Below are 72,089 nucleotides of genomic sequence, written 5' to 3'. Positions count from 1 at the left end.
TCATGCCATCAGGTTGGAGGCTACCCAGGCGGAATATAAGGTGTTGTTCCTCCAACTCCTGTCCAGCTCTTGGCTCCATCCCTCCCCCTCCTGTCTTCTCCTATCATTTTGGATCTCCCCCTCCCCCTCCCACTTTCAAATCTCTTACTTGCTCTTTCTTCAGTTAGTCCTGACGAAGGGTCTCGGCCTGAAATGCCGACTGTACCTTTTCCTAGAGACATTGTACCTCTATGAGTTTAACTTACTGACCACAGTCTGTGAAGCAATTCCTATCAATGCAATGGACTAATAAATTATTACACTATTGTCATAAACACAAGAAAATCTGCAGATGCTGGAAATCCAAAGCACACACAAAATGCTGGAGGAAGTCAGGAGGCCAAGCAGCATCTAAGGGAAAGAGTAAAAAGTCGACATTACAGGGTCCTGGCCCAAATGTCAACTGCCTACTCTTTTCCATTTTGTGTATGTTGAGTGCACTGTTGTCCTTTGGAGGGAGGAATCTGCCTCCTTATCTGCTGCGGTCTGCATGTGACTGAAGTCTCACATTGATTTTTTTATATCCTTGGGGTATGCAGTGAAGAACGGCACCCATTGCCTGCAGGTATTAACCAAGCTCCAAAGACAAAGAAATTAGAATAATTAAAAGTTGCAGTTTAACATATTTTTAAATGCTGTACCTTACCACCAAGCTGAAGGTCTACTGTGCAGTGGTCCTTACCACCCTCCTTTACGCCAGCGAGACCTGGACTGTCTACAGCAGACACGCCAAACAGCTCAACCATTTTCACCTGAGCTGTCTTCGCAGACTCCTCCACATCAGGTGGCAGGACAAAGTCCCTGACACGGAAATCCTGGAACGAGCTGGGCTCTGCAGTGTCTACACCCTCCTGCTGAAATCCCAAGCCAGGTGGGCTGGACATGTGGTCAGAATGCCAGACAGCCGATTGCCTAAGCAGCTGCTGTACGGAGAAGTGTGTCAGGGCAAGCGCTCAGTCGGGGGGCAGAAGAAACGTTACAAAAACTGCCTGAAAGCGTCCCTCAAAGGCCTGGGTGTCGACATCAACACGTGGGAGATGCTTGCCCTCGACCGTCCAGCTTGGCGCAATACAAGTTTAATCTATGAGGTTTCCAGCCTCCCGGATCCCCCTGAGTTCGTCCAGCTCCAGCTTCAGTTCTTTCACCTTGTCAGTCAGGAGCTGACGTTGGGTGCGCTTCGTGTAGTCATCAGTGAGACTGTCAGGTACTCTGAGGTCCCACATCTCTCAAGAGAAGCATTCCACTCCCTTAACCATCTTGCCCACATTGAACAAAGGACTGAGGATTACAGACAATAAAAATAGCTTACCTCTTCTTACCTGTGCCTTCCCTCTGAAAACATTATGTTTTGTACTCATCGAGGCCACTTACTCAGCGTCCTCTTCCGGAGCTTTTTATATTTTCATCTCCACCTTCTCAAGCCCAGGTTCTACAATCAACACAAATGATATCAAACCACTCAGCACCCTTAGCCTCTGCCCATTTTCACCAAAGCCTATTGAGCCAAAGCCTGAGCTTTCTAACAGTCCAATCTTTACAAAGTTAGATCATTCACAAACATATGAAAACCAACATAATCAAATCTCTTACTAACTCTTCCTTCAGTTAGTCCTGACGAAGGGTCTCGGCCTGAAACATCGACTGTACCTCTTCCTAGAGATGCTGCCTGGCCTGCTGCGTTCACCAGCACCTTTGATGTGTGTTGCTTGAATTTCCAGCATCTGCAGAATTCCTGTTGTTTGCAGTTGAATACCACCATTGTATCTACCATCATCTCTGGCATCACATTCCAGCCACCCACCACACTCTGTGTAAACACTTGCCATGCACATCTCCTTTGAATTTATCCTCTCTCACCTTTAATGCATACTGTCTGTCGACGACGACTGACTGGAATTAGAAATATCAACCCCTGAAGACAGATACTGGCTGCCTACGCTATCTATGCCCCATAGAGTCCTACCAGATTTGTCCTCACCCTCCACCATTCCAGAGAAAGGAACCCAAGTTTGTCCAACCTCTCCTGATAGTTCATGCCTTCTAATCCAGGCAGCATCCTGGTAAACCTCTTCTGCACCTTTACAAAGTATTGACACCCTTTCTATAATGGAGCAACCCGTATTGAATGCAATAGTCAGGATGTGGCCTAACCAGAGTTTTATAAAGCTGCAGCATAACTTCTCAACTGTTGAACCCCATTCTTCAACTAATAAAAGAAAGCATACCATATGCCTTCTTTACCACACTTGTGTTGTGTATTAAATTTTGTGAAAACATTAGATGAAAGTGTAAACATTTCCAAGTGGCAGATTGTGAGCTGGCAGCATGTGAGGTGTCTGTACAAGTTAAACTCTGTAGGCTTGTTAAAGCAATTGCAGGTAGTGGCTGGAGTCTTTTCTGTCCTCAAGGCCCACTAGCATTAGGATGTCTGTCGATAAACACTTCAGTTGTTTGAATGAAGAAACGATGCTGAGTTAGTGGCATGAGAACAGAAGATCAAAGGGTTTCTCTGTGTCTGAGTGTCTCTTGCTACATTTGTAGATTCAACCCCTATTTATTGAGGTACCTCTCCCTCCATTCTTGGAACTTCTCCTAGACCGAGAGATTGTGATCGGTGCCTAGGACGGACTCAGCGTGATTTCACAAGTTGGAATTCGGAGTTCCCCTGACAACAGTGGCAATCAAGACCCCGACAACAACATCAATCAACTGGAGATTAAGAATCATGAGCCCTGAAATTTTTTCTACCACTAGTGTAAGACTCACCGGTCTATAGTTTCAAGGATTATGTCCATTACCCTTCTTGAATAGTGGAACATAATTAGCTATTATGTTCCATGGGAGCGCGTTTGCTGCCCATGCCTCCAAAGACTCTCAGATTAACATTGATTTATATACCTACTCTGTCCTTAAGCACATCAACACGTGTGTAGATAGAGTGACATGACAAAAACAAGTAAAAGTTTTCCCCAATCAGAAACCACGGATGAACAGAGAAGTTCGCCTCCTGCTCAAAGCCAGAGATTCAGCCTTCAGGTCTGGAGACCGGGAGGCTTACAGCTCAGCCAGGGCCAACCTGAGGAGGGGAATCTCTCAGGCTAAACACACATACAAACAGAGAATCGAGGAGCATTTCAACTCCTCGGACCCCCGGTGCATGTGGCATGGGACACAGGTCGTTACAGACTTTAAACCACCCGGTACTGTGCCCTCTTCCAGCTCTGCTTCCCTCCCTGATGAGCTCAATTAATTCTACGCTCGCTTTGACCAGGAGAACAAGGAGGTCACCCTCAAAGCGGATCTCCCACCTGGTGAACTGCCTCTCTCACTTTCCACCTCTGATGTTTGCGCCACCTTGAGCAGGGTGAATGTACGGAAGGCAGTTGGGCCGGATGGAATACCTGGCAGTGTGCTCTGAGTCTGTGCAGGGCAGTTGGCCGGGGTCTTCAGGGACATTTTCAATCTGTTCCTGGCCCAGGCAGTTGTCCCCACAAGCTTCAAGATTGCCACCATCGTGCCAGTGCCAAAGCATTCCACTGCCACTGGCCTGAATGACTTCCGCCCAGTTGCATTCACCCCCATCATTGCAAAGTGCTTTGAGAGACTGGTTCTATCACATCTGACATCCTGTCTGACCACTCTACCCTGGATCCCATCAATTTGCCTATCGCACCAACAGGTCAACAGAGGATGCCATCTCCACAGCACTTCACTCTGCCCTGACCCACCTGGACAGCCCCAACTCTTACGTCAGAATGCTGTTCATTGACTTTAGTTCGGCATTTAATACTGTGATCCCCTCCAAGATGATCACCAAACTTCACAACCTTGGTATCAGCTCATCCCTTTGCAATTGGTCCTTAGAATTTCTGACTAACAGACCCCAATCAGTTAGGTTAGACAACCCCTCCTCCTCCACTCTCACCCTGAACACCAGCGTGCCTCAAGGCTGTGTGCTGAGCCCTCTTCTGTACTCCCTTTTCACCTATGACTGTGTTCCTGGTTCTAACTCCGTAATCAAGTTTGCAGATGACACCACGGTGATTGACCTGATCAGAGGGGATGACAAGACAGCCTACAGGGACGAGGTCCAGCACCTGGTCGCGTGGTGTGCCGACAACAACCTGGCCCTTAACATCCAGAAGACCAAGGAGGTCATTGCAAACTTCAGGCATGCTAGCAGCCACACTCATGTCCCCATCTACATCAACGGAGCTGTAGTGGAGCGTGTATCAAGCTTCAAATTCCCTGGTGTCCACGTTTCCGAGGATCTCACCTGGTCCCCGAACTCCTCCATCCTGGTCAGAAAGGCACAACAGCGCCTTTATTTCCTATGGAGCATCAAGAAAGCTCACCTCTGTCCCAGGATACTGATGGACTTTTACCGCTGTACCATTGAGAGCATACTCACCAACTGCATCTCAGCGTGGTATGGCAATTGTCCCATATCGGACCGCAAAGCACTCCTGCGTGTGGTGTAAACTGCCCAGCGGATTATCGGCACCCAATTGCCCACCATTGAGAACATCTATTGTAAATGCTGCCTGGGCAGGGCAAAAAGCATTATCAAGGATGCATCTCACCCTAACCATGGAATTTTTACTTTCCTCCCATCCGGTAGATGCTACAGGAGCCTCCGCTCCCGCACCAGCAGGCACAGGAAGAGCTTCTTCCCTGAGGCTGTGACCCTGCTGAACCTCACATCACAGCGCTAAGCAGTATTGCACCCATATTGTTCTGTCTCAGTACTTTTGTATTTGTGTGCTGTAGCACTTACTTTTTATTCGCAGTTATTTTGTAAATAACACTATTCTTTGCATTTCTGGTTAGATGCTAACTGCATTTCATTGGCTTTGTATCTGTACTCAGCACAAGGACAATAAGTTGAATCTAATCTAATCTAATATTTGCCAGTCATCTGGTACCCCATCTGCAGCAAGAGAAACATAAAAAATACTTGCCAAGTCCCTAGCAGTCTCTTCTCTTAACTGTGTCAGTAACCTGGGGTGTAACCCTTCAGGCCCTGTGGACTTATCCACCTTAGTGTTTATCTCCAGTGTCCTGTCATATTATTATGTATCATGCCAGTCACCCTACAATCCATGTCTTTCTCATTGGTTAAATACTGATTACTGATTGGTTAAATACTCAGCTGACCTCACCCACAAACTCCACCTCCAAGCACTTGTTCCCTCCTTTATCGTTGAATGGTCCTCCCTTCTCTCTAGTTATCCCCTTGCTCTTGATGCACATATAAATGCCAGAATGATGAGATTCTGTTTAATCTTACCCGCCAAGGCTTTTCATGGTCCCTGCTGGCTTTCCTAACTCATTTCTTGAGTTATTTTCTGGCTTCTTTATAATCCTCAAGGCCTCTGTTTGATTTGAGCTTCCCATACCTTGCATATGTTTCCTTTTTGCTCCTTGACTAAATTCATCACCTCTCTTAATAAGTTTCCCTTACCTTGGCATCCTTGTCCTTCCTTCTGACAGGAACATACCTGTCCTGTACTCTGCACTTGTTTTTTAATCACCTTCCGTACGACAGATGTGGACATGAGCTGCTCCCAATTAACTCTCTAAGGAGTTGTGATGGCCATTTCTTAACTGTTCTCCACAGAAAGGTTAGTCACCTGGCCAGACCATTACCTAGCACCAGGACTAGTATGTCCCCTATTCTTATTGGACTACCTACATATTGATTTCAGGAACCCTCCTGGATGCACCTAGCAATTTGTGTCTTGATGAAATCTCTTTCACTAAGTAGGTCCTAGACTATTTTAGGGAAGTTGAAGTCACCCACTACAATTATGCTTTTGTCTTTGCACCCTTGCTTAATCTGCCTGCATATCTGTTCCTGAGTGACCCCCATATAATGGATTGCACCTTTCTTGTGATGAGCTTTGATGATGTTATCATTCTTAGCTGCTTTGCAGTGGTGTTCTTCTAGGCATATGTAACTGAAAATCAACAAATTGCAGATGCTGAAAATCTAAAATTAAAACAGAAGGCACTAGAAACAGCCAGCAGATACATGAAGTGATTAACATTTCGGCTGATTCGCTGAGTATTTCCTGCATTTTTTATTTTTATTTGAAACTTTTTTTAACCTTTCCTTAATCTAACACACTGAAAACTACAAGCTAAAATAATGATGATTGATGTTTTTTCCAGATGAAGAAGATACAGTACTGGATTATTTTTTGCTAATCCAAGTATTTTTCTAATTCTGAGAAAAATCTCCACAGTTTGCTTTCTCTCCCTTTCCAAGTGAATATCAATTCTGACCAAAGTCAGAAGAAGAAACAGATGTCATTGCTGCTTTCAGCATTATATTTTCCTCTATAATCTCATTACTGTCCGAGTCTGGCCAATGATTTCTGGCTCCAGGGGAATGATGTACTGTGATTCCCGCCATTGCAGAAAGCAATATCCGGACAAGCAGTTTATATGATATGAAGAAAAGGCAGAGAACACAGGATCTGACAAATGCTACAGGACCAGACAACATCAAAACTGTAGTACTGAAGACCTGCATCTAGAACCATTTGCACATCCATCCAAACTTTTCCAGTTCAGTTACAACTACTTGACAACGTGGAAAATTGCCCACATCTTCCCCATTTAAAAGCACAGGATAACTCCAGTCCGGCTAATAAGCTTCCAAGCACCCTGCTTGGAAACGTCTACAGTGATGGAAGCTGTTCTCTGATGGTGCTATCAGACGGCATTTACTTATCATTAACTATGGGCTCATGCCCAGTTTGCGTCTCACTGGCACCATTTGGGTTCAGATCACATCACTGTCTAAATTCAAACGTGGAACAATGAGTACCTACTGAAAGGTGAAGTGAGAGTGACTGTCCTTGACATCAAGATGACATTTGATCAAGGATGGTGTCAAAGCACCCTATGACACTGAGATCAATGGAAATCAAGGGGAGAACATGAAAGGAAATCGGTGTGATCCAAAATCAATCATCCCAGTCCCGGGAACATCACTGCAGCTGCTCCTCAGGCAGTGTCCTTGGCTCAACCATCTTCAGCTGCTTTATTGCTGACCTTCCTTCTGTCATAAAGTCAGAAATGGGGATGTTTGCTGCTACAATTGCAGTTCTTCATAAATGAATCAATTGCACAAAAGATCTGGACAACACTCAGGCATGAAGGTAACATTTACACCACAAAAGTGCTAGGCAACGATGATCTTGAACTAGAGAGATTCCAGCCACCTCCCCTTGGCAGTCAATGGCTTTATTATTATTGAGCATCCACACCGTGACCAGCATCAATATCCTGGACATCTCCAATAAGTTGAAACTCAATGTGACTCGCCACATCAGTGCTGTGGCTACAAGGACATGGCAGAAGCTGAGATTTTGTGGTGTGTCATTTATCTCCTGACATCCTGAGGCTTTCCCATCACCTACAAGGCACATCAGAACTATGATGGAATACTTTTCACTTGTCTAGTTGAGTGCATCACCAACAACTCTCGAGAATAATAACACCAATCAGCACTTTAGGACAAGGTGTCCACTTGATTTGCCCTCTATGAATTACCGACAGCACTCCAAGCGTAAGACCTTTTCTATCAAGTGGGAAAAGGGTAGAAAGTTCATGGGAGCAACACAATTTACAGAATCCCCTCTCAAATCACAAACCAACCTGACGGGAGAATACGCCACCGGTCTTTCATCGTCAAAATCCAACATCCAACATCACTATAGAAGTACAGTACCTTCACCAGAAAGGTCAGAGTGGTAGCTTACCACAAGGGTAATCAGGACTGAGCATCAAATGTTGCCCAGATACTGAAAATGAATTCAGGTGGACCCCAGGTTCCAGCACAGTTCTCTTCTTGCCAAATGCTTGTAACCCATTACAGTCAGTAAAACCATACCATACGTCTCCCAAACACCTCTTTGTATATATGAGCTGTATTAGTTGCACCTAAGTTAGGTGTTCATAAGCTGGAGAAGACTTTTAAGTGCAAATATACAATAATTGCTATCGGTAGTTTTACTATACTGCATCTTATTAAGAGCTCATCTGTTTTATTTGATTATACACATTGTTAGTAATTTATCAGATACAAAGAGAACGCTGTATTAGACATCTGATGAGATAGCCATAAATCTCGATACTTTTAACCGAACTTTATTTTATGACCTTTGTTTTATCACATGAGGCTCCGATATCTCGTGAGCTCCACTTTTTGAACTCAGACTGACGGTCGAAACCTTGTGTAATTAATGTTATTTTTCAGTTGCTCATTCAAGGGCAGGGCCATTTGCTGTTGACAAACCCAGCATTTATGATCATTTTCCTTCTGCACATTAGCCCCTTTCTTGAACTGCTGCAGTGGGTGTGGTGCAGTACTGTTAGACGGGTACTTCCTAGGATCTTGTCGCACCTCACTGTCAGGTGCGGGTAAGTGTGCCAGACGACGGTTACCAGCTGGAAAAACAAAAAGGTAAGGTGCATCAGCAACAACACACATCAAAGTTGCTGGTGAACGCAGCAGGCCAGGCAGCATCTCTAGGAAGAGGTACAGTCGACGTTTCAGGCCGAGACCCTTCGTCAGGAGTAACTGAAGGAAGAGTGAGTAAGAGATTTGAAAGTTGGAGGGGGAGGGGGAGATCCAAAATGATAGGAGAAGACAGGAGGGGGAGGGATGGAGCCAAGAGCTGGACAGGTGATTGGTAAAAGGGGATACAAGAGGATCATGGGACAGGAGGTCCGGGAAGAAAGACAAGGTGGGGAGGACCCAGAGGATGGGCAAGGGGTATATTCAGAGGGACAGAGGGAGAAAAGGGAGAGTGAGAGAAAGAATGTGTGCATAAAAATAAGTAACAGATGGGGTACGAGGGGGAGGTGGGGCCTAGCGGAAGTTAGAGAAGGCGATGTTCATGCCATCAGATTGGAGGCTACCCAGACGGAATATAAGGTGTTGTTCCTCCAACCTGAGTGTGGCTTCATCTTTACAGTAGAGGAGGCCGTGGTGCATCGGCATGTTAGTGCAAAGGGTTTTATTTAGTGCCAGGTGGTAGGTCTCCTTTGGCATCTCTCCAGCTGGCACAGACCTCCCCCAGAACCTCAGTTGATAGGTCTCTGGTGACATGTCGAATTTTGCCAGGAGGGCCTCCTTCAGTTCAGGGCAACAGTTGGACCTTTTCTCATCCATGGCTGAGTCAACTTCCAATGCTCTACCAGTCAGGAGAGGGATGAGTCGACGTGCCATGTCTTGGCCAGCCATTTGAACCACAGGAGAAAATTCTTAATATCCTCTCCCTTAGGCCATAGACCATAAGACACAGGAGCAGAATTAGGCCATTCTACCCATCGAGTCTGCTCCGCCATTCATCATGGCTGATTCCCAGATCCCACTCAGCCCCCATACATGGGCCTTCTCGCCATATCCTTTGATACCCTAACCAATCAGGAAATGATCAACTTCAGCCTTAACAATATGCATGGACTTGGCCTCCACCACAGTCTGTGGCAGAGCATACCACAGATTCACCACTCTCTGGCTAATAAAATTCCTCCTTACCTCTGTTCTAAGAAGTCTCCCCTCAATTTTGAGGTTGTGCCCTCTAGGTATGGATACTGCCACCATGGGAAACATCCTCTCCACACCCACCCTATCTACTCCTTTCAACATTCAATGAGATTCCAACGTATTCTTCTAAATTCCAGTGAGTACAGACCCAAGGCGGCCAAACACTCCTCATATGTTAACCCCTTCATTCCTGGAATCATCTTTCTGAACCTCCTTTGGACTCTCTCTAATGACAATACATCCTTTCTGAGATATGGGGACCAAAACTATTGACAGTGCTCCAAGTGCTGCCTGGGTAGTGTCTTACAAAGGCTTAGCATCATCTCCGTGCTTTTATATTCTATCCCCCTTCAAATAAATGCCAATGTTGCATTTGCCTTCTTTACCACAGACTCAACCTGTAAATTAACCTTCTGGGAGTCTTGCACGAGGACTCCTAAGTCCCTCTGCACCTCTGATGTTTGAACCTTCACCCCATTTAGATAATAGTCTGTACTACTGGTCTTTCTACCAAAATGTATTATCATACATTTCCCAACACTATATTCCATCCGCCACCTTTTTTGCTCATTCTTCCAGTTTGTCTAAGTCCTGCTGCAGTTGCATTGGTTCCTCAGCACTACCCACCCCTCCAGCTATCTTTGTATCATCGTCAGACTTTGCCACAAAACCATTAATTCCATTATCCAAACCATCAACAAACAATGTGAAAAGTAGCGGCCCCAATACTGACCCCTGAGGAACACCACTAGTCACTGGCAGCCAACCAGAAAAGGCCCCTTTTATTCCCGCTCACTGCCTCCTGCCTGTCAGCCATTCGTCTATATCCATGCCAGCATCTTTCCTGTAATGCCATAGGATTTTATCTTGTTAAGCAGTCTCGTGTGTGGCACCTTATCAAATGCCTTTTGAAAATCCAAGTGAATGACATCCACTGCCTCTCCTTTGTCAAACCTGCTTGTTACTTCCTTGAAGAACTCTAACAGATTTGTCAGGCAAGGTTTCCCTTTTATCATTAGTCTCCTACTGGCCTGTAATTCCCTTTCTTTTGCCTTCCTCCCTTCTTAAAGAGTGGAGTGACATTTGCAATTTTCCAGTCCCTCCGGGACCATGTCAGAACCAAGTGATTCTTGAAAGATCATGACCAGTGCATTCGTTTTCTCTTCAGCAACCTCTCTCAGGATTCTAGGATGTAGTCCATCTGGCCCAGGTGACATGGACCTCTGGCATACTGCTGGTGTCTTCCACAGTGAAGGCAGATGCAAAGTACTCATTAAATTTATCTGCCATTTCTTTGTCCCCAATTACTACTTCACCAGTATCACTTTCCAATGGTCCAATATCAACTGTCACCTCCCTTTTACTCTTTATATAACTGAAAAAAAACTATTGGTATCCTGCTTTATATTATTGGCTACTTTGCCCTCATATTTGCCACATGTGTCCACGTGGTCAGATGAATACAAAAGAATAATGCCTCCCCACCAGTGGTGTTGCCTGCGTAGGGTGTAGTGCGCCTGCCACCACTAACCCAAGCATTATTTTAGGATGCCCCAAACTGTTCCTCAGGCCTTTTGGGTCCGTTCCGCTGTCTACAAACCGATGTAACAGTATAAGAGAAAATAAATGAAACTGTTTGGAATGCCTGCGTCCAGAATCCTTATCTTTATGAGTTATAAACCAGTAGAGCATGTTAACTGAAGGGATTGTTTTGATTAGCCAAGCTAGTGATTGTTTTACTGTTGTCGTGTGTAAATGGTGAACTCCCAAGAACGGCAGAACGGGAGGGCAAAGTATGTGAACTACTGAGGAAACTAGACTTGGGACAGAACAAGGAGGAGTGACTAACCGGGCAAAGGGGCAAGGCAAGCAGGAGAATTAGCATTGCCAACCTTGTTCTGTCACAGATTTAAAATGGGAATGGGCAGTATTCTTTGGGGTCACAACACACTATGGCGGCAGCTGGAACCTTCAGGTGGGCCCTCACAAGCTCCTGCAGGCCTTGACTCTGTTAATGGTAGAAGTCATGTCTTTGAGAGATTCTGGTCCAGCTTGTCTTGACAATTTGTTGCAGTCTATTTTGTAAGGGAGTGGGTGAAGGCATCTCAACACAAGATTACCTACAACTGAGATACATAAAGGCTTCTTACAGGGAGTGATGAATCTCTGCAAATTGCGACTCCAGATAGTTGTGGAGGCTAGATCACTGGAAGTACTTATACAGGAATTAGATACATTTTTGAAACACCAGGGAATTGAAGGCACTGGTGAATAGAGACAGAAGAGAAAATGAAGCCTCGGACAGATCACCCATGACAATATTGAATGACAGGGCAGGATTGAGGAGCAGAGTAACCTACTCCTTATCCTATTTTGTTATGTCCTTGTTTTCCAATGGAAGAAGGATCATCAACATCCTGCTTTGTCTTCAATAGTATCTACCTTCTTTTTATCTTCTAGATCAGTGAGGCTCCCAGCCATCTGATCTGCTCTTGTAGGCACAGTGTTTATGTGGCTAGACTTGTGAAAGTTCTCACCACTGGTGACTTTTGAGTTATTCAACCATGCCATTGAAAACCAGGCAGATCTGGTTGGGCTTCCTCTTGCTGAAGGTGGTCTCTGGTTGGAACTTACGCGGCACGTAATACTTGCCACTTAACCAACCCAAGCTTGTTGCATGCAGCTATGGCCAGCTTTATTTTCTGAAGAGCTACAAATGGAAACCAACCTTGTGAAGCCATCTGTGACTACCTTTACTTCTGAGCTTATGGTGGAGAAAATTTATAATGACAAAGCGTGTGAAGATGTTTGGGGGATAGAACAATGCCCAGAGGAACCCCTGAAGAGAATGCCTCCATCACTAGCAACCACTCTCATTTGTTCTGAGTATAACTCCAGCCAGTGAAGTATTATCCCCCAGATTTCCACTGACATCAATGTGATTAGCATTTGTTCACACAATCCTTTCCTGCCCTACTTTCAGGGGCAGTCACGCTCACCTCTCTTCTTGAAATCCCCGGGAGCAGAGCAAAGTCCAAATTGAGCAGCCCTAAGCTGATTGTTGAACGGTATGTCCTGTTTTACATTCTCCTTATTTCAGTGGTGATTCAACAGAAATTTTGGGGGTAGGAAATAATTAAAATGAATTGGTCTTGTGTTAAGTTTTGGCAAGGTATACTTGGGCAGACTTACACTTCATCACATTAGTGGGGGCAGTATAGATGTGTGGTGGAACCTATAGTGACTGGCTGAACACAGCCTGGGGTGGAAACAGCAATGCCCTTGAATGGAAAATTCTACAAAAAGTAGTGGATACAGTCCAGTTCATCACAGGTAAAGCCCTCCCCACCATTGAGCACATCTACATGGAGCATTGTTGCAAGAAAGCAGCATTCATCATCAGGAACCCCTGACCCAGCACCAGGACCTGCTCTCTTCTTGCTGCTGCCATCAGGGAGAAGGTACAGGAGCCTCCAGATTCACACCACCAGGTTTAGGAACAGTTATTACCCCTCAACCATCAGGTTCATGAATCAGAATCAGGTTTATTATCACCGGCAAGTGACGTGAAATTTGTTAATTTGGCAGCAGCAGTTCAATGCAATACATAATCTAGCAGAGAGAACAACAAGTAAATCATTTATGTATATTGAATAGATTTTTTTAAATGTGCAAAAACAGAAATACTGTATATTAAAAAAAAGTGAGGTAGTGTCCAAAGATTCAAAGTCCATTTAGAAATCGGATGGCAGAGGGGAAGAAGTTGTTCCTGAGTGGCTGAGTGTGTGCCTTCAGGCTTCTATATCTCCTACCCAATGATACCAGTGAGAAAAGGGCATGCCCTGGGTTCTGGCGGTCCTCAATAATGGATGCTGCCTTTCTGAGACAGAGGGATAACTTCACTCAACTTCACTTGCCCCATCTCTGACCTGTTCCCACAGCCTATGAACTCACTTTCAAGGACTCCCGATCTCATGTTCTCGATTACTATTGCTGCTATTTCGCTTTTGCTTTCTGTTTGTACTTGCACAGTTTGTTGTCTTTCGTGCACTGGTTGTCTGCCCTGTTGGTGCCCTCTTTCATTGATTCTATTATGGCTATTAGAATTATTGAGTATGCCCACAAGAAAGTTAATCTTAGGATCCATGGTGAAATATATGTACTTTGAACCAGATTGAAGATTTACATATTTTCATTTTACTTCTTGACTAAATTCTTCACCTCCCTCAATATCCAATATTCCCTTACTTTGCCATCCTTGTCTTTCCTTCTGACTGGAACATAACTGTCCTGTACTATTGGTCTTTAAAGACCCTCCACATGTCAGTTGAGGACTTGCTCAAAAACGGCTGTTCCCAATTACCTCTCCCTAGTTGCTGCCTAATGCTCCCATAATTTGTCCCGCTCCAATATAATACTCTTCCACAAGGTCCATACATACCCTTATCTGTAACTACCTTAAAACTTATAGAGTTGTGGTCACTGTTCCCTGACTGCTCACCTACTGAAAAGTAGGTCACTTGGCCATGCCCATTACCCAGTAGCAGGCCCAATACAATCCCTCTTGTTGTTGGACTATCTACATATAGATTGAAGAAACCCTACTGAATACACCTAACAAATTCTGCTCCATCTAAACCTCTTGCACTATGAAAATCCCAATTTATAAGTCCAGTGAAGGAGTGGAGCTTTGAGGCTTTGGCTCGAGTGGTTTGGGCAATTGGATTGTGCAATCAAGTTAATCAAGATTTGAATAGCTCAGACTCAGCAGAAAGTAGCTGAACAGGCAATCGAGGTCAGGTGACCAAGCAGTTTGATTGGGCAATCGAAAATTGAAAAGCTCAAACAAATAAAAAGAGGGGTAGCTCAAGCAGAGTGGCCAGTGAAGGAGTGGAGCTTTGAGGCTTTGGCTTGAGAGGCTTTGGCGAGAAGAGGCGGAGGATGAGCTTGCTCCCAGAGAGGTAAGGCTGGGTAAGTTTCTTTAATTAATTTAATTAACTTAGGAGTTGGTAATGGAGGCAGTAGATAGGGCAGTCCAGTGCTCTGATTGTAGGATGTGGGAAGTCAGGGACAGCACAATTGTCTCTGATGACTACACCTGCAAAAAGTGCATCCAGCTGCAGCTCCTGTCAAACCGAGTTAGGAAACTGGAGCTGGAGCTGGATGAACTTCGGATCATTCGGGAGGCAGAGACAGTAATAGATCAGAGTTTCAGGGAGACAGTCACCCCTAAAAGTCAGGAGACAGGTAACTGAGTGACTGTCAGGAGAGGGAAGGGGAATGGACAGAAAGAGCAGAGCACCCCTGTGGCTGTTCCCATGAACAATAAGTATACTGTTTTGGATACTGTTGGTGGGGATGATCTACCAGGGATAAGTTGTAATGGTCATGTCTCTGGCACCGAGACTGGACCCTCAGCTCAGAAAGGAAGGAGGGAAAAGAGGAGAGCAGTAGTGATAGGGGATTCGATAGTTAGGGGGACAGATAAAAGATTCTGTGGGAGAGATCGAGAATTCTGGATGGTCTGTTGCCTCCCTGGTGCCAGGGTCCGCGATATCTCGGATTGAGTTCTCGGTATTCTCAGGAGAGAGAGTGAGCAGCCAGATATTGTGGTCCACGTGGGGACCAATGACATAGATAGGAGTAGGGATGAGGTCCTGAAGAAGGAATATAGGGAGTTAGGAAAGAAGTAAAAAAGCAGGACCACAAGGGTGATAATCTCGGAATTGCTGCCTGTGCCACGAGACAGAGAGGGTAGGAACAGGAAGTTATGGCAGATGAATGCGTGGCTGAAGAGTTGGTGAAGGGGGCAGGGGTTCAGATTTCTGGATCATTGGGATCTCTTCTGGGGAAGGTCTGACCTGTACAAAAAGGATGAGCTGCACCTGAACTGGAAAGGGACCAATATCCTGGCAGGCAGGTTTGCTAGAGCTGTTGGGGAGGGTTTAGACTAGTTTGGCAGGGGGGTGGGAATCAGAATGTGAGTGCAGAGATTAGGGTAGAAGGACAAGGGCATGATGTTATGTGTTCTGAGTTGGTGAAGAAGGACAGGCAAGGGACAAACCATAAATGTAGCCAGTTAGAGGGGTTGAAATGTGTCCATTTCAACGCTAGGAGTATTAGGAATAAAGGGGATGAACTTAGACCATGGATCAGTACGTGGAACTACGATGTTGTGGCCATTACTGAAACTTGGCTGGAGGAAGGGCAGGATTGGCTGATGCAGGTACCGGGGTTTAGGTGTTTTAAAAGGAATAGGATGGGAGGTACAAAAGGGGGGGGAGTAGCATTACTGGTCAGGGATATTATCACGGCTAGAGAAAGGGAGGACGCTGCAGAGGGAGTGTCCACTGAGTCAGAAATAGGAAGGGATCACTCACTGTGCTGGGAGTAGTCCATAGGCCCCCAAATAGCCCATGGGAGACTGAGGAGCAGATAAGCAGGCAGATTTTAGAATAGTGCAGGAAATACAGGGTCGTAGTTATGGGTGATTTCAACTTCCCTCATATTGCCTGGCACCTCCTGACTGCAAGGGGGATAGATGGGGCTGAATTTGTCTGGTGTGTTCAAGAAGGATTCCTGACACAGTATGTGGACTGGCCGACGAGAGGAGAGGCCATACTGGATATAGTTCTTGGTAATGAACCCGGTCAGGTGGCAGACCTCTTGGTGGGGGAGCATTTTGGTGAGATTGAGCACAACTCCCTTAGCTTCAGCATAGCTATGGAAAAGGATAAAAACAGACAAAATGGGAAAGTGCTTAACTGGGGAGGGGCTAACTATGAAGGGACGAGGCAGGAACTAGCGAGAGTAAATTGGAAACAGATGTTCAAGGGTGAAAGCACAGAAGAAATGTGGAGGAAGTTTAGGGGCCACTTGTGCTGGCTTCAGGACAGGTTTGTCCCACTGAGACAAGGCAAAAATGGTAGGAAAAGGGAACCCTGGCTGACGAAACACGTGAGGCAACTCGTCAAGAGGAAGAAGGAAGCATATGTTAGATGCAGGAAGCAGGAGGGGCTCATGAGAAATACAGGGTAGCCAGGAAGGAGCTTAAGAAAGGACTTAGGAGAGCTCGAAGGGGCCATGAGAAGGCCTTGGCATGTAGGATTTAGGATGATCCCAAGGCGTTCTGTGCGTATGTGAACAGAAGGATGACAAGAATGAAGGTGGGGCCGCTAAAGGATAAAGAAGGCAACATGTGCGTGGAGGCAGAGGAGGTTGGGGAAGTCCTAAATGAATAATTTGCTTCCGTATTCACAAGTGAAAAGGACATTGATCAGGGTGATGTAGAAATTGAACAGGTCTGTGTGCTGGACAATGTGGAGATTAAGGAAGAAGAAATATTGAGTCTTCTTAAAAACATCAAGATTGCTAAGTCCCCAGGGCCGGACGTGATATACCCCAGGTTGCTGTGGGAAGTGAGAGAAGAGATCGCTGGAGCAGTAGTTATGATCTTTGAATCCTCTTTGGCTGCAGGGGAGGTGCTGGAGGATTGGAGAATGGCAAATGTAGTTCCCTTGTTTAAAAAAGGTAATAGGGAGAATCCTAGGAACTATAGACCAGTGAGTCTTGCGTCGGTGGTCTGCAATCTATTGGAAGGGACTCTTAAGGATAGGATCTACGAGCATTTGGAGAAGTACAGTCTACTCAAGGATAGTCAACATGGCTTTGTGAAGGGAAGGTCATGCCTCATGAGCCTAATTGAGTTTTTTGAAGAGATAACAAAAGAAATTGACGAGGATAGGGCGGTAGATGTGGTCTGCATGGATTTTAGCAAGGCATTTGACAAGGTCCCCCACGAGAGACTCATCCAGAAAGTCATGAGGCATGGGATCAGTGGAACCTTGGCTGTTTGGATAAAAAATTGGCTTACAGGAAGAAAGCAGAGGGTAGTAGTGGAAGGAAAGTATTCTGCCTGGAGGTCGGTGACTAGTGGAGTGCCGCAAGGATCTGTCCTAGGACCGCTGCTCTTTGTGATTTTTATAAATGACCTGGATGAAGAGGCGGAAGGATGGGTGAGTAAGTTTGCGGACGACACGAAGATTGGAGGAGTTGTGGATGGAGCTGTAGGTTTTCGAAGAGGATATAGACAGGATGCAAAGTTGGGCAGAAAAGTGGCAGATGGAGTTCAATCCGGGTAAGTGTGAGGTGATGCATTTTGAAGGACAAACCATAAGGCTGAGTATAGGGTTGATAGTCGGTTACTTAAGAGTGTGGATGAACAGAGGGACCTTGTGGTTCAAATCCATAATCCCTCAAGGTCGCTGCACAGGTTGATAGGATAGTTAAGAAGGCCTATGGGATGCTGAGTTTCATTAATAGGGGGATTGAGTTCAAGAGTAGAGAGGTCATGTTGCAACTCTACAAATCTCTGGTGAGACCACACAGGGTATTGTGTTCGGTTCTGGTCACCTCATTATAGGAAGGATATGGAAGCTATGGAGAGGGTGCAGAGGAGATTTACCAGGATGTTGCCTGGATTGGAAAACAAGTCTTCTGAGGCAAGGTTAGCAGAGCTGGGACTTTTCTCTTTGGAATGTAGAAGGATGAGAGGGGACTTGATAGAGGTCTACAAGATTATGAGAGGCACGATAGGGTGGATAGCCAGTACCTGTTTCCCAGGGCATGAATAGCAAACACCAGAGGGCATATGTACAAAGTTAAGAGAGGGAAGTTCAGGGGAGACATCAGGGGTAAGTTTTTTACACAGAGGGTTGTGGGTGCTTGGAATGACTTGCCAGGGATGGTGGTGGAGCCTAAAACATTAGGGATATTTAAGATCCTCTTGGACAGGCACATGGATGAAAGAAAAATAGAGGGTTATGGGGTAGTGTGAGTTTAGTACTTTTTTTTAAGGAATATGTTGGTCGGCACAACGTCAAGGGCCGAAGGGCCTGTACTGTGCTGTAGTATTCTAGTGTCTAGTGTCTAGTGTTTAGTGTTATTTTAGGGATTCTGAACTCACCCATGACAACACCCCTATTGTTTTTACATCTTTCTTTGATTTGCCTCAATATCCTCAACTGTCCTGGAGGGTCTATAATGCAATCAGAACAGAGTGATTGCACCTTTCCTACCTTCGAGTTCTATCCATATAGATTCGATGAACGAGTCTTCCAATATATCCGTCCTCGGCGCAGCAGTGATATTGTCCCTCATTAATAGTGCAACTTCTCCGCCACCTCTTTTACCTTGCTGAATGCCTTGTCGAAAATAGCAAAGCCATTGGACATGCAGAGCCCATTCCTGTTCCTCTCTAAACCAAGTCTCTGTAATGGCCACAACATCATAGTTCTATGTACAGAACTGTACTCCCAGGTCATGAACTTAGCATAAAATATTCCCAGCATTAAAATAGATAGATAGATAGATAGATATACTTCATTGATCCCGAGGGAAACTGGGTTTTGTTACAGCCGCACCAACCAAGAATAGAGCATAAATGTAGCAATACAAAAACCACAAACAATCAAACAACAAAATGCAAACTATGCCAGATGTAAAAAAATCCAGGACCAGTCTATTGGCTCAGGGTGTCTGACCCTCCACAGGAGGGGCTGCAAGTCCGACCCCCCCGTGCCACCCAGTGTTGTACCTCGGTGGAATGTGGCCGAAGTCCAACAGTAAAAAGTTCAATATCCGGTCTACAAACACGTTCCTCGATCGTAATATGACCCGGATTGCACCATCTGTTGTTAACCAGAACAGTAGGCACCCAACTCCTTTACGCTTACCACTCTCAGTGCACTTCCGGTCAGCCGGAACGGTCTGGAAGCCGTCCATGGAGAAGTTTTGATCATATCTATCATATCTATTACTTTGCTTTTGCCTGTTTTTACTGGCCTTGATTCTACTTTCCTCTGCATTCCTCCACTTCGGGATCTTATGCTCTGGTTCCCATCCCTCTGCCAAACTATTATAACCCTCCCAAGTAGCCCTAGTGTGCCTCCCAGCCAGGATATGGGCCCGCCTCCAGTTTATCTGAATACTGTCTCTATTATACAGGTCACCTCTGCCCTCGAAAAGGTAGCAATGATCCAACAACCTGAAACCCTGATCCTGCCCCAGTTCCTCAGCCACTTACTCATCAATACTAGTATCCTATTCCTGCCCAGAACATGCCACCAGGACTAATCTAGAGATTACTACCCTGGAGGTCCTACTCTTCAGCCTCTTTCCTAACTCCATATACTCTCTGTGCGGGACCACTTCCCCTTTCTGATGACATCATTAGAGACAAAGTACACCATTCCCCCCAGCAGTATCCAAAGGGTTACTGAGGGGGAATGACCACAGGAGAACCCTGCACTGACTACTTACTCCCATTACGTCTCCTGGTGCTCACCTATCCATGATCTGAAACCTACGCTCTGGGCGTGGCCAACTCAATACAAGTTTAATCTATGAGGTTTCCAGCCTCCCGGATCCCCCTGAGTTCGTCCAGCTCCAGCTTCAGTTCTTTCACCTTGTCAGTCAGGAGCTGACATTGGGTGCGCTTCGTGTAGTCATCAGTGAGACTGTCAGGTACTCTGAGGTCCCACATCTCGCAAGAGAAGCATTCCACTCCCTTAACCATCTTGCCCACATTGAACAAAGGACTGAGGATTACAGACAATAAAAATAGCTTACCTCTTCTTACCTGTGCCTTCCCTCTGAAAACATTATGTTTTGTACTCATCGAGGCCACTTACTCAGCGTCCTCTTCCCGAGCTTTTTATATTTTCATCTCCACCTTCTCAAGCCCAGGTTCTACAATCAACACAGATGATATCAAACCACTCAGCACCCTTAGCCTCTGCCCATTTTCACCAAAGCCTATTGAGCCAAAGCCTGAGCTTTCTAACAGTCCAATCTTTACAAAGTTAGATCATTCACAAACATATGAAAACCAATATAATCAAATCTCTTACTAACTCTTCCTTCAGTTAGTCCTGACGAAGGGTCTCGGCCTGAAACGTTGACTGTACCTCTTCCTAGAAATGCTGCCTGGCCTGCTGCGTTCACCAGCAACTTTGATGTGTGTTGCTTGAATTTCCAGCATCTGCAGAATTCCTGTTGTTTGCATAATTAATATTGATAATGTTTTCTCATCTTTTTAACTTGTTGTAGATCCCTTGATTTACTGCTCAAAGTGATAACTCTTTGTATTTTACATCCAAATCACAAATCAGTGCCTCTCAGTGTGTACACAGGCATGGCTATTATGCTGGTGATTGTGAAGCCTTGACTCAAGTGAATGCTTTCAGATGGTTGGAGTGTGCCACAGTATTATCTTAAGCAGATGAATGATATCATTGAATGTTTCATGCCACCAGCATCAGGTCTACAATGATTCATTCCTGATATTTAGACTTCTTCCCTGTACGTGCCTCTTCCACTGAGAATGTCGTGGGGTTCTCCAGACAAAGCTTTCTGCTCTCCACCTTATCATTGAGACTATTAAGGTTCTTGTCTCTAAACTGGGGATCCACTCCCTCTCCAGTCAAGGCAGTGTGTAAACCCCTGAACAATTCCTGCAGCTGGGGTAGACTTAAGTCCGCCTTCACTTTAAGAGCTGGATATCAGGCACTGAGCAGCACGGGATCAGTCTCACAGGGTTGATGACATTCATTTAATAGTAAGCAGTTAAAAAATCAAGACATCATGGGTTTGAAACATGCGCCTGTTCTTGCATGAGGACTGCATAGAAAGTGGTGCTCCGACCGTCAAACACATGCCCTCCAGGCAAGTGAAGCTTGCTGATATGATCAAAATGGTGTGTAACTTTCTGACCTTAACTTGCACTTGTTTAATGTTATTGAAATGTGGAAGCAGATTTACTTGGAGGATGCACTGCAGTAACTTGAACTATACTCCACCACAAACAGAAATGTAAGAACACTGAGCAAGGAGCAACAGTTTATTTTCAGTGTTGAGTTTTCAAGTAACTGGAAAGAGATTGCAGTGTTAAGGATGGGGAGGAAGACAAGTACAACCTCCTCTGGATAAGAGATATTTAAATCTGAGTTTGCGTTACTTTAGTCTTTGATCTTTATAACTTTTGCTTAATCTGGCTTCCTGAATGAATTGTGGTGAATTCCAACAAAAAACATCAACAAAACAATGTGTATTTAAATGGCTCTTCTGACAGAGAAAATTCTTTGATGGCTAAACAGGTTCGGAGAAGGACTTCCAGATGGGGAGCTGGGCAGCTGAAGGCAGAGCCACAACTGTGAGACAAAGGAAAGGGCAGATGAGGAGATCAGTGTTACAGGAACAAACATTGACAGCCGGGGGCTGCAGTGTTGTAGATCACAGAGATAGGCTGAAACAATGTAAGCATAGACATGAGAATTTTGAATGTGAGGCTCTGGAGCCTGGATCCAATGCCAGAATAGGGCTGATGAACAAACTGAACTTGCAGGAGAAATCATGACCAGTTTAGATGGATTCTGCTTAATGATTGAAGGTTGGGATTCCGGCCAACAGAATGGTGTTTCCATGTGAATTTCTCTCAGCCTGCTGTTGTAAATTCATCAGTAGTTTGGCTGAAATCTCTCCAGAAGTGATTTGCATGTATGATTTGAACCATATAAACTAAGACTTTTAGTACTCCGCTTGCCACAATATACTCTCCATCTGTAGACTGCTCCTGTTTCTGAAATTTTGAAGTTCAAAGTAAATGTATTATCAATTAACATATATTTCACCATATACAACTCTGAGATTCATTTTCTTGCTGGCATTTGGAGTAAATATTAAATTAAAGGCATCCGTTAGTCTTGCGAGACCATGGATCTGTGCCTGGAAAGTCTTCACTCTCCAGGGTGCACGCCTGGGCAAGGTTGTATGGAAGACCGGTAGTTGCCCATGCTGCAAGTCTCCCCTCTCCACGCCACCGATGTTGTCCAAGGGAACAGCATCAGGACCCATACAGCTTGGCACCAGTGTCATCGCAGACCACTGTGTGATTAAATGCATTGCTCAAGGACACAACACATTGCCTCGTCTGGGGCTCGAACTCACGACCTTCAGATTGCTAGTCGAACGCCTTAACCACTTGGCCATGTGCCCACGCTAAGAAACATAATTGAATCAGTGAAAGACTACACTCAGTAGGACGGACAAACAACCAATGTGCAAAAGACAACAAACTGTACAAATCCAAAAGCAAAAATAATAATAATAAATAAGCAATAAATATTGAGAGCATCAGATGAAGAGTCCTTGAAAGTGAGCCCAGTGGTTGTGGGAACAGTTCAGTAATAGGGTGAATGAGGATAAGTGAAGTTACCCACTCTGGTTCAAGAGCTGAGTTCAATACCTTCCTGTTTTCCCCTTGTCCCTCATAAAAATGTTAACTTCCATCAGTTGCTCCCCTTTCTCCAAGTTCAAGGGGCACAGACTTGAGTTTTTCCTCTTCACCTGTCCCCTATACAAGGGGCACAGATGTGATTTGAACCCCTTCACCTTTCCCCCTGTACAAGGGGCACAGACGTGAACTGATCCCCTTCACCTTTCCCCTGTACAAAGGGCACAGACTTGAGTGTACCTAATGAAGTACTCGACAAATCTTGTTCTTCCAGGCCTTCATTTCCTCTACAATCCTCGGATTACACCTCAAGCGAGGATGTTAAACTCCTGTTCCCTGACCTCCTCAACCCCGAACAAGAGAAAAGACACATGACACCTCATGCTCACACTACTGGGTGAGTTTAAATGTCACCAGAAGGGCAAAGTTAGTAACAGCACATTGATTTTATTTCCCACTGACAGCAAGTGGCAGAAATTTTGATCAAACGATTTGGAGGCCTCAGCGTTTATGTATATGAGGGCACCACGAATTAAAAACATGTGGAATTCATTCTGGGACCAATTTTATCCACTTGCATCAGATTTTTGGCTCTTTTGCCAATAGATTCATACAGTACAGCCCAAAAACTGTTAAAATTAATGTCATGAGATCACCCCAAATTTGCTGAGGCCAATCTTCCTGATTTCAAGGGACTTCATTAAAAAGATAGCTATTAGTGCCATTCTCCATTTTCAGAGTTCCCGCCACTTCATTTGGCTGAGTAAGACACTGCTTCAGGTACACCAAACAGCTGCATCATCAACTGATACTACTTCCTTAACTGCATGTCAGGCTTTATTGGGTGAGGCCCAAGTTGATGGAAACAAGATGGTGACTGACTTTCTGTTCCTGCACTCAGGGTTGAGGCAACTCCCCAAATGCTGCATGGCTGAAAACTTTCAAACATGCTCTCCTGCTGCAGCTGCAAGTTTGGGAAACAGCAGACAGAAAGTACTGTATATGCAAAGGTATCTCAGGAAGTTCAAAGGTAAATGGCCAGTTAATTTCTTTCTGTGCTATTGATCACAAGATGGATATTGGCACTAGGAGAATTTGTGCTGTTCACTCCTGAGCCCGTCTCTCTTTGCTTAGCTATCTGGCTTGACTGTAGAATGCTAGCAATAATGTTAAAGCCAGATGTTTGATTTGGAGTAGCAGAGTGTATTGCTGAGATATCTCCTTCCTGTTTATGAGACGATAAGACATAGGAGCAGAATTAGACCATTTGGCCCATCGAGTCTGCTCCATCATTCAATCATGACTGATCCCTTTTTCTTCCTCCTCAGCCCCACTCTCCAGCCTTTGATGCCGTGGCCAATCAAGAACCTATCAATCTCTGCCTGTATCATACTCAAAGACCTGGCCACCACAGCTGGCTGTGGTAATAAATTCCACAAATTCACCACCCTCTGACTAAAGAAAATTCTCCGTATCTCCGTTCTGAATGGACACCCCTCTATCTGTGCCCTGTTGTCCCTGACACCCCAAACATGGGAAGCATCCTTTCCACATCTACTCTAGGCCTTTCAACATTCAAAAGGTTTCAGAGATCGTCCCCTGTCCTTCTAAATTCCAGTGAGTACAGGTCCAGAGCAATCAAATGTTCCTCATATGATAACCCTTTCATTCCCGGAGTCATCCTTGTGCACTGCCTCTGGAATCCCTCCAATGCCAGCACATCTTTTCTTAGATGAGGAGCCCAAAACTGTTCACAATACATAAGGTGAGGCCTCACCAGTGCCTTATAAAGCCTCAGCATCACATCCCTGTACTTGTATTCTCTTGAAATAAATGCTAACACTGCACTTGCCTTCCTCATCACCAGCTCTACATACAAGTTAACCTTTTGGGTATTCTGCACAAGGACTCCCAAGTCCTTTTGCATCTCAGATATTTAGATTTTCTCCCTGTTTAGAAAATAGTCTGCACAGTTATTTCTACGACCAAAGCTCATGACCGTGCATTTTGCAACATTGTACTTCGTTTGCCACTTTCTTGCCCATTCACTTAATCTGCTTGAGTCCTTCTGCAGCCTACCTGTTTCCTCCACACTACCTGCCCCTCCACCAATCATTGTACCATCTGCAAACATGGCAACAAAGCCATCTATTCCATCATCTAAATCATTAATATACAGCATAAAAAGAAGCAGTCCCATCACCCACCCCTGTGGAACACCACTAGTCAATGTCAGCCAACCAGAAAAGGATCCTTTTATTCCCACAATGGATTGCATATTAAGTTGAAAAATGATCCTTGCTTTGTTCCTGATCAGAACATAAGAATGTAAGAAATAGGAGCAGGAGTAGGCCATTCGGCCCATCAAGCCAGCCCCACCTTTCAATAAGATCATGGCTACTACTATTACGTTGACTGAGGCCTAGGGGGCCGGCGTCAGGCACGATGACGGACTCTCCACTTCTGCCTCTCCCTCATCAGTGTGTTCAGTTGCTTGGGCTCCCCTGTGATAACTAGGCTGGCAGGTAGCTCGAGGTGGCGTAGACAGTGCCCCGCTAGTTGCAGTCTTCTCGCCTCAATTTTAGTGGTGAGCATCGGTATGTTGTCATAGAGCTCAACGTTTGTCATGTGCTGTTGCCAAATCATGTCAAGAGCCATCCGGAGCATTCGTGTGTAGCAACCATCTAGAGACTTTCGCATCATCTTGATTGAGTGTCCACGTCTCGCATCCGTACGTGAGAATGGACTCTATGACTGCTATGAAAATCCTCCTTTTAAGCCCTCTGGTCAGGTTTGACTTCCAGATTTCCTTCATGTCGTTCATAGTCCTCCACGCCAGTGCCTTGCTTATCTTTATGTCCTTCTCTGAACTCATCATTCTTGACCCGAGGTACTTGTAGTGAAAGACTTTCTTAATAGTATCATTCTCTATGGTCTTGAGAGTACCTTTGTCGCAGTTAAACGCCATGTACTCTGTCTTTTTAGTGTTTAGGTGAAGTCCAACTTTATTGCACTCAATTTCCACTTTTGTCAGTAGCTGCTGTGCTTCCTCCACCTGGTCAGAGAGCAGGACTATGTCATCTGCAAAATCGAGATCTGTGAGCGTAACTGGTCTGACCCTTTTGGTTCGCCCTGGTTGTGTGGTAAAACCAAGCTTGTCATGATCTCTGGTAGCTTGACGTAGAGTGTAATCAAGGACGATTATAAAGATGTAGGGTGCCAGAGTGTCTCCTTGCAGCACACCAGCTAGGAGCTCGAACACTGCTGTTTCTCCATCTGGTGATACAACTTTCGCCATGGTTTTGGTATAGCTGGACTCTATTGCTCTCAGTAGACAGTCTGGCACTCTGTAAGCTTTCAGGATCTTCAGCATTTTACCTCGGTGAATGGAGTCAAAAGCTTTGCGAAAATCAATGTAAGTAAGCACGGCTGGTAGGTTGTTCTTCTTGACTTCCTCGATGATCCTACGGAGAGCAAGTATTTGCATTACTGTTGTGTGCTTCTGCCGAAAACCATTCTGATTGAATCTTAGCTTAGGGTCAATGGCGATGCGAATCCTGTTCAAGATCATCCGATTGTATAACTTTGCTAAGATGCAGGTCAAGCTGATACCGCGGTAGTTATCTGCCTTTGTGAGGGATCCAGACTTGGGGACCGGGATAATGTTTGAGAGTGACCACTGTTCTGGTTTGTCGCCTTTCATTAGTGCCGTATTACATATGTCCAGCAAGATGTCGTCCAGGTCACAGTTCTTCAGGACATCTGGTGGTATCCCATCTGGAACAGCGCTCCTGCCCTGTTTGAGTGCATATTTGGCCTTCTTTGGTTCCTCAATGGTGAATGGGCCGTCATTGATGTCGACTTGCGTTACTATCGTGGGTATGTCCTCTTCTTCTTCCGTGATCATTGGAGGGCTTCCCAGCAGGTTCTTAAAGTGGGTAAACCATGTCAGGACACGGTCCTCTACTGTTTTACCACTTGACCTGATGGAGACTTCTTCCATCTACTGATCTCATTGACTAGGCGCCATGCTTCTCCATGCTGCATGTCTTCATTAGCAGCTTCTATCTCTCTAATCCTCTCAGTTAGTTCCTCTTCCTTCAGTCAGTCATAGGTGGCAAAGAGGTTCTTCTTTGCTGTTTTGAACTTGTTTCTTAGCTCTTCTGTTTCGCTCCTTCTAAGTTCGGTATGACAAGCACTGACCACACTTCTTGCTGCAACGACGTTAGGATGTTTCAAGATCCAACTCTTCTTGATTCGCTTCACAGTAGGCAAAGTCTTTGTTGCATCTGTGTGTGCGTCTATGAGCCGTTGATAGTGGTTGGTGGCAGTCTTTTCCTTCCCCCCCCTTCCAGTGGGCCGGAGCGATTTCTCACCTCCACTGTGTACTGGACATGAAGAATAGGTTGTGAGGATAATGCCTTCCAGTCTATCTTCTCCTTGGGACCTGTGGCTTTGGGTTGCCACAGGCTCAAGCTCAGCCTGGCTTTCCCACACGAGCCCATCCGCCACAGCACCTGATACCTCACCACTCAAAACTCTGCAGCCTTACCTCTCCCAGGCACACATATACATCCACCAGCCCAACACTCAAACCTAATCCTAACGTCCAAGGGGGAAGACACCCCCACAAACCCTAGGCACATCCTGATTAACCCTGGCCACACCCCTACAAACCCTAGGCACATCCCGATTAACCCTGGGCACACCCCCACAAACCCGATCACCTTTGTCAGGAGGGGCCAGATCCAAGAAAGGCAAGTGTTGGACCTGGTAAATGAAGGCGTCGTGGGTCAGATCAAAGTGGCAGGGTTGCGTGAAACTGAATCTCAAGTGAGAAGAGCAAAAAAGCACAAGAGGGCTGATTCGCCCACTGCCTGAATACTGTCAACCTACCCCTAACCCCTAACCCTAACCCTAACCCTAATGCGTGGGCCAGATCAAAGTGGCAGGGTTGCATGAAACTGAATCTCAAGTGACGAGATAAAAAAAAACACAAGAGGGCTGATTTGCCCACTGCCCGAATACTCTCGTGGCTCCCATAAGATCATGGCTGATCTGTCCGTAAACTCAGCTCCATCTACCTGCCTTTTCCCCATAACCCTTAATTCCCCTACTATGTATAAATCTATCTAACTGTATCTTAAATATATTTAGTGAAGAAACCTAAACTGCTTCCCTGGGCAAAGAATTCCACAGATCCACCACTCTCTGGGAAAACAGTTTCTCCCCATCTCCGTCCTAAATCTTCTCCCCTGAATCTTGAGCAATGTCCCCTAGTTCTTGTCTCACCTACCAATGGAAACAACTTTCCTACTTCTATCTTATCTATCCCTTTCAAAATTCTGTATGTTTCTATAAGATCCCCTCTCATTCTTCTGAATTCCAGTGAGTATAGTCCCAGGCAACTCAATCTCTCCTCATAAGTTAACCCTTTCATCTCTGGAATCAACCTGGTGAACCTCCTCTGCACTGCTTCCAAAGCCAGTACATCCTTCCTCAAGTATGGAGACCAGAACTGCAACCAGTACTCCAGGTGCAGTCTCACCAGTACCTTGTATAGTTCCAGCAATATCTCCCTGCTCTTGAATTCAATACCTCTAGCAATGAAGGCCAATATTCTGCTTGCCTTCTTAATAACCTGTTGCACCTGCAAGACAACTTTTTGCAATTCATGCACAAGCACTTCCAGTCCCTCTGCACAACAGCATGCTGCAATCTTTCACCATTTAAATAATAATTTGCTCTTCTATATTCCTTCCAAAGTGGATGATCTCGCATTTACTGACATTATATTCCACCTGCCGGACTTTGGTCCACTCACTTAACCTATCTATATCCCTCTGCAGAACATCCACTGATTGGAGAAGTTTAATGCATGTTGAAATGCTTATTCTCTGGTCTTGCTTCAATGGCTTCCTTCACCAGGCCATCCCAAAAGCCATTGGTGTGACACAGTAGTTTTGTGCCATCATAGTCAATTGTGTGATCATTGCGAATGCAATGTTCTACTACTGCCGATTTCTTTGGGTAATCCAAATGGATACGCCTCCTAAGCTCCTTGATCTGGGTTGCTACTGTGTGCTCCGTCTGGCTGATATTCACTGGCCTGCATTCACAGGGAATTTTGTAAACACCAGCTGTCCTGAGTCCCAGATCATCTTTGGCCTGCATAAGCTGTGATTTGAGCTTCCTTATGGGGTTGTGGATGGTATTTATCCGTTATTTCTACAGGACCCTAGAGATCCTTTCAAAAACCGTGGAAATAAGGGAAGACAGGTGATGCGTTCTTCCTCGTTGTTAGGTTTCCTGGTTTTTCCATTGGCCCTTTTAAGGGCCTGATTGATTTCCTTCACCTTGTAGCCATTCTGTAGGAATGCCATGTGTAATTGTCTTATTTCCTCATGGAGAATTTCTAAATCTGAAATTGTTTTCAGATGGTTAATCAAAGTAGAATGAACTACTCTATGTTGGGAAGCGTGATGGTGGCTGTTATTGTTGAGATACAAGTCTGTGTGACTGAAATTCCATGCCCAAGTCTACCGTCTAGAAATACTGTGCTGCGCCAAAGACCTTTAGGAGCGCCTGGTGAAGGAAGCCTTTGAAATAAGATGAGAGAATAAGAATTTCAACAAAACTGAAGGTCTTGCTCTAAGTAAGAACTGGAATACTATTTTAAACAAGGTCAGATAGCAGAAAACTGATTGGTTGAGGACTAACCAATCAGGAGGGATGCACAACAGAGTTGAGTATGTATACCACCAGACTAGACATGCCTAGGTATCATCCCTGATGAAGATGGTGGAGTTTGTCATTGAAATGTTGGTTAAAATTGACATCTGGACTCACCTGGAAGCCCGAGAAGAGCTTATGCATCATATACATTGGGAAAGCATGAGATCTTTTTTCATTGGAGAAGTTCTTTATTTCATCTGAAGCAGGAACTTTTTGTCTGTGTCTGTTAACTTCTCAAGGTTAGCCTGCATCTTTATTTTGCTGCCTACCTTTGTAAAGTGGTTTTAGAAGAAAAATTTGGTGTGTTCTTTGAATAGCAGCATGAAATGCTTTTTATTTCCTGGAGAAAGCAAACACATGCTTATTTTTTTACATCCTTCCCAGTGTGTAACTCGAAAAGTAGACTAGAATATCATTCTAGGTTATGTGTTTAAGTTTTTGGAGTGGAGTTGAAACCACAAACTTTTACTTTGGAAGTTGCAGTGAGGCAAAGCTGACACTTTAATAGGTGAGTCAAATGATGCGGAATGCTAAATTGTTGATGCCTCTTATAATAACAAAATTCAGTGGGAATATAATATTAGAATTAAGGCAATCAGTCAACAGTCTGTCTTTAAACAATAAGTACCTTATCCTCCATCTGGTTTTGACACTTTCATCCTGTTCTCATTTTTGTGTGAGATATTTTGAACAGATGGGAGGAATCATAACAGGTTCTGTGAGATGGATAAACATACATTCCAATGATTATAAACTATTTGCACTTTCATCTAATGGAGAAACTGTTTTAGGAAAACTACATACAGTTTCGCACGTGAGTAACTGATGCTTTCCAGGGTGCCTGTAGTCCCAGTTGTTTATTAGAAATCTTGGTGACGAATTCTTATTGCTCAAGTCTACATTTGAACTTACTATCTCTCTGAAAGATAACAAACAATGTAGTTTAAAAATAGGTTTGGAAGAAAAGTTCTCTTACTAGTAAGAGGTCATTAGGTAAAGTTCTATACATTTAAAAGAAAGACTAGAGAACATTAATTACTTTTGATCTCTGCATCCTAAACAAAGAAGATGCTGCTGTCAGTTAAAGTTGGATTCATTTGATATTTATCTCCTTCCCATTCCTCCAATTTGCAGCTGTTCAGATGAAATAGTACTTTTTACAGGAGATGCGACATTGCTTTGTATGTAATACAGCGTACACTTGATGCTTGAGATTTACTCCGCTTGTCCCTCTGCACTGCGTAGACTGTGGCTTCAGTAGGATGTAGCTTCACATGGATCAATGGTGACTGATAGCTTTCCAAGTCTTTGTGTCAATGTAAAGTCATTTCAATAATGGCTTGAAGGAGTCCACAAATGTTCTTGCTCAAATTATTTTCTCTGCAGAAGGTAGTCTGAGCAGAGGTGCAAAGGGGCTTGAGAGTCCTACTGCAGGATTCCCTAAAGGTTAACCTGCAATTTGGGTCGGTAGAAAGGAAGGCAAAAACAATGTTAGCATTGATTTTGAGAGGACTAGAATATAAAAGGAGGTAATGCTGATGCTTTAAAAGGCATTACTCAGACTGCAATTGAAACATACTGAGCAGTTTAGCATTGTCGCAGGAGACATCAGGGACCCCCACCACCCAGGTCATGCTCGCCTCTCACTGCTGCCATCAGGAAGAAAGTAGCTCGCATTAGGATTAGGACCCTCAGGACCCACACCACCAGGTTCAGGAACATTTATTACCCCTCAGGTCTTTGAACCAGAGGGGGTAACTTCACGCAACTTCACCCACCTCATCACTGAAATGTACCTACAACCTATGATCTCAATTTCAAGGACTCTTCATCTGATGTTCTCGATATTTATTGCTTTATTATTATTATTTATTTTTTCTTTCTTTTTGTATTTGCACAGTTTGTTGTCTTTTTCACATTGGTTGTCCACCGTGTTGGTATGGTCTTTAATTGATGCTATTATGATTACTGGATTTATTGAGTATGCCCACAAGAAAATTAATTTCAGGGTTGTATATGGTGACATATATGTACTTAGACAATAAATTTACTTTGAAATTTGAACTTATTTAAGAAAGAAGGTACTGGCATTGGAGAAGGTCCAGATAAGGTTCATGAAAATGAGCTTGAGAAAGAAAGGGTTAACATATCAGGGGCATTTGATGGCTCTGGGCCTGGCTTGCTAGAATTTGAAAGAATGGGCCGGGGGGGGGGGTGTGATGGGGGAGCTATCTCACTGAAATCTACAAATATTGAAAGGCCTAGACAAAGTGGATGTGGAGAGGATGTCTTCTATAGTAAGGGTGTCTAGGACCAGAGGGTACAACCTCAGAATACAAGGACCTGCCTTTAGAACAGAGGTAAAGAGGAATTCCTTTAGGCAGAGAGCGAAGAATCTGTGGAATTCATACCAAGTCATTAAGTATATTTGAAGCGGCGGTTAGTAGGCTCTTGATTAGCAAGGATGTCAAAAGTTACAGGGAGAAGGCAGAATGGGGTAGAGGAAGATAAAAAAAAATGAGCAGACTCAATGGGCCAAATGGCCTTAATTCTGCTCCTATGTCCTGTGGTCTTATGGTTCTTATGGTCTGTGTTGTTTTGTCATGGCCTGGTAATTCAATTTGCTGTCCCAGCTGTGACCTCATCAGCAGAGTGTAGGTGCTTGGATTACCTGCCTCAGTGTCTGGGATCTTACCTTATCCTCCTGTTTTACCATCATCAATCTCCTCCAACCGCTCATGTGAAAGTATTTTAGCTCAAAGTGTGTCACCTCCAGGTTTTTACATGCACACATCAAAGTTGATAGCAAAAATGGCAACTAGATCTGCTGATAAACAAACAGCTGCATGTATTGAAAGTCTTGAGTGGGATCAGAAAGTGCTTCTAAATACTCAGCAGACCATGCAGCATCTATGGAAAGAGAAGCATTGTTACCATTCCAGTACAATAGCCTTTCAGTACAGTCCTGATCTAAGCAATAACGTCTCTCCCCAAAAAATGCTGTCTGACCTGTTGAGTATTTACTGCATTTTTATTAAGTGAAATCTTCTTCTGTCAGCTAATACCCCTTGTACTTCCCCATGTTCGCATATCACCCGCTAAAGCACACCAGGCAGTTTTGCCCATGGAAACCAAGTGTGACCATGGCACCAAGGTTATTCTTGGCTTGGAGATGCTGAATGTCAAAATGATGGCAAGTTCTTCAATTTGAAGAGATTGCAGATCTAGACAAAATTAGTGAAAGTGATGATGGTTCGTGATCTTGTGAATCCCAAACTTGGTTCTGACAGTCAGTGGAATCTAGACCAAATTTCTTCAAAACTGATCTAGTCTCATCATTAATTTTCAATTAATTCTATGCTGTAGTCTACTGGGGCAGCAGGGTGAGAGCAGCTGATGCCAAGAAGATCGATAAGGAATGCTGGTTCTGTTCTGGAGGAGGAACTGGATTCCTTGGTGGTTGTGTCTGAGAGGAGGATGCTGCAGAAGCTATGGAGCATTATGTACACCCCCTCCATGCACACTGGACAAACACAGGAGCACTTTTAGAATCAGACTGATTCCACTGAGGTGCACCACTGAACGCCACAGGAGATCCTTTCTCCCTGTGGCAATAAGATTCTACAATTCCTCATCAAGTGTATAAGTATATGGTTTCATTGCACATTTTGTACAAATGTTTGTATTTTTTTCATACCTCAATGCTTACATTTTGCATTTTAAAGTATATATTTCTGACTAAGCAACCTTGCTACAATAATTTCCATCCGGATAAATAATGTTTTATCTTATTTTATATGATGTGCAAATGTCATTAAACAAAAGTCACTATAAAGCTGGATACAAAGGATGGTTATCGCTTCATACAAGTAGTTAATTAAAATCAATTTGTTAATGATTTTAATAGGTACATTTAATGTCAGTAACATGCATATAATACACATCCTGAAATTCTTTTTCTTCACAAGCATCCTCAAAAACAGAGGAGTGCCCCAAAGAATGAATGACTGTTAAATGTTAGAACCCCAAACTCCCCAGCTCCCCCTCCCACGCGTAAACAGCAAATGATGGAGTCCCTCCCCCACCAGCACTGCACCCTCCACAGAGTATGAAACACGCAGCAAAGCATCAATAAAGACATATACTTGCAGTACCCCAAAGGCTACTCGTTCACCCAGTAATTCGACATACCACAGGCTCTCTTGCTCCCTAATAAGAGGAAAAGAGGTGTCCCTGTTAATCACAGCAACTTTGTGTTACTAACATTTGGTGCAATATATATCAGAAAGACACTAAGTCGAATGGATGCCTAACTCATCTCTTGTGTGATGTTCTGATTTTAAAATATATGTTTGCTTTACTTCCATGCAAAATAGTTCTGAACTTGCTGTTGGCATAGAGATTCTCAGTGGCAGGAATTCAGTGCAAAGGTACAGTATGGCATGGCTCATCATGTGCATGAAAATAAATTAGAAAAATACAGGTCTCCTAATACCAATGCAATTGTCATGGAATTGAATTAGGAACCAAATTCCACACAGTACTAGCATGCAAGAGGCTCCTGGATAGGCACGTGAATGTGCAGAAAACAGAGGGTTATGGATTATTGCAGAAAGTGAAGAAGTTGATATAGTTAGGTATTTCATTACTAGTTTAATTAGTTTGGTACAACATGGTGAGCTGAAAGGCCTGATGCAAAATTGTAATGTTCTATGTTCTACATTAATAATTTATGTCACATCACTTTGACATTGCAACTAAATTTAAATCAATTACAAAACTAGTAATTTAGGAACTTTCAAGAAAGACACTGTTGACAATTTCTTTATTCTAGATGAAGGGCAGAAGTGTGGAAGGATTTGCAGAATTATTTCGCCCAAAGACACCATGTCAGAATCCACCATAAGCTACCTATTGCGAGAGCTGAACCCAAAGCCATCTGAAATAATAATGAAATGTACAGATTAGAATGTAAGTAAATGATTTTTGCGCTCTGTTTTTGCTGGAATACATATATCTTAAGGCTAATTCTTTTACCTCACTTCCTCCTTCCTTCATACTTGGGGAATCAAACCCAATCAGTGCTTACAGATCTGCAGGAAAAGTAAATCCTAACACTGAAGTAGAGGACTTGCCTCATGAAATGAAAACTCTGAAGCATTTCAAAGAAAAGAAAAATCACAGAGTTGTACCATAGCTGCTCTAATATCATGACTTATCAGGGAACACAATATCTGGAGGTATTATTAATTCCTAGAGTTTCTATTTTTCTTATTTTCTTTTCCGGTTTCATTTAAAGGATCTGTTTTCAATTAGCATTGGGTATTTCATGCTGCTTTCCCCTTACAGAGCGCCCACTATTTTTTCACAAAAACCTTTATAAGTCATCTGAACCAGATGGTTCTTAAGCACATGCAGATTACTTTTTGTCAGTAGGTTTTGTTTGGTAATTGTAGAACCTCTGGGATTGCTGTTAACCCCACACAATGGGCTTTATTAGATCGGGGTGGGGGGCCATGGTTACAAATTTAAAACTGAAAAATGTAACCCTATTTTGATGTGTTGCACCTCTTGGGACACTTTAACATTTTATGACATTTAAATTAAGCTCCCACAATGTGATGACTACAGGTTTGAGCAGCCAGCTGCAGTGATGAAAAGAAAATCGACTTCCCCCCTCCACCTCGACTCTGGTTCTCAGCACCTCTGTGAATCCTGCTGGACATGATTTTGGAGCCATGAATGACTTCTCCCCTTTTGCTCCCAACTCCTATGTACTAATCAGAGACTACAAGTCTCCTTCCCAGGTGATTCAATCACAAACAAGAGAAAATCTGCAGATGCTGGAAACCCAGGCAATAGAAACAAAATGCTGGAGGAACTCAGCAGGCCAGGCAACATCTAAGGAAAAGAATACAGTCAACATTTCGGGCCGAAGGGTCTCAGCCTAAAACATCGACTGTACTCTTTTCCGTAATACTGCCTGGCCTGCTGAGTCCCTACAGCATTTTGTGTGTGTTCCCAAGTGATTGGTATGTTCTGAGGCTTTATAAGGTATTAGTTAGACCACATTTGGTCTGATCAATTTGCAAGCAGCTTTAGGCCCCATATCTAAGAAAGTACGTGCTGACATTGGAGAGGGTCCAGAGGAGGTTCTCAAGAATGTTACTGGGAATGAGAGGGTCAACCTATGAGGAACATTTAATATCACTGGGCCTATACTCACTAGAATTTAGAAAAATGTATATTGAAAGGACCAGATAGATTGGATGTGGAGAGAATGTTTCTAATTGTGGGGTAAGTCTAGGACCAGAGGGCACAGCCTCAGAATAGAAGGATTTAGTACTGAGTTGCAGAGGATTTTCTGTAGCCGAAGGGTGGTGAATCTGTGGAACTGATTGCCACGGGCAGCTGGATATATTTAAGGTGGAGGTTGATAGGTTTTTGATTAGTAAGACTGTCAAAGGTTATGGGAGAAAACAGTAAAATGGTGTTGAGAGGGGAAATGTGTCCGCCATGGTCGAGTAGCAGAGCAGACTCGATGGGCTAAACAGCCTAATCCTGCTCCTGTGTCTTATGATCTTGTGTCTTATAATTCTCAGCATCCTTACTTTCAATGATCACTGCAAATGATCCTGGCAGCCTTCAGACCTCTCCCACAGGATTTTACAGACTGGCAGCAAGCCAAAAGGGAAGCAAGATTAAGAACCCATAGAGGCCCAGTTGTTAAATCTGGACCTCTGCAATTTCCAGCTTTGCTGACCTCTTGCTCACTACCCTGGTCCCACATGCTTCTTCATAAGTAGCAGGGTGTTTGTATCTGACTAGGCCGAATATTTCCTCATTTAATCCATGAATTATTTTCTATCTGTGGGGTAAAACCTCGTCTTGGTCAGTTCTGCAGCTGATGTGGTGATGTTGCACAACTGACCACATCCCCACTAGATGCCCATGTGATGAGCCTTCATTTCAATACCATGCAGATGGGGGTAAGAGAACGAACACAAGAATGCGATATGCAGAAGAATAAATTATTCAAAATGTACTTCCTTTGGTAAGCTAAGTTACACCACTTGCTGGCTTTTTGTAAAAGGCAGATTTACTGCCCAATCTTTCAGTGATGCAGAAACTCAGCAGGCCAGGCAACATCTATGGTGGAGAATAAACAGCTGAAGTTTCAGCCTGAGTCCCTTCATCAAGACTGGAAAGGAAGGGGCAAGAAATCCCACCTTCTTATTCCGGCTTCTTCTCCCTTCCTTTCCAGCCCCGATGAAGGGTGTCAACTTAAAACATCGATTGTTTCTTCCTCACCATTGATGCTGCCTGACCTGTTGAGTTCTTCCAGTAACTTGTGAGTGTTCCAGTATCTGCAGGATCTACTATTTATGTGTGATTTGTTTTTACTGTTTGGACTACTGTGCTGGACTTTTAGAACCTGGCTTTTACAAAGAAGTACAAGAGTAAAATTGTTTCAAGCAAATAAAATCCTGTATGAAAACCAACTCCTCAATTAAAAAGCTTGCCCTGTGCACTATTTTGGGCATTTTTGATTTACCTTGGCACAGTTAAGGGTTGATAGGGTGGGATGTAAGCAAGGTGTCTGATAAAATAATCCAATGACCCTCATATCCCCTGTATAATTCCAGTAAGAACTGGGTTCACGTCCTCTGTATTGCTCAGCTAATTAACCTGCACACACGGCAGAGAGCAAGTACGTGCCGCGGTGTCAGATTGCTTTCAAAATAAAATGATCCTAAGCCATTATTTCTCCCCCTCCTTGCCCTGAGGACTAAACTCTAGACACTGGCCATTCCCAAGGAGAGAATTTTAAAAACAAATTTGAACAGTGTGTTGTTGAGGAAAATATTCGAACTGGCATCTTTGCCAGTATGGAATGCAGAAGATATGAAATGGATTGAGAGGACTGCTCACCTGCCTTCATATATATAGAATCTTTTCCAGCACGAATATTTTTTATTTCAAAACTGAACTTATTCAAAATAAAAAAGGTAGACAAAAGAAGAAACTGTGCAAAAAAAATCTTTTACATTCATTGCCATTACATTCAGTAGTGTAAACTTTTTTCTTCAATAAACAAACATAGCACAAACAACTTTTATTGCCCCCACCCTCCAGAGGTGCTATGTTCTTTTCAAAGCTTGAGGGACTTCTGCATCTAAATCCTGCCTTTTCATGCACATGCAAAAGGATTGATTCTAGATTGCCGTCCCTCCCCACAGAGACTTAGCATTGGTAGCACCAAGTTTTAGTGCGTCCCTCAGCTTCTAGAGACGTAGTCTTGTCCTACATCTGTTCCTTCAACCTGAAACAACTGGCAGTGAAATGCCAACTGTTCCAGCTTCTACAGGCATTCTCTGCCCTCATCCTGACTGCAGTCTACTTCTCATCGCAGGCAGACATCTAGCTAGTACATAGGAACAAAGTCCGGTGATCAACAAGAATGAAGCAGCATATTCTGACACCTGTCAGATCATGGTGGGAGACTTTAATCAAGCAGGATTAGAAAAATCTCATCCTAACTACTATCAATGCATCACCTGCAAAACTAGAAGATTTACCACACTCATCCACTGCTACACCACCATCAGGAATGCCTACCGCTTCATCCCTCACCCACACTTTGGCAAATTTGACCACTTGGCTGTGCCTCTTCTGCTTGTATATACAGACTGAAGAGTGTGATCTGGTACAGAAGACTTTGAAAGGCTAGATGCCAGGAATAGAGGAATGAATTTGGGATTGTTTCAAGACAATGGATTGGACTGTGTTCAACAATTGTTTTAAATAAATATGCCGAAGTTGTTGCTGAATTCATAAGGACAGGTGTGGATGAGTGTGTACCCAACCAACATTCCAAGTCTTCCCAATTTGAGATTGGGTAGCATAAGTGACAGGGCACCAAGATGAAGTCAATGCATTTTATGTGCTCTTGATTGGGTGAACTATGGCACACTCATACATCTCCAGATGACCCTGTGATCTCTGTCTCTGGAGATGATGTCTAGGCATCCTTCAAGAGGGTGAATCCACCAAAGGCATATCTAAACAAGTATTAACATCTGTGCAGACCGACTGGCTGGAGTATCTACGTACAAAGTCAATCTCTCGTTTCTACACTCCAAAGTTCCCACTTGCTTCAAAAAGGCAACTGCTGTACTGATGGCCAGGAAGAGCATGGTGACCTGCCTCAGTGATTGCCATCTGGTAGCACTTACATCAACCATGATGAAGTGCTTTAGGGGTTGGTTATGATGCAGATCAACTTCTGTCTCAGAGGTGACCAACATCCTCTGCAATTTGCCTACAACCACAATAGGTCAATGGCAGATGCAAGTTCCGCTGGTTCTTCACTCTACTCCAGACTGTATGGACAACAGAAACTCATATGTCAGGCTGCTGTTTATCAACCACAGTTCAGTGTTCAACACCATCATCCCACCCAAACTTATCATCATCGATCTTCAAACTCAAGCTTCTGTGCTTCCTTCTGCAACTGGATACTTTACTTTCTCAACAGCAGACTTCAGGTAATGAGAATTGGTAACATCTCCTCCTTGCTGGTCGGCGACACAGGTACATTTCAAGGTTGCATGTTTAGGCCCGTACTCTCCTCTCTATACATAAATGACTGTGTGACTTTGCATATCTCCAAAGTCATCTTCAAATTCACTGAGAACACTTCTACTGTTGGATGAATCACAGGTGGTGTTGAGTTGCCTTCATGAGTGAGATAGCATAGCTGGTCAAGTGATGCCAGAACAACAATCTCTTGCTCATTGCCCACAAAACTAAAGAGCTGACTGCTGACCGAAGGAAGGGGAAGGAGGACGATCATGTATCAGTCTACATTGAAGGATCAGTGATGAAGAAAGCCAGCAGCATTAAACTCCTGGATGTTAGCATATTAGACAACCTGTCCTGGGTCCAGCACATAGAGGCAATCATAAAGAAAGTTCACCAGTGCCTTTACTTCCTAAGGAGATTTAGCAAGTGAGGCTTGTCACCGAATACTCTAACAGACATCTATAGATGTACTGTTGACAGTATCCTGGCTGGTTGCATTATACTCTGGTATGGTAATTTGAATGTCCAGGAATGCAAGAAGCTGCAAAGAGAAGTGGATTCTGCCCAATACATCTCTGGCATGTTCCTCCCCACCATTGGTAGTGTCTACATGAGGCACAGCCTCAAGAAAGCAATATACATCATTGAACGTCCCTACCAGCTGGGCCATCTTTTGCAACTATCATCAGGCAGAAATACAGAAGGCTGAAGTTCCACACCACTAGTTTCAAGAACAGCTTCTGTCCTTCAGCCATTCAGTTGTTGAACCAGCCAGAAAAACCCTAATCACCAGTACAATTTAACAACATCAGTCTTATCACCTCACACTAAAATGGACTTCTTTTTCACTTTAATTGTGTGCTTTTTTGGTAAAAATTGTGTCTAATTTATGTTTAATGAATGCTTTTCTTGTAAATGCTGCTTATATGATGTTCTGCACCTTTGATGCTGCTCCAAGAAAGTTTTTCATTGCACTTGCGCGTATATATGTACATGTACTTATAACAAAAAACTCAAAATACTCCTGGAGCCAGGACTGTACCTGTGTGCAGCATTCCCTTACAGACATCCGGCAAACCCAGAAAATCCCAGAAAACTTGTTGAGACGGTGGATGGATAGCAGGACCGTCAAAGTGGACAAAGCACTTTTTGGTGAGGCTGAGTTAGCTATGCTTCCCGCCCTTTTAATCATTACCTAGTGACTGCTGCCTGAAGGCATAATTACACTGTTTATGAAGAGGTGATCTTGTTCTGCACTGCACTCCTGACAGAGCCTTGCCTGTGAAGGTAGGGAAGGGAAAAACCTGGTAATGTAATGTAATTTTCATTTCAATATTCTGGTTGATGAGTGGAAGCTGACATTGTTACAGGCTGCTTTGCACCTGGTATTAGGGCATTCCCATCCAAATGAGCATCATATATTGTGAATAGAGTATTCCTGACTTGACATCGGAAAGTCTTATTTTTGAGTTGATCTAAGCTCTTGATGCAATCTCAGACTCCCCAGTGCCAAAGCAGTTTCTGGCTACTCTATCACCCCTCTAAGTATATAATTTCCAGAAAAATACAGTAGTCTAATATAGTTACTTTCAGCATAAGCACTTTCACATGATTTATCTGTTTATTCATTTACATAACTTACAGTCATTTTCATGACTTGCACTGTACTGCAACCACAAAACAACAAATTTCAGTGATAATAAATGTGATTCTTATTCTGAATCCAGAACTTTCATCCTCAGTCTGTAACATCTGATATAGCAATAGCTGGTTCTGAAATTTACCTCTGTTAACTTCAAAGTAACTGAATATTGGAAATGAGATATAATGATCAAGCTCTATTATGAATGAATGTTTCATGTTTGCAGAAGAAAATAAATTTTAAGGTGATCATCTGTGTGACCCCTGAGCTCAGCCAATTTCTTGGTCAGGTGATAATGTGTCTTCAAATCCATGAACTCTGAACATATTTTCTATGTGGCCATCTCCCAATGTCTGCTGGAAGTCTGTAATAATGACACTGATTGTTGTCCCATTATATACAGTATATCATGGAAGACTTACTCTTTATATATCACTGCTAAGTTTCATGCTCACATTATCCTTAATAATAAACTAATATCTTTCCCGATGTTAACCTAACTCCTCTAAATTTCCATAGTTTCCATCATAGATATTAGCATAACATTCCCCATTTTCAAATTTAAAGTAGCCTTTGATTGGGGACTTCTTCATCAAGCATTTTTGCTCCATCCGTGTAACAGCCAGGATCCTGGGTGGCCACTCATTTTAATTCCACTTCCCATTCCCATACAGACATGCCTGTCTATGGCCTCTCCTACTGCCAAGTTAAGACTAGATGCCAATTAGAGGGTCAACACCTCATATCGGTTTTGGGGGTCTTGAACCTGATGGTATCAATGTCGATTTCCTTAACTTCTTTGTTGCTCCCTTCCACCTTAGTTTTATTTCATTCATTCCTCATTCCTTCATTTTCCCCTCCCCTCCTCCCTCCCAACCTGCCCATCACCCACACCTTCCTTTCTCTGGTTCCCCACCTTCTCCCCTGTCCTCTCCAATCAGATTCCATCATGTTCAGCCCTTTGCCTCTCCTATCTATCACTTCGCACTTTCCCACATCACTCCCACTTTCTGCCTCCACCGACCTATCTACCTTCTCCCCTCATCTGAATTCACCTATCACCTCCCAACTTGTGCAGCTCCCCCTCCTACCATCCCTTATCCAGGTTAAAGGGTTCCTGAAGTGTTAAAGGGTTGCAGTCCGGATGAAGGGTTTCACTGTAAAGCACTGATTGCTCATTTCCCTCCATTGATGCTGCCTTGCCTGCTGAGTTCCCCTAGCATTTATTGTGTGTTGGTCAATACTTATGCCATTGGGTTTTAGATGTCCCTGGTTGAATATAAGGTGCTGTTCTTCCAGTTTGTTTATGGGCTTCATCCTGGCAGTAGAAGAGGCCAAGGATAGACAGGTCAGTGTGGGAATGGGAAGGGGAGTTGAAATTGTCTGCAACTGGGATCTCAGGATAGCCATTGTGGACAATGTGTAGGTGTATGTGAAATGGTCACTGAGTCAGCACTTAGAATTGCCGATGTAGAGGAGTCTATTTGAACTCTCTGGATTTCTTGTTTAGTAACAAAACCTTTTACGCCAAGACCTGCAATCTTTCAGTTAGCCAGGAAATCAGAATTATCCTATTGACACATACTTTAAGATGTTTCCTGAGTCTTTAGAAGTTTGTGTGACCTGTCACTTACATCAATATATTAACACAGTTAATTGTGTTCTATATTTGCCTCGTTTATCCTGTCAAGCAGATTTGGAGGCTGTCAGCAGCACTGGAACAGCTGCATACACACAGGATTAGTGCAGTTATAATTCACAGGGTGATCCATAGAAACCAACAATGTGAATAATTTTAGCACATCCCAGGACAGGTCAACACGGCAGCTCCAATAACAACCATTACCTTTTGCCCCAGAGAAATGCCAACTACCTCACTTATATCCAAGCACAGCCACCAGTTACTGGCTGCATTTTAATTGTGATAAGGAAAAGATTCAGCTCTGTTGCATGAAAGGGTAACAAATGCTACGTTGCGATAATATACAAATTAATCAAGATCATCGCCCAAAACTTACTTAACCTGATGTGCTCTTCAATTAGGTGGTATCTTTCTTAAATAATTTAACTGACATTGCTATGGGAACGGAATCAATAAATTTTCCATGTTACCTCATATATTTTACTGAAATGCCAGAAGATAAATTCTTATAGATATATACAATAGTTGTGGTATCAGTTCTTGAAAGGGAGATTTTGTTTAAAGTTATGCTTGGCATGCAGTTTCAACTGTTAAAGGCTACTGTGGCATCTTTGCAAAGACAGCAGTAACTGGATACCCTGATCACACATGCTCAAGGCAAATTCTGATGGTTTGGCAGGACTCCAGAGTAAACACTGTAGATTTCTACAAAGAACTCCAGAGATGTGTGATCTGTGCCAGACTGTCATTAGTTCTGGATAGATGAGAGCTTTGGGTGGTCAAGGATGAATTGGGCAGGATTTGAGGTTGGACAGGTATTGTTCAGTTTTGTTAATTGTCCTTCTGGTATAAGGAGAAGATTTTCAGAAACTTTGCCGGGGAGTCATTTGGTTATTAAATCACTGGTGGCAATTGTAAAGCAACACAGAAGTAAATGAGGTAAGTAACACACACAAAATGCTGGATGAACTCACAGGACAGGCAGGATCAATGGAAAGGAATGCAGTTGACATTTTGGGCTGAGATTCTTCATCAGGCCTGATGAAGGTTCTCAGCCTGAAATGTCCACTCTTTATTCCTTGCCTGATATGCTGAGTTCCTCCAGATTTTTATGTGAGTTACTCTGAATTTCCAACATCTGCAGAATCTCTTGTACTAGTAAGTGAGGAGACACTCAGTACTTGCAAATTTATTATGAATTCATGTAAATTTCACAAACACAGGAAATTCCTAGGTTTTTCTTCCTAATCCAGTATCTCTGAAGACTTCCAAGGTGTATCTCTGAGCCATCATCTCTTCCCCACCACATTTTATATCTTGGCAAAATCACCTGGAGATGGGATTGAAATCTATAGGAAAGCTGTTAGCACTCAGCTATTCTTACCCACCGTCACTCTAAACGCATCCATTGGCTCTGCACTGTTACACAACTGTACAATGCCAGTTAAACAAGAAATTTCAATTTTATTATCTTCAACCCCCACACGAGTACCCCCTTTCCAGGGATTTGATCTCCCTTTCCAGCCATTAATTCAGTCTCCACTACTCAATTTGCATTTGTGGCATTCTATTTGAACTGCAGTTTAATATCTAATCCCAAATCTCACACTTCCCTTTTTGAGTGAAGAAGGGCTACATGGTAGTTTTTATTATGTGTGAAATGTTCTTATTAAAAAAAATCACAATGTGAGTATCAGAGCCTAGTTATCATGATTATTGATGATGTAGAAAGAAGGGTTTGTGTTTCAATCTTTCAAGTAATACCATCCGAACTTCTGGATACAGTTACAGAGCTGTAATTCAGTCCCCTGAGTCTATCAATTTGAGCTCAGGGTCATGAAGTGCATGAGTATGCCACAGAATCCGAAGAATCCAGTACTCAAGTAGTTAACTGATTCTGTGCAAGGCTCTGGCTGTCTGCTGTGGATTCAATGTTAGTGGCATTAGGGCTGTTGAAGGACAGTTTCTGTTCAAAAGGAAAACATTAGGGACTTTCCATAACTCTACAGTCAAAGTGCCTGTGTGCATCTGTCTGTGTAGGTAATTGTGTGGGAAGGCAAATGTTTTGCTCAGTATACAAAGTGACCTTGAAAGGCGTATGAGAGAAGAAAATTGGAGACAATAAGTGCCTACGAGTTTCTAGTTAATGTAGTACTCTGCTATTTCCATATCCATCATTACTTAGTATTTGAGAAGCAGCTTGGGGCAAAATTTATAATAAATACTTTTAAGGTCTAAAATATTAATATTACAAAATTAATGCTTTTTCATTCTAGACATCCAGTGACTGGAAGAGCTGCTTTTAGATCAAGTAGGTAAATGACAAATATCATAAAAGCTCACCTATAGAGTTGCAGCAATGTACAGATTGTTAGTGTTATATGAAATTCCAATAACTGCAGATACTGAAAACCTGAAATAAAAGCACAAAATGGTGGAAACACTCAGCAGGTCAGGCAACATTTGTGGAAAGAAAAAAAAGTTAAAGTTTCAGATCAAAGATGTTTTCTCAAAACTGGAAAAGAAAGCTTGCCAATAATACAAGAGGATACCAAAAGTTTTTTTTTAAACAGATATATACAGTAAAGAGTAAATGAGAGGTGATAGTAGATATTGGACAGCTGGGAAATGATGCTGGTGAGGTAGTAATGGGAGACAAAAAATGGTGGACAAATGTAATATGTACTTTGCTGTAGAAGACACTAGCAGTATGCCAGAAATTTGAGAGTGTCAGGGGGTGGAAATGAGTATAGTTGCTCTTACTAGGAAGAATGTGCTCGGGAAGCCGAAAGGTCTGAAGGCAAATAACTCACCTGGTCAGATGAACTGCACCACTGGGTTCTGAACAAGTAAGCTGAAGAGATTGAGTAGACATTAGTAATGATCTTTCAAGAATCACTAGATTCAGAAATGATTCCAGAGGACTGAAAAATTGCAAATAGAACTCTACTCTTTAAGAAGGGAGGGAGGCAACAGACAGGAAATTATAGGTCAGTTAGCAGACTCCAGTGGTAGGTGAGATGTTATAGTCCATTATTAAGTGTGATGTTTTGGGGCACCTGGAGGCACACAGGTTGAAGTCAACATGGTTTCCTTAAGGAGAAGTGTTTGCCTGACAAATATGTTGGAACTTGAGGAAATAACAGACAGGATAGACAAAGGAGAGTCAGTTGATGATTTTCAGAAGGCCTTTGACAAGATACCACGCATGTGGCTGCTAAAGAAAATAAGGGCCCATGATATTACAGGAAAGATGCTAGCATGGATAGAAGATTGGTTGACTGATAGGAAGCAAAGTGTAGGAATAAAGGGAGCAGGTGACTAGTGGTTTTCTGCTGGGATTGGTGCTGGGACCGTTTCTTTTCAGATTACACCTCAATCATTTAGATGATGGAATTGATAGCCTTTTAACCAAATTTGCAGACAATACAAAGCTGGATGGATGAGCAAGTGTTGATGAAGGTTGAGTCAGTGGCAAGGAAGGCAAATGGAATGTTAGCATTTATTTCAAGAGAACTAGAATATAAAAGCAAAGGTGTAATGATTAGACTTTATAAGGCCTTGGTCATACCACACTGAGTATTGTGAGCACTTTTGGGCCCATTATCTAAGAAAGGATGTGTTGGCGCTGGAGAGGGTCCAGAAGAGGTGTATGCGATTGATCCCGGGAATACAAGGGTTAACATACATATGAGGAGCATTTGTTGGCTGTAGGCCTGTACTCGCTTTAGCTTAGAAGAATGGGTGGGGGGAAGGATGATCTCATTCAAACCTATCGAATAGTGAAAGGCCAAGAATAAGTGGATGTGGAGAGGATGTTTCCCACAGTGGAGAGTCTAGGCCTAGAGGGCACAGCCTCAGAACAGAAGAACATCCCTTTAGAACAGAGTTGATGAGATATGCATTTGGTCAGAGAGTGGTGAATCTGTGGAATTCATTGCTACAGATGACTGTGGAGGCCCAGTCACTAGATATATTTAAAGCAGAGATTATTGATTAATGTAGGTGCCACATATTATGGGGTGAAGGCAGGAGATTGGGGTTGAGAGAGGTTCCGATTCAAATATATCAGCCATGATGAAATGGTGCAACAGACTCGATGGGTCGAATGGCCTAATTCTGCTCCCATGTCTTATGGTCAAGTCTTGGGGAGGGATATACAGGATGGATAGAACATTGTGATATGGTGAGTCAAGGGTGGCGATGGATTAATGGGGGATGTCAGAGGGAGAAGCTAGATACCAGGGAGTGTAATCAGTTGCAAAATGCTGAGTTATAGGACATGCCAAGTAGGTCACCCTGTACCAATATCATAGATAGATGACTCAATATAAATTAAACCATGCAGCCCCACTTTCTCTACCTCCCTTGTAACTACAGTGCTGGCATTAAAGTCAAGGGTTCCTGAAGTCCATTTTGGAAGTGAAGATAGCATGTGGGCACCTTATATGGAAGCAAGGTTAAAGACTTATGTACAGCCCAATGGCTCAATCTATGTTCTCATTGCATGGGAAATGATGCCTTCAGGTTCTACACTGTTGGCTGTAGTACAACTTCTACTGTTACTGAAAATGGTCTCTTATTTGTTGGCGGTGATTCTTTCATACATTATGGGTTTGTCCCAGAATAACAGGCAGAGTATAACTGAGTTGCAGCATTGATGAAGTTGTATCCTAGTCCTTCTGAGGTAAGAAAAGAAAGAAACAGCGTGTTGATGCCAAGTATTGTGTCTGCAGCATGACTATTTATGGTGCAGCGCTGCGGGGGGTGGGGGGAGTGAGGGCGACCCTTGTGGAATAAAATTTGAAGCTGTGTCTGCAATAGAAGCATGGAGAGAAATGAGACATGCTAACTAAAAATTTGAAATTAAGGTTGTTTATATTATAGGCAAAGTATGTTGTGAAGACTAACATGATCTGGATAGCATTATTTGCAAAGAAATGTTTAAGTTTCAGTCTCACTAATGCACACAATAATTATTGGGCTTTTCACTCTTGTGTAACAGTAATCTTTACTTAATCAATCAAGAGCAAATATTTATCTGTACTGATGTTCATTTCACTGCTTACTAAGACTGTACACTGTCTTTTCTTAAAGTTCTCCATCTGTTCTTAATACTTCAATTTTTTTAACACCATTTCTCTCCTCCTCCTGAGCTGACAGTTTCAAAGACACCCAAAGTCCTACCTTATCACTTCTGCTGAAAGTTCATGGACTGAAATGCTTACTCTCCTTCTCTCTCCACAGATGTTGCCTGACCTGTTGGCTACTTCTGACATGTTCTGCTTTGCTTTCACATTAGAACATTCTGGCATCTATGTACAAGTACAGGCAGGCAGAGAGTCTTCCTGCATTCACCTGACAGTTGAGATTTCCAGCAGACATCACTAGTTTGTGACCAAATGCGGAAACCTTGGCTGGATTTTCCCCTCCTCCATCTTGGGTCATTGAAATCGTTTGCAACATAACCAATCAGCATGTCTGCTGAGATCAGCTGAATAGAGTGGCCACTGATTCCAGTGCTAGTCTACAGGATTCATAACTACAGTAGACAATATATTTACACCTGAGCCAGCAAAGGCTCCAAAGTTGGAGTCAGGTCACATTTTCTAGGCCTCAGTGAAACTTCAGTACAGTGTGACTGCAATTCGTACAGATTATTTAAAGCATGGTGCCATGCGCTGAATTTGCCATTGGCAACCTATCATTCTGCATTTAACCACGTTACATTGCCAGGCCTTGAAGATGTAAAGCTGAGCCTCGAATGTAAATGTAAGAACAGGTAATCAGTTCTTTTTTTCTGTCCATTGAGTTTCGAGGGAGATTGCAGAAACTGGCAGTGCTGTAACCTTGGTTTTGCTTATGAGTTAAATATCACAAGGCAGAAAAGAAAATGTGGAGAAAAGGTAAAATGAAGTACACAAATTGCCACAAAATGCTGCAAAATATATAAACAGGCCTTTTGCTACATAATATGCAGTGGAGAAACAAATGGTCCTTGGAACAAATATAAAAATATCTAATTTCAGTTTTGACAAATACAAAACACGTTCCTGTCAATTTCTGTCAACAGCGCAGAAACAGATCTCCGTGTCCGTGCTGTTGACAGAACTTATTTCTGTCAATTTCTGTCACCAACACTTGATCCATTGTCTCCTGTGCCTTGGAAATTCAAGAACGCATCCATTTTGTGTGGTTTAAAAATTTTGAAAATATCCTGATAATCACTGGCTGGGAATTTTTTGTAGCACCCCTCCTGATGTGTTGCATTGCTGGAAGAAGTGTGGTGGAAATAACAACTGCCCCAAGGCCATTAATTAACCTTCATCATGTGTTCCACAGAAATAAAATAACACTTCATTGCAACAATGAATTGTCACCACAGCAAGCAACTTCAAACCAGCCTCTTGTGCAGACCCGAGGTGCAAATGTTAATTTATGATTTCATCCAATAACTAATCTGGGTCTGGAAGGTAGTGCTTTCAGTGAGATGATAAAGGGGAAGTTATCAAAGGAAAATATGCCTTTGTTAATACTTCTGTCCAGCTCTCTTGAAAGATGATTAAAAAAAGCTGCTGATAGCTACACACACAAAATGATGGAGGAGCTCAGCAAGTCAGGCAGCATCTATGAATAAACAGTCGATGTTTTGGCCCAAGACTCTTCTTCAGGACTGGAAAGGAAGGGTGAAGCCTGGTTGGTTTGAAAGATAAAGAGCTGAAGAGAAAGGAATTTGATAGGAGAGGAGCATAGACTTAGGAGAAAGGGAAGGATGAGGGGACCCGGGGGGGGGGGGGTGGGAGGTGATAAACAGGTGTGAAGAAGTAAGAGGCCAGTGTGGGGAATAGAAGTTGAGGGAAGGGGAAGGGAATTTTTTTACTGGAAGGGTTGAGGGGTAATAACTATTTCTGAACCTTGTGGTGTGAAGCTCCTGTACCTTTTTCCTGATCACAACAGATAGTAGAGAGCATGTCATGTGTGGTGGGGGTCCCTGATGATGGATGCCGCTGCATTTCCTGCAACAATACCTTGTGTAGATGTGCATGACCTGTGATGGACTCGGCTGTATCCAATACTTTTTGTTGGATTTTCCATTCAAGGGCATTGGTGTTTTCATTCCAGAATGTGATGCAACCAGTCCATATACTCTTCACTACACATATATTGAAGTTTGTCAAAGTTTTAGATGTCATGCCAAATCTCTACAAACTTCTAAGAAAGTAGAAGTGTTGCCTTGCTTTCTTTGTAATTGGATTTGCATGCCAGGTCCAGGTCAGACCCTCCGAAATAATAACGCTGAGGAATTTAAAGTACGGACCTATCAGCGGTGTCAGTAGAACTCTGCGAACTAAATAAAAGTACAGAAGGGATAAGCAGAGCGGCCATTGTTGGGAGTAGGCCAGTGGCAAGAGAAGAAGCGACAGGATTTGGCTCAAAATAGGCTTCAGTACAGAAGAGGCATCAGCTCTGTGTAAAGCGTCTGTTAAGGTTTCCTTTTTTTCCCCTCTCTTGTACCATTTAAAATAGCTGTGGTGTGCTCTTTGTGCCAGATGTTGGAGAACTGGGAGACCCAGAGTCTCCTGGGGAACTACATCTGCGTGAAGTACATCTGCAGCTCCTTGAAGACTGTGTTAGGGAGCTAGAGCAGCAACTGGATGACCTTCGGCTTCTACAGGAGAGCGAGGATATAATTGATCAAAGTTATAGGGGAATAGTCACCCCGAAGCTGCAGGAGGCAAGTAGCTGGGTGGCCATCAGGAGAAATGAAAATAGGCAGTTAGAGTGAAGTACCCCTGTGGCCATTCCCCTCAAAAACAAGTATACAGCTTTGGATGCTATTATGGGGGATGACCTCCTGGGAGAATGCCATGGCGACCAGGTTACAGGCACCGAGCATGGGTCTGTGGTGCAGAAGGGAAAGACAGAAGAAGGGAGCAGCAGTGATAGGGAACTCAATACTGAGGGGAACAGACAGGAGATTCTGCAGACGTGAACGGGACACCCAGATGGTATGTTGCCTCCCAGGTGCCAGGGTCAGGGATGTCTCAGAACATTTTGGAGAGGGAGGGGGAGCAGCCAGTCGTCCTGGTACATATTGGTACCAATGACATAGGAAGGAAAAGCAAAGAGGTCCTGAAAAGAGGATTTGGAGAGCCAGGCAGAAAGCTGAGAAGCAAGACCTCCCAGGTAGTAATTTCTGATTTGCTGCCTGTGCCACGCACCAGTGAGGGTAGAAACAGGATGATTTGGCAGATACATATATGGCTGAGAAGCTGGTACAGGGGTCAGGGCTTCAGGTTCTTGAATCATAGGGGTCTCTTCTGGGGAGGTATGACCTGTTCAAAAGTGACAGGTTGCACCTGAACCTGAGGGGGACCAAAATTCTTGCAGGCAGGTTTGTTAGGGCTGTTGCGGGGGGGGGGGGGTTTAAATGAAATTGGCAGGCGGGTGGGAACCAGAGTGAGGGGACTCATGATAGGACGGATAGTAAAAAAGTAAAGATAGCATGCAGTCAGACTGTCAGGAAGGGCAGGCAGTTGATGGGAGTTAGTTGCAGCCAGTAGGATGGGTATCAAAACATTAGGGATACAGAATCAGAAAGAATAGCAAATATGGTACTCAAGGTGTTGTATCTAAATGTGCTTAGTAAAAGAACTAAGGTGTTGTACTACTACAGGTTGCCAGGTATGATGTTGTGGCCATCAGTGAATCGTGGCTGAAGGATGGTTGTAGTTGGGAGCTGAATGTCCAAGGTTACACGTTATATCAGAGGGATAGGAAGGTAGGCGGGGGGGGGGGGGGTGGGTGAGGCTCTACTGGTAAAGAATGGCATCAAATCTGTAGAAAGATGTGACATAGGATCGGAAGATGTTGAATCATTGTGGGTTGAGTTAAGGAACTGCAAGTGTAAAAGGACGTTGTTGGTAGTTATATACAGGCCTTCCAACAGTGGCTGGGAGGTGGGCCACAGATTACAACAGGAAATAGAAAAGGCATGTCAAAAGGGCAATGTTATGGTAGTCATGGGAGATTTTAACATGCTGATCGATTGGGAAAATCAGGATGGGTAATGGATCTCAAGAGAATGATTTTGTTGAATGCCTAAGAGATGGCTTTTAGACCATAAGACCATAAGACATAGGAGCAGAATTAGGCCATCAGGCCCATCGAGTCTGCTCCGCTATTCAATATGGCCGGTGAGAGAGTCTAGGACAAAAGGGCACAGCCTCAGGATAGAAGGGTACCCTTTCAAAACATGCGGAGAAATTTCTTTAGCCAAAGGGTGGTGAATTTGTGGAATTTGTTGCCACATACAGCTGTGGAGGCCAGGTCCTTGGGTGTATTTAAGGCAGAGATTGATAGGTTCTTGATTGGACATGACATCAAAGGTTACGGGGAGACAGCCGGGAAGTGGGTTGAGAAGGAGCGAAAGAAAGGATCAGCCATGATCGTATGGCAGAGCAGACTCGATGGGCCAGATGGCCTAATTCTGCTCCTACATCTTATGCTCTAAAGTTGTTGACCCTCTCCACCTCTGATCCTTCAATGAGAACTGGCTCGTAGTCCTCTTGTTTCCTCCTCCTGAGGCCAATAATCAGTTCCTTGTTCTTGCTGACATTGAGTGAGAGGTTGTTGTTATGGCACCACTCAGCCAGGTTTTCAATCTTACTCCGATCTGCTGACTCATCACCAACTTTGATTCAGCCTATGACAGAAAGTCATCAACAAACTTGACTACGGCATTGGAGCTGTGCTTAGCCACAGTCATTAGTGTAAAGCGAGTAGAGCAGGAGGCTAAGCACACAGATTTGTGGTACGTCTGTGCTGAGGAGAATGTGACCATAAGACCATAAGACAAAGGAGCAGAAGTTGGCCATTCGGCCCATCGAGTCTGTTTCGCCATTTTATCATGAGCTGATCCATTCTCCCATTTAGTCCCACTCCCCCGCCTTCTCACCATAACCTTTGATGCCCTGGCTACTCAGAAACCTATCAATCTCTGCCATAAATACACCCAATGACTTGGCCTCCACTGCTGCCCGTGGCAACAAATTCCATAGATTCACCACCCTCTGGCTAAAAAAATTTCTTTGCATTTCTGTTCTGAATGGGCGCCCTTCAATCCTTAAGTCATGCCTTCTCGTACTAGACTCCCCCATCATGGGAAGCAACTTTGCCACATCCACCCTGTCCATGCCTTTCAACATTCGAAATGTTTCTATGAGGTCTCCCCTCATTCTTCTAAACTCCAAGGAATACAGTCCAAGAGCGGACAAATGTTGCTCATATGTTAACCCTCTCATTCCCAGAATCATTCCAGTGAATCTAGTCTGTACCCTCTCCAACGTCAGCACATCCTTTCTTAAATAAGGAGACCAAAACTGCCCACAGTACTCCAAGTGAGGTCTCACCAGCACCTTATAGAGCCTCAACATCACATCCCTGCTCCTATACTCTATTCCTCTAGAAATGAATGCCAACATTGCATTCGCCTTCTTTACTACTGACTCAACCTGGAGATTAACCTTAAGGGTATCCTGTACAAGGACTCTCAAGTCCCATTGCATCTCAGAACTTTGAATTCTCTCCCCATTTAAATAATAGTCTGCCCATTTATTTCTTCTGCCAAAGTGCAGAACCATACACTTTCCAACATTGTATTTCATTTGCCACTTCTTTGCCCATTCTTCCAATCTATCCAAGTCTCTCTGCAGACTCTCTGTTTCCTCAGCACTACCAGCCCCTCCACCTATCTTTGTATCATCAGCAAACTTAGCCACAAAGCCATCTATTCCATAATCCAAATCGTTGATGTACAATGTAAAAAGAAGCGGCCCCAACACGAACCCCTGTGGAACACCACTGGTAACCGGCAGCCAACCAGAATAGGATCCCTTTATTCCCACTCTCTGTTTCCTGCCAATCAGCCAATGCTCTATCCATGTATGTAACTTTCCCGTTATTCCATGGGCTCTTATCTTGTTAAGTAGCCTCATGTGTGACACCTTGTCAAAGGCCTTCTGGAAATCCAAATATACAACATCCACTGCATCTCCCTTGTCTAGCCTACTTGTAATTTCCTCAAAAAATTGTAATAGGTTTGTCAGGCAGGATTTTTCTTTAAGGAAACCATGCTGAGTCCTGCCTATCTTGTCATATGCCTCCAGGTACTCTGTAACCTCATCCTTGACAATCGACTCCAACAACTTTCCAACCACCGATGTCAAGCAAACAGGTCTATAATTTCCTATTTGCTTCCTTGCCCCCTTCTTAAATAGCAGAGTGACATTTGCAATCTTCCAGTCCTCTGGAACCAAGCCAGCATCTATCAACCTTTGAAAGATCATTGCTAATGCCTTCGCAATCTCCACAGCTACTTCCTTCAGAACACGAGGGTGCATTCCATCTGGTCCAGGAAATTTTTCTACCTTTAGACTATTCAGCTTCCTGAGTACTTTCTCTGTCGTAATTGTGACTGTGCACACTTCTCTTCCCTGCCACCCTTAAGTGTCCGGTATACTGCTGATGTCTTCCTCAGTGAAGACTGATGCAAAATACTCATTCAGTTCCTCCGCCATCTCCTTATCTCCCATTACAATTTCTCCAGCATCATTTTCTATTGGTCCTATATCTACTCTCACCTGTCTTTTACTCTTTATATACTTGAAAAAGCTTTTAGTATCCTCTTTGATATTATTTGCTAGCTTCCTTCCATAGTTAATCTTTTCCCTCTTAATGACCTTCTTAGTTTCCTTTTGTAAGCTTTTAAAAACTTCCCAATCCTCTGTCTTCCCACTAATTTTTGCTTCCTTGTATGCCCTCTCCTTTGCTTTAACTTTGGCTTTGACTCCTCTTGTCAGCCACGTTTGCATCCTTTTTCCATTTGAAAATTTTTTCTTTTTTGGAATATACCTGTCTTGCACCTTCCTCACTTCTCGCATAGTCTCCAGCCACTGCTGCTGTGCTGTCCTTTCCACCAATGTCCCTTTCCAGTCAACTTTAGCCAGTTCCTCTCTCATGCCACTATAATTTCCTTTACTCCACTGAAATACTGACACATCAGATTTCGGCTTCTCTTTTTTGAAATGAGAAAAAGAGGAGATGTTGTTGCCAATCAGAACTGACTGGGGTCTGCAAGGTGCAAGGTGTAAAAGTGTGGATTCTTCCATCTATTCCCAGTTTTCCAGCTGAGTCTAATTTTCGTTTATCCCATATGCCTTTTCCAGTGATATTTAGATTATGAAGACACGTCATCCTCTTTTATTGTCATTTAGTAATGCATGCATTGAGAAATGATACATTATTTTCTCCGGTGTGATATCACAAAACACAGGACAGACCAAGACTGAAAAAACTGACAAAACCACATAATTATAACATACAGTTACAACAGTGCACAATACCATAACTTGATGAAGAAGTCCATGAGTACAGTAAAGTTCAAAGTTTCTTAAATGTCCCACATCTCACGCAGACGGGAGAAGGAAGAAAAACTCTCCCTGCCATGCCGACCACAATCCGACTCTGAGTCATCCGAAAACTTCAAGCTCTGATCAGCTCTCCGACACCGAGTACTGAGCGCCATCTCTGTCCGAACGATTTGACCTCCTTCTCGGTCGCCAAAAGCAGGCAAGGCCAGGGATTTTGAGGCCTACCCTCCGAAAGAATTCACGACCACACAGCAACGACAGCAGCAAACGGGCATTTCAGAAATTTCTCCAGATGTTCCTCTGTGCTTCCACGTCCATTCTCCATCAAATCAGAATTGTCCATGGCCCCTATTTAACAGATATGATATCATTTTTCACCGGAAGGCTGCGCACACACAGGCACGCCGCCATCTTCTCCTCCCAAGTTTTAAGGTGATTGTGAAAGTAGGATATTCAAAATTCAGAATCCTATAGTTTTGAGGAACCAAAGGGACTCCAGACACTGGAATCTAGAACAAAAGCTGCTGGAAGCAATCAGTGAGAGCAAAATACAAACTTGAGCATAGCATTCTCCAATTTCTGGTAACCTGCTGTCCTGTCTTTCTTCTCTCTCCTACGAATCTACCCAGTTCCTCCCACACGCGTCCAACCTGCACGCCGTCCAGAAAATTCCCCAGCCACCCTGTTTCTTTTACTTCCTCTGCTTACTTCATCTGCCTATCATCCACACTCTCCTTCCACTGACTTCCCTCCCCATGTACCCTCTCCCCCTCCTTTATCCGGTTTGTACTCCACAATCCTTTCCTGTCAGATTCCTTCACCCACAGCCTTTTGTTGCCTCCACCTATCACCACCTAGCTTCCGCAACTTTTTCCACTCCTCCCTCCTCTATCGGCCTATCGCTCCATCTCACTTGGATCAACATACTGCTTGCCAGCTCCTACTCTAGCCCTTTCCTAATCTCATTATACTGGCTAACTCCCCATTATTCTTTCAGTTGAGATGAAAGTACTCAACCCAAAGTATCAACACTCTTCCTGACCGATTGAGTTTCCTTGACAGCTCGTTGTTTGCTCTAGTTTTTGGTGATACAGGTACATGGTCAGATCAAAAATGGCTGACTCATAATTTCATAGGATGGGTGGTGTTGGGTGCTATTATGGAGAAAATGTTCTCATAGAAAATGTTGCTATTAGTGTGAGAATAATGTCCTTCATCAACATGCAACACAAAGCTAATGCCAGCTCTGCTAAATTGGAATTCAAGACAAGAACTTAACTTAATGATGCACTGCTGGACATGTGATCAACAGTTTGAAACAGGCCTCACCAGTGCCTGTTAGAGAGATCACCAAGTTGCTTTTTATTAGCTTTTGGCTCGTGTATTTCTATTAGTGCTTGGTGATTAATTGATCTCTTTAAAGTTGCTGAAGTCCAGAGGGAACGATCTGCCAGGTGCTGAAGGACTTTGTCCCGACTTCAAAGCTTTTTGCATGACTTTGCTGCTCCCAAACATGGTTCTATAAACAGACATCACAAGACAAGGAAGACAAGGTAGTATTGATGAATGCCATTTCAGCCACAAATGGACTATTGTAAGCATAAGATTCTGCTGATGCTGGAAATCCAGAGCAACACACACAAAATGCTGGAGGAATGCAGCAAGCTAGTCGGTATCTATGGAGAGGAATTCACAGGTGAATTTCTGTCCGAGACTGTTCATCAGGACTGGAGAAGAGAAGAAAGCAGAATAGTAAGGTGGGGGGAGGGGAAAGAGTACAAGCTGATAGGTGAGACCAGGTGAGGGGGAAGGTGGGGGAGAGGGGATGAATTAAGAAGCTGGGAAGCGATAGGTGGAAGAGGTAAAGGGCAGAAGGGCCAAGGAGAGGTCAGTGGACCATGGAAGATGGGAGAGGAGGAGGGGCAGCAAAGAGAGGACATTGGCAGGAGAGGAGAAGAGAAGGGGAGGAGGGAGGCCAGAAAGGGGAAGGGGGCGAGAAATTACCAGAAGTTATAGAAATCGATGCTCAGACATCAGGTTGGAGATACACATACATAGGTGTTGAGGAGATGCTTCTCCAACCTGAAAGTGGCTTCATCGTGTCTGTCGAGGAGGTCATGGACCGGCATGTTTATTGCGTCCACTTCTGGCTGCCAAACTTCAGGAACAACTTAAAAATGCAGAAAAGATTTACTGGAATGATTGCAGGTATAAGGAATTTTAATTACCTGGACAGTCTGGATAATCTAAAGTTGTTTTCCTTGAAGCTCAAAGGAGATTGTGGGAGGATTTGAGAGAGATATGTAATATCATGGGGCGTCTAGACAGAGTAGATAAAGAGAAACCGTTCCCATTGATGGAAGGATTTAAAAACAGAGAGCGTAATTGGTAAAAGGACCAAAAATGCCACAAGATAAAACTTTTGTTTTACTGCTGTGCATGATTAGGATCCTGGAATGCACTGCCAGGACTTTGGTAGAAGCACTTTCAGTTGCTTCATATGTAATACAGATAAGTATAGCACTTGAAAGGGAAAAAGGGAGGAAAGCAGGGAGAAAGCCTGTCTACAGGTGACCGCATATCTCGGGTCAATTCTCGTACCTGGATCTCAGTGGGGTATTTTACAGTAGGTACCAGTGATTCAGTGAGGAAATTTGCCACTAGCTCTAGCTTCTTTGTACCCCCCTTCAGAAGGACCTGTTTGCCTTGAAGAGGCAGAGACAATATTGAAGCAGTACAAACCTCTCTTAATTTTCAAAGTTCAAAGTTCAAAGTAAAATTTATTATCAGAGTACATACATGTCACCACATACAACCCTGAAATTCTTTTTCCTGCAGGCATACTTAGAAAATCTATAGAACAGTAACTGTAAACTGTAAACATCAGGAACTGTAAACTATAAACAAACTGTGCAAATGCAGAGACAAGCAAACAGCAATAAATAACAAAACATGAAATAACAAGATAAAAGAGTCCTTAAATGTGTGTAACTACCCCCTTTTGTTCAAGAGCCTGATGGGTGAGGGGTAGTAACTGTTCTTGAACCTGGTGGAGTGAGTCCAGAGGTCCTTGCACCTTCTACCTGACGGCAGCAGTGAGAAAAGAGCTTGGCCTGGGTGGTGAGGATCCTTGATGATGGCTGCTGCTTTTCTATGGTAATGCTTCATATAGTTGTGCTCAATAGTTTGGAGGGTTTTACCCATGATGTACTGGGCTGAATCCACTACTTTTTGTAGGATTTTCCACTTAAAGGCATTGGTGTTCCCATACCAGGCCATAATGCAACCAGTCAGCACACTTTTCACCACATATTTATAGAAGTTTGCTAAGGTTTTCGATGACATGCCAAACTGCCACAGATTCCTGAGGAAGTAAGGTACTGTCATGCTTCCTTTGCAATAATATTTATATGATGGGTCCGGGACAGGTCCTCTGTGAGAGAGACACCCAGGAATTTAAAGTTACTGACCCTCTCCACTTCTGATCCTCTGATGATTACTGGCTCATGTAGCTTTGGTTTCCCTCTCCTGAAGTCCACAATCAGTTCCTTGGTCTTATTGACATTGAGTGAGAGGTTGTTGTTATTACACCACTCAGCCAAGTTTTCATTCTCTTTCCTGTGTGCTGATTTATCACCCCTTTTGATCCAGCCCACAACAGTGGTGTCATCAGCAAACTTGTATATGGTGTTGGAGCTGTGCTTAGCCACACAGTCACAGGTATAAAGCGAGTAGAGCAGAGGGCCAAGTACACATCCCTGTGGTGCTCCTGTGTTGATGGAGGTTGTGGAGAAGATGCTTTTGCTAATCTGAACTGACTGCGGTCTACAAGTGAGGAAATCCTGGATCCAATTGCACAAGGGGGTATTGCGGCCCAGGTCTTGGAGTTTACTGATTAGTTTTGAGGGGATGATGGTGTTAAATTTTGAGCACTCAGCTAAGGCAATTGAATTAATTAGTGGCATGAAGTTGGGAAGGCATGAAGCTGAAGCACAGGGAAGTACCACATTGTATGGACTGTTAAATTTGTTGATTTACGTGTTGAGGAAATGCGTAATTAAAAAAAACTCTGTAGTTCCATTGAATTTTGAAGGGCTATCTGTCTTACTAGACTTTTTACTGGGAAGGCAAGCTGAAGGACAAAGGAAATGAACCTGCTCCGCTGGCTGGTTTTGATGCCCAGAAAACAATCACTGGTCACCTGGAATTCCAAGGAGTTATGACTTTTCCATTCCTCAAGTGCAGTAGAATCAGAGCCAGACTGGGCTAATTCCGTCAAACGTGCATTCACATTCAAACACAATACTGTTAGAAATACTGGAAAATCTTGCTGAATATGAATTACTTAGGAGGCTTAGAGAAAATTCCTTCCTGCAACAGCTTTCAAGAGTACCTATGAGTGACATGAACAGTTGGCTCAGCTATCATTAGGAAAGCCAGTTCTTCTGAAATACTTCTGATAGGGCTCCGAGACATCCTTCTTCTACCTATTCCCATATTCCTATCATGGTCACTCCACTTCTTCAACCATAATATTTTTAATGTGCCTGGATTGCTTGCTGAAATCAGATCAATCTTTTATTCCCGAACTATGACTACCCTAACCATGATATACCTCATGGTAAAATAGCTTGCTGAAATATAGAGTCCCACATACTGTATATGGAAATGTAATTGGGCGGGATGTGATAAAATGAAGGACTTATGAACTTCATCACAGCATCTCAGAAGAACAAATAAATTATGCCTCTTACATGCCTTTCAGAAAATATCCCAATTATTTTACAGCCACTTGAAGGGCAATCATCTTTTTGTAAGGGCAATCATTGTTTTTGTACATTACAGGCATTTTGACCATAGCTATCTTTCCCAAATAGCAATGTGATGGTCTTTTCATATATTTGTGGGTTTTTTTTGGGAGGGGAGATCTGGCTGTCACAGAAAGGCCAGCCTGTATTACTCCTCTCTAGCTGCCCATGAGAAAGTGGCATTCAGTTGTCTTCTTGAACTGATGTTTTTCTAGAGGATGTATACCTGTGTGCTGATGAGAATGGTGTTTCAGGATTTAAACACAGTAATGACAAAGGAACAGGAACAAATTAGAATGGTGCAGAATTTGAAGCTGGTGGTGTTGCCATGTAGCTGCTGCCCATGTGTTTGTGATTTGGGAGGTGCTGTTAGAGTGGTCAGGGCAAGTAAGAACAGTGCATTTTATGGATGGTATTCTCTATGGCCATAATGGGCAGCTGTTGGAGATAATGACTAATTAGTGTAGTTGATGGGATGCTAGTTAAATTTGCCTCCTTTGGCCTTAATGTTGCTGAGCTTCTTGAGAATTGTTCTCATTTCACACCAACAACTAGATGCTGGTTGAGGGATTAATATTGGTGAGTACACAAGGAATAAACTTTCTCTCCCTTTCCAAAATTATACTGTAGAATCAATTAGTAATGAAGACCAGTGCTCAGTTTAATCCCTCATTAGAAAGATGGGATTTCTAAACCTGCAATAGCCCTTCAGGCCTGGACAGAAATGTGAGCCAAGAACTTACTGTTTAAGTCTCCTTAAGGAGGAGAATGTAGTTATGATGGTTTCCAGTTCTTTACTGATATGGATGAGCTATGAGTCCTGAGGAATGAGTAAACTGGCTTATCTCTGCACCATTAAACTATTTACTCGGAAATGCTACTGAAAGGTTCAAAAGATTACACAAGGGAGCTTCGTGAAAAAAAGCATTAGTGTATCAGTTCAGGAGTACAGCCAGCCACAGAGAGCTGTGTTAAGCGGTTCTGAGAAATGCCAGTAGATAAAGCTGGTGCCAGGTGGCAACTGTTTCTACAAATATGTCAAGGTTTGTTTTCATTTGATTCTTCTTTGTACCAAGTGACCCTGATATGCATGCTTACAGAGAAAGGAGCCCCATACCCAATGTAAATTCTGGCAGCATAGCCACCGATGGTTTATAATTTGAATCTAGCATCCGGCCACCCTGATAAGGCCTAACTGAATGCACGGAGGCAAGTTGCCTTGGCTTCAGTGAAAGAAAATATTTTGGTGCACACGTTATCATGAGTGTTTCAGTCAATATTTCTCAGTCCAGTCACTCAGTAATGGGAGAAAGCAGAGATTTACCATAACCAAAAAATACTGATAGATAACTTCGATAAGAGCAGAAGCTCAAAACATTGATTTTAGTGGAAGAGTTATTAGACCTTCTATTGTTATGATTTTGTTATTTTCCCCTTGTTGTAAGGATGCTGATTTGAGGCTGGCTTCTTTCTATACCTTATGCAGATTATTCTTTGTTTGGAACCCTGCACGAAAATTGCATTGAAGCATAATTCTACCTGAGAAGCTTTTAATGATACTGATCAGCTTTGGAGAAATTTAGCCAATTTGCTGTCTTGTCTGCCTGGAATTCCCAAAGGCAGTTTTACTGTCTGAAGGTTAATGTTCAGATCTCAGGAGTTGTAATTAGATTGGGTTTTGTTCAGTGACAGAAATATATACATACAGACTGCTGAGCAAATTTGTATCCGAACAGAACTTTGTCACAGTGATGCAGACCACATAAGCTCGGCTGAAGATTTACCAGTAGAAGTTCAACTGACTGCAGCAGGGAAAGAAGCCATTAAGCCCATTTGGTCCCAGAAGAGCAATCTCAGTCCTCTTCTCTTTAGCTCAGCATCTTATTCTCTCTTGTGTTGGCGCGTGGCCAAGTGGTTAAGGCGTCGGTCCAGTGATCTGAAGGTTGCTGATTCGAGCCTCAGCTGAGGCAACGTGTTGTGTCCCTGAGCAAGGCACTTGACCACACATTTCTCTGCGACGACGCTGGTGCCAAGCTGTATTGGCCCTAGTGCCTTTCCTTGGTGTGTGGAGAGGGGAGACTTGCAGCATAGGCAACTGCCAGTCTTCCATACAACCTTGCCCAGGCCTGCGCCCTGGAAACCTTCCTAGGCACAAATCCATGGTCTCACAAGACTAACGGATGCCTATATATATATATTCCCTCTTATATTCACATCATCTCCCCTTTTGACTTTTTTTTTTTTGCCAATAGCTTACAAAGTTCAACGTTCAAAGGAAATTTATTATCAAACTACATATGTTTACCATATACAACCCTGAGGTTTGTGTTTTTTTTTTTGCAGGCATACTCAATAAATCCATAATTAAATAATAACCATGACAGAACAGAATCAATGGAAGACCGGACCAACTTGGGCATTCAAGCAATGTGCACAAACCAACGAACTGTGCAAATACAAAAAGAAAGAAACAATAATAATAAACAATACATATTGAGAATACGAGATGAAGAGTCTTTGAAAAGTGAGATCATAGGTGGTGGGAAAGTCTCGGTGATGGCGCAAGTGGAGCTGAGTGAAGTTATCTTGTTTAGTTCAAGCACCCGATGGTTGGGGGGGGTAATAACTATTCCTGAATCTGGTGGTGTGAGTTTGAAGGCTCCTGATGGAAGCAGCGAGAAGAGAGTATGACCTGGGTGATGGGGTTTCCTGATGATAGACGCTGTTTTTCTGGGCCGCTTCATGTAGAGGTGCTCAGTGGTGAGGAGGGATTTACCCACGATGGATTGAATCATCTGCTACTTTTTGTAGGGTTTTCCATTAAAGGACATTGGTGTTAAAGTCTGCGGAGCAGATTCGATGGGCCGAATGGCCTACTTCTGCTCCTTTGTCTTATGGTGTTTCCATACCAGGCTCTGATGCAGCCAATCCATATACTCTCCACTACACACCTATAGAAGTTTGTCAAAGTTTTAGATGTCTTGCCAAATCTTTGCAAACTCCTAAGGAGGTACAAGCAATGATGTGCTTTCTTTGCTGGGCCCAGGACAGGTCCTCTGAAATTGAGGAGTTTAAAGTTGCTGACCCTTTCCACCTCTGATCTTCTGATGAAGACTGGGTCATGGACCTCTGGTTTCCTTCTCCCAAAGTCAATAATCAGCTCGCTGGTCTTGCTGACATTGAGTGAGAGGTGGTTGTTATAGCAACACTCAGTCAGATTTTCAATCTCCCTCCTATATGCTGGCTCATCACCACCTTAGATTTGGCCTGTGACAAAGTTGTCATCAGCAAACTTAAAAATGGCATTGGAACTGTGCTTAACCTCACAGTCATAAGTGTAAAGTGAGTAGAGTGGGGGGCTAAACACTCAGCCTTGTGATGCCCTTGTGCTGATGGAAATTGTGGAGATGTTGTTGCCAATTTGAATTGACTGGGGTTTGTAAGTGAGGTAATTGAGGAACCAATTGCACAAGGAGGTATTGAGGACAAGGTCTTGAAGCTTAATGATTAGTTTTGATGGGACGATGGTACTGAATACTGAGCTGTAGTTGATAAAGAGCATCCTGATGTATGCATCTTTGCTGTCCAGAAGTTCTAGGGTTGAGTGAAAAGCCAATGAGAAGGTATCTGCTGTGGACTTGTTGTTCTGGTAGGAAAATTGGAGTGGACCCAAGTTGCTACTTAGGCAGGAGTTGATATGTTTCATCACCAACCTCTCAAAACAGTTCATCACTGTGGATGTAAGTGCCACTGGGTGATAGTCATTGAGGCAGGTTACCACATTCTTCTTAGACACTGGTATAATTGAAGCCAGCTTGAAGCAGGTGGGTACCTCAGACTGCTGGAGCAAGAGGTTGAAGATATCAGTGAACACTCCAGCTAGTTGATCAGCACAGGTCTTTAGTCCTTCTCCAGGTACGCCATATGAGACAATAGAGATGGTTTCTATTTGCCAATTAACCTGCCAGCACATCCTTGGGAAATGGAAGGAAACTGGATCATCCAGGGAAACCCTCATATTCACAGGGAAAACATACAAACTCCACACTGAGAGCACCAGAAATCAGAATTGCCAGAGCAATTGCTCATACACTGGGAAGTCGCATTTACTTGAGCATTTGATGTGCAAAGAATTCATTTCAGCTATGATTCAACTTGCACTTGAAAGGGCTGTTGATGTTTACTGAACAGATTGCCTACTGGTGGACAATAGTTTCAGGTGAGATAACAGAGGCCTGTGCTGCTGATGGAACTGTATTTCAGCACAAGTTACTAATTCCATGTGGCGCAAGGGAGTGCTGGGGAAAAGAGAACTAGCTATTTGGAACTCAAGATGTTTTTGCCAGATACATAATACAGGCAATTTCTGTAAATTTAATTTGGGTCACAGCATTTTTATGTTGTAATTTCAGTTAAATTATTCTTCAGTTAAATCTACTGTAAAGCAGACTGAAAGATAAAAGTAGAAAACATTAGTCATAACTATTTTTGGCTAAATTTTTGGATTCAGTTTCAATGTCCATAAGCAATATGTAAAATATTGCCTACATACACAAAATATATTTACTAGATATGGTTTCCTTTCAATAACTTGTATTTAAGAATAGTTTGACTTAGAGGAATTTCAATGTTGCAATGATGCACATGGACTGTAATGTATCTCCCAATTTGGGATCCACTCATATTCAAATATAGCATAACTGCTCATTGCTTGGGACAACAGACATCTTGACACCAGTCTTGATCCACTGAGTGAGTGCTGGGCTGGAGATGGTCAGTTTAAATAACATGTGTGTACACTTTGTTCTGGAGCCATTAACTGGAAGACGAACATCACCTTCTAAGAGTGTGTTTCACTGTCCAGAATAAGCTGGTCTGGCAGTTCAGTGACTCCCCCTGTAGAATTATTGAACATCATCTGACCATTTGTCTCACTCTATCATAGAACTAACACACTATATGGTCATTAGTGCATAAACCATCCATCTAGAGGCATTGTGGACTCTGTGACAGCTCCAAGGACATTTCAAGGAAGCCACACGTCTTACTATAGTCATAGTCATACTTTATTGATCCCGAGGGAAATTGTTTTTTGTTACAGTTGGACCATAAATAATAAATAGTAATAAAACCATAAATAGTTAAATAGTAATATGTATATTATGCCAGGAAATAAGATCAGGACCAGACTAGTGGCTCAGGGTGTCTGACCCACAAAGGGAGAAGTTGTAAAGTTTGATGGCCACAGGCAGGAATGGCTTCCTATGACGCTCTGTGTTGCGTCTCGGTGGAATGAGTCTCTGGCTGAATGTATTCCTGTGCCCAACCAGTACATTATGTAGTGGATGAGAGACATTGACCAAGATGGCATGCAACTTGGACAGCATCCTCTTTTCAGGCACCACCGTGAGAGAGTCCAGTTACATCCCCTCAACATCACTGGCCTTACGAATGAGTTTGTTGATTCTGTTGGTGTCTGCTACCCTCAGCCTGCTGCCCCAGCACACAACAGCAATCGTGATAGCACTAGCCACCACAGACTAGGCTTCATTAAAGCCTTAAACTCCATCAAATAGAATCGGCTATGGAACATCCTCCTCAGATTCAGCTGTCCTTAGAAAATTGTCTTCAGGATGACACACAAGTCATGATATTTACCAATTAAATGCAACAGAACCAATCTCAGTGGTGTCAAAACAGGCTATATCTTTGCTCCCAACACTTTTCATGATTTTTTGTCCATTGACTATCACAAATCACTGACCTATGATATTGAACATGGAGAAGGTGTAGTTGGGCTGGATTAAGAACTTCAAGTCCACGCATTGGGAGCAACAGATCCCCATATCAGTGGCAGAAGGAATGAACAATCTGTTATATGCCCAACCCAACAGACATCTAATGCCTCTTTTATAAAGAGCCTACAGTGCTTATTTAGAGATACAGTGTAGAACAATGCCTTCCAGCCCACCGAGTCTTACCACCTATCAACCCACCTATTTAACACTAGGCTAATCACAGAGCAATTTACAATGATCAATTTACCTACTAACAGTATGTCTTTGGACTGTTGGTGGAAACGGGAACACTTGGAGGAAGCCCATGTGGTTCAATATGAGAACATACAAACTCCTTATGGACAGCGCCTGAATTGAATTTGGATCTATAAGAGTATTTCATTAACTGCTATGCTACTGTGGCACTCAAATTAGCTCAAGTCTCATAAAACTGGGATGGAGGCTAGTTATCCTTGATCCAGAGGCATTGTCAGGAAAGACAAGGAGAATGTTTGCATTGACTGCTGGAAAACTTGCAGGAAAGGAAGTTGCTGTTCAGAAAGTATTCTCCAAATGTGATCAGCTGGGACAACAGTTGCATTTTAACCTGGCGGAAACCTGACAGAGAGGCAGTCAGATACTTAAGGGAACTTATCTGTTCCTTTGCAGGTAGGTTTGCTAGCATGGTTCCGGAGGGTTTAAACTAATTTGCGAGGGGGGTGGGACCCAGAGCGATAGAGCAGTGAAAGAAGTGCATGGAGTAAAGCCAGATCTAACATACAGAGAGGCTTTGAGGAAAGAGAAGCAGAATAAACAGTGTAAAGACAGTAAGGTAGAAGGGCTGAAATGTGTGTACCTCAATGCAAGAAGCATCAGGAACAAAGGTGATGAACTGAGAGCTTGGATACATACATGGAATTATGATGTAGTGGCCATTACAGAGACTTGGCTGGCACCATGGCAGGAATGGATTCTCAATATTCCTGGATTTCAGTGCTTTAAAAGGGATAGAGAGGGCAGATAAAGGGGAGGAGGGATGGCATTACTGGTCAGGGATACTATTACAGCTACAGAAAGGGTGGGGAATGTAGCAGGATCCTCTTTTGAGTCAATATGGGTGGAAGTCAGGAACAGGAAGGGAGCAGTTACTCTACTGGGGGTATTCTATAGGCCCCCTGGTAGCAGCAGAGATACAGAGGAGCAGATTGGGGGGCAGATTTTGGAAAGGTGCAAAAATAACAGGGTTGTTATCATGGGTGACTTTAACTTCCCTAATATTGATTGGCACCTGATTAGTTCCAAGGGTTTAGATGGGGCAGAGTTTAAGTGTGTCCAGGATGGATTCCTGTCACAATATGTGGACAGGCCGACTAGGGGGAATGCCATACTAGATCTAGTACTAGGTAATGAACCAGGTCAGGTCACAGATCTCTCAGTGGGTGGGCATCTGGGGGACAGTGACCACCGCTCCCTGGCCTTTATAATTATCATGGAAAAGGATAGAATCAAAGAGGACAGGAAAATTTTTAATTGGGGAAAGGCAAATTATGAGGCTATAAGGCTAGAACATGTGGGTGTGAATTGGGATGGTGTTTTTGCAGGGAAATGTACTATGGGCATGTGGTCGATGTTTAGAGATCTCTTGCGGGATGCAAGGGATAAATTTCTCCCGGTGAGGAAGATAAAGAATGGTAGGGTGAAGGAACCATGGGTGACAAGTGAGGTGGAAAATCTAGTCAGGTGGAAGAAGGCAGCATACATGAGGTTTAGGAAGCAAGGATCAGATGGGTCTATTGAGGACTATAGGGAAGCAAGAAAGGAGCTTAAGAAGGGGCTGAGAAGAGCAAGAAGGGGGCATGAGAAGGCCTTGGTGAATAGGGTAAAGGAAAACCCCAAGGCATTCTTCAATTTTGTGAAGAACAAAAGGATGACAGGAGTGAAGGTAGGACCGATTAGAGAGAAAGATGGGAAGATGTGCCTGGAGGCTGTGGAAGTGAGCAAGGTCCTCAATGAATACTTCTCTTCGGTATTCACCAATGAGAGGGAACTTGATGATGGTGAGGACAATATGAGTGAGGTTGATGTTCTGGAGCATGTTGATATTAAGGGAGAGGAGGTGTTGGAGTTGTTAAAAATACATTAGGACAGATAAGTCCCCAGGGCCTGACAGAATATTCCCCAGGCTGCTCCACAAGGTGAGAGAAGAGATTGCTGAGCCTCTGGCTAAGATCTTTATGTCCTCGTTGTCCATGGGAATGGTACCGGAGGATTGGAGGGAGGTGAATGTTGTTCCTTTGTTCAAAAAAGGTAGTAGGGATAGTCTGGGTAATTATAGACCCAGTGAGCCTTATGTCTGTGGTGGGAAAGCTGTTGGAAAAGATTCTTAGAGATAGGATCTATAGGCATTTAGAGAATCATGGTCTGATCAGGGACAATCAGCATGACTTTGTGAAGGGCAGATCGTGTCTAACAAGCCTGATAGAGTTCTTTGAGGAGGTGACCAGGCATATAGATGAGGGTAGTGCAGTGGATGTGATCTATATGGATTTTAGTAAGGCATTTGACAAGGTTCCACACGGTAGGCTTATTCAGAAAGTTAGAAGGCATGGGATCCAGGGAAGTTTGGCCAGATGGATTCAGAATTGGCTTGCCTGCAGAAGGCAGAGGGTGGTGGTGGAGGGAGTACATTCAGATTGGAGGATTGTGACTAGTGGTGTCCCACAAGGATCTGTTCTGGGACCCCTACTTTTCGTGATTTTTATTAATGACCTGGATGTGGGGGTAGAAGGGTGGGTTGGCAAGTTTGCAGATGACACAAAGGTTGGTGGTGTTGTAGATAGTGTAGAGGATTGTCAAAGATTGCAGAGAGACATTGATAGGATGCAGAAGTGGGCTGAGAAGTGGCAGATGGAGTTCAACCCGGAGAAGTGTGAGGTGGTATACTTTGGAAGGACAAACTCCAAGGCAGAGTACAAAGTAAATGGCAGGATACTTGGTAGTGTGGAGGAGCAGAGGGATCTCAGGGTACATGTCCACAGATCCCTGAAAGTTGCCTCACAGGTGGATAGGGTAGTTAAGAAAGCTTATGGGGTGTTAGCTTTCATAAGTCGAGGGATAGAGTTTAAGAGTCACGATGTAATGATGCAGCTCTACCAAACTCTGGGTAGGCCACACTTGGAGTACTGTGTCCAGTTCTGGTCGCCTCACTATAGGAAGGATGTGGAAGCATTGGAAAGGGTACAGAGGAGATTTACCAGGATGCTGCCTGGTTTAGAGAGTATGCATTATGATCAGAGATTAAGGGAGCTAGGGCTTTACTCTTTGGAGAGAAGGAGGATGAGAGGAGACATGATAGAGGTGTACAAGATAATAAGAGGAATAGATAAGAGTGGATAGCCAGCGCCTCTTCCCCAGGGCACCACTGTTCAATACAAGAGGACATGGCTTTAAGGTAAGGGGTGGGAAGTTCAAGGGGGATATTAGAGGAAGGTTTTTTACTCAGAGTGGTTGGTGAGTGGAATGCACTGCCTGAGTCAGTGGTGGAGGCAGATACACTAGTGAAGTTTAAGAGACTACTAGACAGGTATATGGAGGAATCTAAGGTGGGGACTTATATGGGAGGCAGGGTTTGAGGGTCGGCACAACATTGTGGGCTGAAGGGCCTGTACTGTGCTGTACTGTTCTATGTTCTATGTTTACCAATCTGATCCAATGGCCTAGAATTTTATTATGTAGACAGCAAGGTCTTTCACCCAAGCAAACATTAAATGTGAAGATCAAACTTCAATAATCATTTAACCTTTTGTCCAAATCATTAAACCCTTTTGGGGTCTGCAAGTATTGGTTCTTTTCTTTTTCATGTTGGGGAGAGGAGTTGATGTCTTTTCTTTCATCAACACCCATGGTCTTTCTGTATTTCATGGCTACTTGGAATAGACAAATATCAGTTGTGTCGTACATGCATACTTTGACAATAAAATAAACCTTTGAACCTTTTTGAAGAGTAGATGCAGATTTTGTTAAAAGAGATATTCAAAATTCTGTATATAGCTACCGCTTCCTGATCATTTGCACATGCAAGTGCAATCGAAGCTTTCTCCATAAGCACCAATAAAAAAAATCTGCCAATACAATCTCAAAATGTGCAGGCACCATTTGACCAATGGGATATTGTCCAATGCTTTCTCTTTATTTATTTTAGTTGCTGTTGATTTCTTAATTATTAGGATGGAAAAGTAAATTTTGGAATCAATCTTCCAGTCTGCAATACTAACTGGCCAGGACACACAAAGCAGCTTCACTGTGCTCCTGAGCACGAAGTGAGAGATTCCTTTGGGGTTCCCATTCCTATTATGATCCATTCAAGCTTGGTGGCAATTTGTTGTGAGATGGGGGGAGATTCAATGCTAAAGTATATAGCAGGATTCAGCTGTAACCAGGTCCTCAATAAAGATACCAGAAAACTGCCAGAACCTTAGTGTCACCTCTGTTCTGCAGCTAGTGCCTAAGGAACAGAATCAGTGGTTTTGAAAGCAAACATAAAAGTTAAAGATAGAGAAGGAAAGTATAAGGGAAGAAAAGCTCGGCAAGATTGGCTGGTATCCACTCCTTCTGTTTATGGGCCTAGATGCAAATAATTCCCATCTGAACAAAGACTTCAGTTAACAAATAAAGCCAATTTGGACTTGATCCCAGAATAGATCAGGTCCAAATGAGCAGTATGAGTACACGATGAACTGAGAGCAATGCTTTAAGTGCTTTTGCTTGGAACTGTCACCAATATATACTAATGATTTACTGGTCTGTAATATAATGATAGCTTGCTCCTATCACTCCTGATGGCTAACAGCATTAACCCATTAAGGATATGTTTGCTAGAAATTGGATTTCACTCATATTTAGAGTTCTATATGCACTGAATTTTGTTAATGCCCAATTAGTTCACCAGCAATGTATAACAAAATCGACTAAAAACAGCTATAAAAAATGTCTGGGATGGTATGCACTTGTCAACAAGTTTTAAGACAGGACCTACAAAGACCTCAACCAATGTACTGCACTTGCAAATGATTGCTTGCACAGCAATACCAAGAGGATGGTAATCCTTAAAGGTACATGCCGCATCAGAGGCTGACAAGAGGAATGCAAATTCTGTCTGCTCGGAAGGAGAGCCAGATTCACCAAGGGGATGTTGAGGTTCCAGTGCTTCCAATAAATTCATAGTCACATAGTAGTACAGCACAGATATAAACCCTTCCACCCAATGAGTCTATACTGACCATGTTCTGCACCTAGCTAGTCCCACTTTTCTGTGTTCAACGCTTATTCCTCCAGGTCCCTCCCTTCCATGTACCTATCCAATTGCTTTGTAAATGATGCTCTTGAACCTGCCTCAACTACTTCCTTTGGCAGCTCATTCCACAGTCTCACCTCCCTCTGCATGAAACAGTTCCCCCTCAAGCCCCATTTAAATTCTTCCTCTTAAAGCTTAAACCTATGCCCCTACCCAGGGGAAAAGACTGATACTGTACACCTTTCATAATTTTAAATATTTTTATGAGGTTGCCCCACCCCTACTGTTCTTGTACATTCCACAGAATAAAGAGTTAGTCTGACCAACCTCTCCCTATAACTCAGGCCTTCTAATCCTGGCAACATCACCATAAGTCCTTTCTGCATTGTTTACAGTTTAACCACATCTTTCCTGTAGTGCAGTGACAAAAACTGTACTCCAAGTGTGGCCCTATCAAGGACTTATACAACTGCAACATAATGTTCCAACTCCAATATCAGTGTCCCGACTGCTGAAGGATAGTGTACTAAACACCCTTTCCACCACTCTGCCTAGTTGGGACTCTGCTTTCAGCGAGCTATGTGCTTGGACCACTTATTTCATCAATTCCATTACAGTCTCTTTTGCCCTGCCATTCATAGTACAAGTCCTACTCTGGTTTGACTTTCAAAATCTATCTCTGCACACTTCTCTGTATTAAAATTCATTTGCCACTCCTTAGCCACTTCACTAACTAATCAACTTTCCCCTGAAATCTACAATAAACTTCATCACTATCAACACCAACTCTCAATTTTGTGTCATTTGTAATCTTGCTGATCAAGCCTTGTGCATTTGTAACAGAATTATTTCTATAAATAACAAATAACAAGGGTCCCAAAACTGACCCCTGTGGTATACCATGAGATTCAGATTAATTTACTTATTACATCTACATTGAAACATATAGAGAAATACATTGTTTGCTTCACAGCCAGCACAACCTCAGGATGTGTTGGTGGCAGCCCGCAAGTGTCACCACACATACTGGAGTTAAAATTGAAGACCAGCAGTGATCCAAGAGCAATACAAGCAGCAGCAACAACAACAACAATAACAGCAACAAAACAAAGCTACAACAATAAAAAATGCCCCTTTCTTCCCTCCCATGCACCAACACACACACACACACACACACACACACACACACACCTCTAACCCCAGGGCAGGCTCTGGTCTTTAACCTTTAGGCTTTGACCTCAAGTTCAATTACCACCCTCAGCTTCCTATCTCTGAGCCAAT

General features: G+C 43.3%; 1 long non-coding RNA gene across 1 annotated transcript; it reads left to right on the top strand.

Moving 5' to 3' along the window:
* The first annotated feature begins 34,470 nt into the window (after positions 1–34,470).
* On the top strand, positions 34,471–62,238 carry LOC140206332 (uncharacterized). Its single transcript, XR_011888117.1, has 2 exons — positions 34,471–34,601; positions 62,082–62,238. It is a non-coding gene; the product is annotated as an uncharacterized lncRNA (long non-coding RNA).
* The last annotated feature ends 9,851 nt before the right edge of the window (positions 62,239–72,089 follow it).

This window comes from Mobula birostris, chromosome 12 (assembly GCF_030028105.1).
Source record: "Mobula birostris isolate sMobBir1 chromosome 12, sMobBir1.hap1, whole genome shotgun sequence".
Taxonomy (NCBI): domain Eukaryota; kingdom Metazoa; phylum Chordata; class Chondrichthyes; order Myliobatiformes; family Myliobatidae; genus Mobula; species Mobula birostris.
The sequence above is the reverse complement of the archived record's forward strand: the minus strand, read 5'-3'. Positions and strand labels throughout refer to the sequence as shown.